General features: G+C 35.8%; 3 protein-coding genes across 3 annotated transcripts; all 3 read left to right on the top strand.

Annotated features, from left to right (window-relative positions):
- The first annotated feature begins 684 nt into the window (after window positions 1-684).
- On the top strand, window positions 685-8,248 carry LOC148950402 (uncharacterized). Its single transcript, XM_089092384.1, has 3 exons — window positions 685-821; window positions 4,164-4,377; window positions 7,394-8,248. The coding sequence occupies exons 1-3, from the start codon at window positions 804-806 to the stop codon at window positions 8,146-8,148; spliced, it is 987 nt and encodes a 328-aa protein (XP_088948510.1). The 5' UTR covers window positions 685-803; the 3' UTR covers window positions 8,149-8,248.
- Window positions 8,249-8,995: 747 nt separating this feature from the next.
- On the top strand, window positions 8,996-22,963 carry LOC148950403 (uncharacterized). The gene is made up of 3 exons (XM_089091588.1): window positions 8,996-9,125; window positions 20,547-20,724; window positions 22,356-22,963. The coding sequence occupies exons 1-3, from the start codon at window positions 9,105-9,107 to the stop codon at window positions 22,889-22,891; spliced, it is 735 nt and encodes a 244-aa protein (XP_088947714.1). The 5' UTR covers window positions 8,996-9,104; the 3' UTR covers window positions 22,892-22,963.
- Window positions 22,964-34,174: 11,211 nt separating this feature from the next.
- On the top strand, window positions 34,175-45,324 carry LOC148950404 (uncharacterized). Its single transcript, XM_089092385.1, has 3 exons — window positions 34,175-34,301; window positions 42,290-42,656; window positions 44,967-45,324. The coding sequence occupies exons 1-3, from the start codon at window positions 34,278-34,280 to the stop codon at window positions 45,263-45,265; spliced, it is 690 nt and encodes a 229-aa protein (XP_088948511.1). The 5' UTR covers window positions 34,175-34,277; the 3' UTR covers window positions 45,266-45,324.
- The last annotated feature ends 26,765 nt before the right edge of the window (window positions 45,325-72,089 follow it).

The following is a 72,089-nucleotide window of genomic DNA, read 5'->3' on the forward strand; positions in this document are numbered from 1 at the left end:
CAAAAATCGAATACCACAGTAGCTTCAAATTTTTTAACTAAAATATTGAAGAAGGCTATGGGAAAAAAATTAGTTAATTATAATAATTACTAATTTGTAATCCACCATTGCTAAAACTAAAAATCTATTCCTTCAATGACTTAATCTCGTCAAAATCCTGAGGAGGAAGGGGGAAGGAAAAGTTTGAGCTAATTTTTCCAAATCAAGTAAAGATGATAGTGAAAACTGAAAAATGAGCCATATAGTACAATAAAAGCAAAGATATACTGAAGAAAACTGACCCGTTTCTGTCGATGCTTGAAATTATGCAAGCTTATATTAGTTTTGACAAGATTTTTGAAGGATCTAAATTTCAGCTGGTGTGAAAAATGGGGTCTGGGGGAGGTAGTTTCCCTTCTGCCCCACAACAAATTATGCCTCTGTATCCCTTTAGTTAAAATACTTCAAATGCACTTTTGACGAATTTGAAGTAATTTTTACCACTTCTTCTTATAATGTTTGAGCTGTGTAAATTGAACATTCAATACATGGCAAAGAACAATTTTCCTCAATTTCTTATAAAATGTTTACAATGGTCTCACCAAGTCTTTCAAAATACAGATATTTGAGAATCTTTTCTTTAATTTGCAAATAAGAATGATAGACCCCTTTAGTCTTAATTCGGTATGTGGATGTACCGTATTACGGGGTTGTTATGAGACCTCGGAGGGTATAAGACGGAAGGGTTGTTTTTCTCGATCAACAAAGGCTTTTGAGAATTAGATAGAGTTACACCTAAGTTCTACAGAAAGTACAAGGCTAGGATGAAAACCCAGGGATTGGTGAGTTATATTTCTATCGAGACACTTTTGGCATGGCTTTAGGGAAAGGGAAAGATTCAAGTTCAAGACACCACTTGTGGGGTTGAGTCTGTGGATGCTCACAATAACATTCTTAGGGACTGGTAGAGGGGTTTGACTCTGCGACTTAAATCCCCCTCCCCCCTTCACAGGACCTATAAGCAGAATTCAGACTGTGGAATCGAACTAGGATTCACCTTCTCAAAATTCCTAGATTGGCTCCTATTATCTATAATTGTATTTATTCTCATTTGCTTTACCTGTTCCTTGGATTTCAAAATTTCTAAATCCCCCTCCTCCCCCCTCCAAAAAAGACAAAAGTATTGAATTTGAGGTTCGATGAATAATGCAAAAACAAATTGAGCCGAAAGAACTGATAGGCTATATAGTAACTATTTTTTTCCTTTTTTTGGGCATTGCTGCTTCAAATTAATCTGTTTTCAATACGAATGGTAAGTAAGGAGTGATTCTTCCCAATAGTAACCGAAACTCTAAGAAAACCGAATTTTGATAACAATAGAAACATAAAAAGAATTGCATTTTTATGCTGATTCCAAATATATAAAACTTATCAAGTTTAACAACAACCATCCAAATCTACGAGCCTGAGAATATTTGCAAGATTTTCAATAAAGGGGGAAACACCCACGAAAAGTCAAAAAATCTTAATAAGAACCACACTATCAGATTCAGCTTATCCGAGAACGCTACTGGGTATACCCAGTACTGTACAGGTTTTAAGCTCCCGTCTTGTAAAAATAAGAAATTTTGTATTTTTTGCTAGAAGAAAGATCATGGATGCGTGTTTGTTTGTTTATTTTCCCAGGGGTGATAAACTTCCTGTACCTTGGTAGCCTACTCTTCTCAGATAATTGCCATAGCTCTGACGTGAAACGTCGACTTGCACTTGCTAGCTCTAGCTTCCGAAGACTAGCCAGCCTCTGGAAAAGCAGCCACCTAGCCAATAAACTCAAAATGCACCTATTCAACTGATAAATAATTCCCATAGTTATTTATGGATGCGAAAAATGGACTCTGAAAACCGAAGACGAAAGAAAACTTCTAGCTTTTGAGATGAGATGCATCTGTCGCATTGCTAGAATCAAATACACTGACCGAATCACAAATCTGGAAGTACGTCAAAGGCTCCAGTCCACTGAAACCATTCTAAGTAAAATCAAGGAGCAACAACTGCGCTGGTTCGGCCAGGTCAAGCGAATGGAGCCAAGCCGCCTCCCGAAAATCACCCTTGAAGGATCCCTCCATGGCCTTCGTCCACGAGGCAGACCACGAAAACGACGGATGGAGAACTTCCACTTCGACAATGTCAAGATAGCACAGTTGTCACGTATCGCACCAGATAGAGCAACGTACCGAGCCCTTACGCATGAACTAGCAAGAGGAGTGGCCCCAAAACGTCCCACGAGGATGGCCGGGACCTAAGTAAGTAGTAAGATCGTATAAAATATTGGTGCTAGAAGAACGGGAGAGGACTCATTCGAAGGAAAATTTAAAGTTCTAGTGCCCATTTTGGGTGACTAAAATATTTCTGGGCAACTAACCCTCCCCCAGCCTACCACCCCCTCTTTCTTTAATGTCGTTCGATCAAAAAAGTTTTATTTTTTTTCAAATGAAAGTAGACTAAGGAGAATTTTCCTGTGGAATTGTCCATATGAAATTTTCTGGGGGTAATTTTCAGCGAGATAGGGCGGATTTTGCACGACAGGAATTTTCCATGGAGGAATTTTTAGTGGGGAAGATTTCCCTGAGGAGGGGGCGCATTTCCCGGCATTATTTGAAGATCGATCAGAAGGTAAAAAAAACAATTTTTTCAGCTGAAAGTAAGGAGCAACATCAAAACTTAAAACAAACAGAAACTATTCCGTATGTGAGGGGAGCTGCCACCATCTCAATACCTCGCTCTGTACGGTAAAGTTTGATCTTTTGTCCCAATTCTTTCAGAACGACTCCTTTAATTAGAATAAGAAGCTTTTTCAAAGTACCAAAAAAACTTTAGTGTGAAAAGCGAGGTATTGATGAGGTGGCAGTTATCCTCATATATGGTGTAGTTTCTGTTCATTCTAAGTTTTAACGTTGCTTCTTACTATTAGTTGAAAAAACACGTTTTTCAAATTTGATTTGTTAAGGATCCTTCTGACCGGTGGGTACTTGGAAAAGAACAGGATGAATTAGTAGAATATTTCAACGGATATTGTCTAAATATAGTTCTTTTTTTAATCATTTAAGCGACAGCATATGAGACAAAAGCTGGTTGGTAGGCTGGCGCTAATTGTGCTTTTTGGTTATCCAGGTGTGGGCAAACAAAACGCAGGGCCTTCTAAGATGAGGCAAAAAGATACTTATAGACAAAAATATTCAGGAAGTGAGAGGCTCATGAGGGGCCAAAGTCAGGTTGAATTCAGTTGAATTCAGGTTGAATTCAGTTGAATTTGAATTCGGTTGGGTGAATTAGGAGCTTATGTAGCTAATTCAACTATGTGTTGCGTCGTTAGTAGAAGTAGCTTGTATTTATATTATATATTATAAATAGACCTTTCGAATGCCAATTTAATAAACACCCCAAGCCAATTAGGAGAAAAAAAAATCGAAAAGAAGATCTTGATCTTTGATTTTTGATGCAGCTATTATATGCTGGGAAAATATAAATTTTGTTTGTTTGACATGAATATGGGGAATATTTTAAGTGTCTTAAGAATCATTATAGCAGAATTGGCTTTTAAAAAATTTACATCCGAGATAAATAGAAGAAAATAGAGATGAAATTAATCAATATAGAGAGTTGTTAAAAAAAAAATGATAGGTCAACCTGGAGGCGCCTGGTCTCATCGTTCTCTACGCCGAACCTTTGGCAGGAGCCTGAAGTCAAGAAGAAGTTGTTATAAAAAAAGTTGAGAAATGGAGCATAAAAAGGAAATATTTGAAATTGCAAGTGTTTTTTTTTTTAATAAATTACTACCAGGTGGCCAGGCTCTACATTCTAGGCTAAATAAGAAATGATGCAGCAAACGAAATTAGAAGCAAATTAGAGGAAAAGAGAAAAGTTTTGGCAATCGACCTTTTTTTTAGAAGACAATTGACAAAGCCTATTCTAAAATTTATTTAATAATATTTTCTACACTCAAGCAAATAAGTGAGCTAAACACAAAAAAGATGGATAGTTTCTGTTCAGATAATAGGCACATCAAAATTATTAACGCTAAATGTTGTCCTGTGTTGGTTTTACAGACCTCTTCACTTTATTACTACATCTTTCATTTCTCTAATAGAACTTAAGAAGTACTACAGCCGGCACTTTTTTTTCAGTATTGTGTGATAGCTGTGCTTCTTCAATACAGTCAAGCAACTATCCCAATAAGAATCCCCATTCCCATTCCAATACTAGCAGGGCTTAAGCTCCCGCTTCTCGCACCAGCAGGACTTGCACTCAAAAAAGGAGCTACTTTTGTGAAAAATGGAATTGCAAAGAAGAAATCCTTAGCTGGACTAGCAGGGCTCGCCGGACTAGCTGGATTAGCAGGTATGCAGAATTAAATTAATCATACTGGTGTGTCAGTGCTTAATTCTCCAAATTAGTAAGCTCTATAAAATAAACAACAATGAAAACTATCGAACATGATAAATTGTTGATAATAGAATATAAATCCTAAAATTTGGAGAATTTTTTTAGGGAGCTATGGTTTAATTGTGGATAATGTGTCCCGATTCTATTTTAGCATGGAGTTGATAGGCTTAGCCTCTTTGAAAAATACTTAATAGCCCATATTCGAAATAGTGTTTGCTATTTGGAAGGACCATTGGCTTATTCCTGAATCTCATAATGAATGTGGAGAAATTGTATTCAATCGAGTACTATAATGCTGAAACCCTTATCAAAGAAAAAAATTTATTAGATGGAAATAATTGCTTCGTTATCGCTTTATTCATTTTATAATAGCTGGTGAATAATTGTTTTATTTCATCACTTACTGAAGTACAAGTGATAAAAGGCACTGTTCACACATGGTAGTGTTAGCCTTTTTTGCCACTCTCCAACAACACCATCTCCCAGAGTTAGTTTCTGGTTATTGGTCAGTGACAACCGGATGTTTAAAAAGATAAACACAAATATTGTTTAAGGTCAAGTGCTTCATTGAAGCCGAAGTAAGCTTTGTTTTCATCAGGGATATTTCTGGTGAAGTAGGCCAAGTGCCGTGACAGTAAAGGCAGCTTTTTGATCGCCAAACAACACTTTTCTTGAAAAAGTCACTTTAATTGCGCCTAATTTGCCTTTCACATGGTATTTTATTTTATCTGTTCCATTTTTCATACCCTGTTCTTGACAAGAGTTTCAGATTTTAACTTTCTTTTTTGATAAACCCAATTTTTGCTACATAAGATTTTCCTTAATGCTTTTCTAAGATCTTCCTCTAATATAGAATAAATTAATGTTGGCATTTTCTCTCTGTTAAATACATTCCTTTTAATTGTATAGCAAATCAATTGAGTATCACTTCATTTCAAAGCAATACTTCAAAAACTAATGAGATGGCTTTTAAAAGTTACTAATTAGCGTTTTAAAAGATTAGTTGAGCTGTTCATTTTGTACAATTTTCAGATAAGCGAAATCAAAAGGAAAAATAAGGATAAAGAAGCGTCACTTAAAGTTACAAAACTAAATTGAAAGCCACGAATATATATATACATATACATATATATATATATATATATATATATATATATATATATATATATATATATATATATATATATATATATATATATATATATATATATATATATATATATATATATATATATATATATATATATATATATATATATATATATATATATATATATATATATATATATATATATATATATATATATATGTGTGTATGTGTGTGTGCGTATTCTGAAAATTTTTCGCTTTCCTGTTAACTTGATCCGTAATTTCGATGGTGTTTTTTTCTTCATTGTTGCTAATGCTGAAAGACAATAACAAAGAAATGCATGTCGTGGGGCTGATATTTGCAAAGTTAAGAGAGTGCTACGGGACAAACAAGGGCCCAGCAGGAATCTGGTCGCCCTTCAATCAATTTGGTCCTTTAAAATAGCACTAAAAATTTCAGTTTTTGACGTAATGAACCCCTTCGTAAGCTTTTACAACCACCCATTCTATGCAGTGATTAAAAAAAGAAAAAAAAATCAGAGGAGCCTCTAAGCAACATTACTGCATTGATCCCGATAAGGAAATTCCAGCCTTCGGCCCTTCAGCTCAGAAAGAGAAATTTTATTTTCGAATCTGAGATTTTAATGACTAGCTAAAAGTTCCAGGTGAAATTTTTGGAAGAACTTCCCAAAACTATTTTTGGTTTACTGTATTTAGTAATACATAATTGTGCAATTGGCTAATGATTCGATTGTGGTCATCATATTACAATAAATTCGATCCATAATCAAGGTTAGTACGTACCAGTGTTATTGAATTTCAAAGGATATGACTACTACAGAGATTCTTTGGTAAATCTCGGGAAATCTTAGAAACGAACGGGAAAATTCTGGAAAAATTAAAAAAAAATTAAGGAACCAAACCCCCTCAGCCACATCAAGAATGGGAAAGGGTGTTTCATCCCCCTCCAAAAGGATATTTCCCCTTACTGTGAATCTGATTGGATAAAATTGGGAAAACAACTAGAATTGTCGATTTAGAGATGAATGAGCTAAAATTTAACATAAAGGAAGCCAATGCTGCTGAATGGCCGAATTCCCCCCATAATGTGTATTTTCAAGATGCCTTTCTCCTTTTTGGTGCATATAAAAACATTCTTCGGGTGGGGCTCACATAGCTTCTGACTCAATGAAATTTATATTTAGAGTAAATTCTAACAGATTGTGTATCTGATAGTTCCGAACGGTCCTTACCTTTTCCAACATATAAAATTCATCCTTGAAAATTATTATTGTTTAATCCGTTATCAAATAAGCATGCAAAACTGATAAATCTCATACAAGAACGTAGTTAAGAACTTATTGACAGGTTACTCATATTTGGGAGGGAGGTAAAGCCGGTTATTACCCGAAATATTTAAATTGTATAAGAAAATATAGTAAAAAAGCAAAGCCTTTTGTTGAACTAAACTATATAATTCGGGATACTCCTGACCTTAACCCCTCCCCCTCTGTTTTCATGATTGTAACATTATGCCGTGTAGATATATCGCTCATCAATTACATTCTAAAGTCGTGATAGTGACTCCAACCTGGAATAAACACAAGATTGGATATGTTTTGGGAAGTTCTGATAAAAAGCAATGGTGGTAAACACCCCTTATAGGAGGGAAGTCAGAAAATTATGACAAATTCAATGGATAAGATTTCTCTTTGTGAATCTACATTAGCTTTATTCAGCGAACTTAAAGCTTAGAAATATTTATGTTGTAATTAAAAAAAGAATCCAACAATAATCATGACTATCTAAACCTTTAAAGTTATACTTTATCATCTGTATGCAAGGTGCAGCGTTGATTCTAATATCGAAATTTTAATTATAGGGTTGAAGGGGAAGAAGCATAATGGAGGAGATCAACTTTCAATGGCGGCAATCCCTATTGCACCCCAGCCATACTCTCAAGGTTATGCTGATTACAGTCCAAGTTATGGCTCACCCTCGTATGGTGCAGCACCAGCCTCGTATGATTCTTCTCAACAGTCCTACAATCCTGCTGCACCGTCTACTTATGGTGTACCAACATCAGGAGGCTATGAAAATTCCGAATACACAAGTGGATACAGTGCTCCTGCAATTGTAGCACCTCAAATGCCAGTTACATTGGTAACTCTGCCTGAAACAAATGAATTACAAGGGAAGAAGCAAGGATTTCACATGCCTTCCTTCAGTGAAATGGCATCGGCTCCTTTTAAATTCATGGATAAACACAAAAAGAGCAATGGCGTTCAATCTCCATCTGCTCTTGTGTTTCCTATTTCTTCTCAAGGATCTTCTGTCCCTTTCAATTTTATGCCATCGTCACCAATGGCAGCTCAAGCATTTCCATCCCCAATGTCTTCTTCTCAGAGTAATTATGGTGATACATCTTATTCTGCACCAGCTCAACAGCCATATTACCAGCCAGAGCCCCAGCAACAATATTCCGCTTCTGGCTATGCATCAGCACCATCATACTCTCCGGCAGCTGACCCCTATTCAGTTGCACAGGACAGCTATTCTCAGTACGCTCCTGAGCCCCAGAAACAGACTTATGATGCTCCAACGGTGGAACAATATTCATCGGTGCCATATTACTAGAGAAGGACGAAATTGTTATCAAAAATTGTTGATAAGTCTGTATATTTTATTTATTATACGCGATATTTTTGTATTAAAACCGTATTTATTTCAAAGAAGATTTACGCTTTAGTCTTAAACTCCACTAAATTATGACATTATAGCCTTGGGTTGTTTGGCCAGCTATCCGCAATAGTGTTAACTTAGTAAATAAGGATTTGTATCCCGTTTTCTTTCGCCACATCACATAGAACATATGGTAACATAAACTTGAGAGAGATGGCTTTAAATCATAATTTAAAATTCTAGTTTCTAAGTTAAAATTCAAGAGTTGAAGTTTATAAAGTAGTCTTACATTCCTTCAACACCCTAAGCATCCGTGTAGCTTCGAAAAACATCCAGCCTCATACAAACAATTGGTTACAAAAATTTTAAACTGATGACAACCAAACATGGCTCAATTCTTGTGCTTCTAATTGGCATGCAAATTATTGGACATGCAGACTCGGTAAAATGGACTTAAGATGATAAAACGTTTTGAAAAAATGATGGATTGCATAAATGAAGCCTAAAACGAGCAGAAATTACAGTGAATAACGAAGCCCAGGGAAGTGAATGTGCTCCATCAGTCTCAAGGTGTCTTTTAAAATGTAATGCACCAGTCTCACTTTTTTGGACTACAAACAGGCAAGTCTCAAATTCGAACCGTGGGTCTCTGAGAATTTGATTTTCTGGGATAAGTAAACATGGGTTCTCTTGCTTTTTTTTTTACCAGTTCTTTAAATTTTTCAGTGGGAAATCCCTCTGAGATAGAATAAAAGGGTGGCCTTTTGTAGATTTGCTAATATTGGCTATAGACTTAGCCATTAGGAACATGGAATGCCTTGAATAGTCAAGTCATAAGTTAAGGAAACATAAACAGAAGATGGAATATCTAGAAGGAAGTGATTTACTTGATAGGCCGAAATACCCCAGAGATGTTATTTCCGTTAATGTGGGTAAGTTTATCAAATGTTCGAGTTGGTATTATTATTATATACTATTGTAACAACCACTCTCCAGACAATTTATAGCTAGCATTTGAGAAGAAATCACTTGATTTAGTGGAATAAAACTTTAGAGATATTTCTTGCAGTAGATATTTGTGCCAATTCCTAAAAGTTTTTTTAAATCCCTATACCTAGATATTACATATTCCAAAAATGTGGGAAAATATATTAGACAATTGCACTGTACCCAGTGGTAAACAATTGCTTTACAGACCAACTTTTTCTAATTTTTTAAGAAGGTGGTCAAGCTATGTAATCGGAACTATCAGATATGAACTCTAATATTATATCCTAAAACTCCCAGTAAATTTTATTTATCTCTGTCATGTATTTTCTTCCAAAATTATAATGAAAATTTGTCGGGAAAATAGTTCCCTACCCTATGTGTGGCTATTCAAAAAGTAATTGTTAACCCTACCACGAGATTACAATCTAAAATTTGGATGAAATTACCTGCATTAACAGAAATAATATCCTCTGGAGCAATTTGACCTCTCAAAACCACTACCTCTTTCTAGATATTCTATCTTCTGCTTGTTCCCCACCCCGCTCCCCTTTCACCTGATCTCTGACTTTTTTCTATTCTATAAACGGAAAAATGTCCTCAAGGACGTACTTCGGGTACCTGAGAAATCGTCCAAAGGAGTATAGGGGACATCCTGAAGACCTTACCGGTTGAAAACTACCAGCACTGCTACCAGCTCTCGGAACAACACCTACTTGCTGCTCGTATATCCTTATGCCTACCTTTTCATAGTACTCGACTAGCTAAATGGCTATGCTTATAGCTGAAATTGGTGTATCTTGAAAAATTCAAGCTTTCGTATTATCTAAATAAAGAGTTCTTGTTGAAAAATACTGAGAACTGACAGAGAAAATTATGAAAAATTATGTTTACTTATTCCCGTCCCTCCCTTATACAAAATCATCTGTACAGCTCGTGTGTTCCATATAGAAAACTTCTTGACCACATTCGTTACACGGGAGTTAAGATGGAAACGCAAACAAACTACAATAAACGAGGGCTACAATGCCACCCCCTTAATTTTCCTAAGGGCTAGAGTGTCTTTTGCGCTTTACTGAAAACAAAAAAATATTAAATAACTTTAATTTTATATTTTCAACAGCAGAAAAACAAAAAACCGATCGAACTTCCAGGATTTTTTTGTCTGTAGCCTGCATCATTACATTTTATATAATCAGTCTGCTGTCATGAATCTCATATAGCCTATAGTAAGTCACCAAACCACCAAAGTAGTGTAATATAGCTACAATGGAAAGAATTTGTAAGGTGGTAATTGTTGGAGTGGAGAGTTGTGTTATAAAGAACTTGTGGGTTGGAAGTATTTTTTTTTATGAAGATTTTTCGGAGTGGGATTCCCGATCCCAGGGACTGGGAATTCGTTTGATGAAGTATGTGCCTAACTATAACGAGTATTTTGGCCCGACTGTCGTGAAATTTCTTAAACCCCTATATAAGACGAGGAAAGTAGATCGATGTCAAAAATGTTATGGTATCTGATCTACTTTTCATAATCTCCCTCTCCCTCTCTCATTCTTTCTCTCTCCCCCCCCTTCTTCTTATTTTACTTTTTTACGCAGACACGTCGTGACAATCGCCTTTGCCTTTTAAAAGTAATTTTAGTTATAAAGAAAAGGCGCTTTTTGAGGAAAGGGAAGAGAAAGAGAGAGAGAGAGAATAAGAGAGAGGGGGAGAAAGAGAAAATGGAATTGAGTACCTTTATTTTTTGGCAGCGTTTTACTATCCTCTTCTTATATAGGGCTTGAGAAATGACACAAATTAGGGACAAAATATTCGTCATAGTCAGGCACAGAGGCAGGATTTTTCCAAGGTGTAGAGAAGAGTAATAAAACGATAATATAAAAAAGAGATTTAAAGTAGATAAAAAAGTAGAAAAAGAATAATAAAGAGATTTAATTTGATAATTTGAATAAGAGTAGGCCTACCTGAAAATACAAGAAAATTTAGGATGAACGTGGGAGAGGGCTCTTGAGGCCTGCCGTCTGCGTAAGTTACATCCTTGGTGGTAATACACATTCATTGTTCCTTTTAATTCGCCTGATTAGAGATTTAATTTGATAATTTGAATAAGAGTACCTGAAAATACAAGAAAATTTAGGATGAACGTGGGAGAGGGCTCTTGAGGCCTGCCGTCTGCGTAAGTTACATCCTTGGTGGTAATACACATTCATTGTTCCTTTTAATTCGCCTGATTAGATTTTTGTTTTGTATGAGTAATTAGCTTTTTGTCCTATTAATGTTAATAATGACTCCAAATACTAGTGGAACACGTTTTTGCTGAAAAAACCAGGAATTTCCAAGGCTCAAATTATGAAAGAACTGGTTATAGAATACTTCCTATTTACATCATGCATTTGCCAAAATCATTAAATTGGCAGTATATCGTGGAAATAGTAGACAGAAGTAGGTCACTGATTTCTGAAGATACTTGCAAACTATGAATTAGGAATATACTAAGAGTGAATATTTATACTCCTTATAGAAAATTAAGTAATTAAGAAAATGCATTTTCACGCAAAAGCATGGAGTGATGTCAAAATTCAAGACGAGTCAAATTTTTTTTTTTTATGAAGATTTTTCAGAGTGGGATTCCCGATCCCAGGGACTGGGAATTCGTTTAATGAAGTATGTGCCTAACTATAACGAGTATTTTGGCCCGACTGTCGTGAAATTTCTTAAACCCCTATATAAGACGAGGAAAGTAGATCGATGTCAAAAATGTTATGGTACCTGATCTACTTTTCATAATCTCCCTCTCCCTCTCTCATTCTTTCTCTCTCCCTCCCCCTTCTTCTTATTTTACTTTTTTACGCAGACACGTCGTGACAATCGCCTTTGCCTTTTAAAAGTAATTTTAGTTATAAAGAAAAGGCGCTTTTTGAGGAAAGGGAAGAGAAAGAGAGAGAGAGAGAATAAGAGAGAGGGGGAGACAGAGAAAATGGAATTGAGTACCTTTATTTTTTGGCAGCGTTTTACTATCCTCTTCTTATATAGGGCTTGAGAAATGACACAAATTAGGGACAAAATATTCGTCATAGTCAGGCACAGAGGCAGGATTTTTCCAAGGTGGAGAGAAGAGTAATAAAACGATAATATAAAAAAGAGATTTAAAGTAGATAAAAAAGTAGAAAAAGAATAATAAAGAGATTTAATTTGATAATTTGAATAAGAGTACCTGAAAATACAAGAAAATTTAGGATGAAGGGGGGAGAGGGCTCTTGAGGCCTGCCGTCTGCGTAAGTTACATCCTTGGTGGTAATACACATTCATTGTTCCTTTTAATTCGCCTGATTAGAGATTTAATTTGATAATTTGAATAAGAGTACCTGAAAATACAAGAAAATTTAGGATGAAGGGGGGAGAGGGCTCTTGAGGCCTGCCGTCTGCGTAAGTTACATCCTTGGTGGTAATACACATTCATTGTTCCTTTTAATTCGCCTGATTAGATTTTTGTTTTCTATGAGTAATTAGCTTTTTGTCCTATTAATGTTAATAATGACTCCAAATACTAGTGGAACACGTTTTTGCTGAAAAAACCAGGAATTTCCAAGGCTCAAATTATGAAAGAACTGGTTATAGAATACTTCCTATTTACATCATGCATTTGCCAAAATCATTAAATTGGCAGTATATCGTGGAAATAGTAGACAGAAGTAGGTCACTGATTTCTGAAGATACTTGCAAACTATGAATTAGGAATATACTAAGAGTGAATATTTATACTCCTTATAGAAAATTAAGTAATTAAGAACATGCATTTTCACGCAAAAGCATGGAGTGATGTCAAAATTCAAGACGAGTCAAAATTACCATAATTATGAGGGAGATTGTTACTGCTACTACTACTATCAATTATGAAGGAGGGTTCTGCTCCCTCAATTCTTCGTTATTGGTTCAAAAGTTTAACTTTTCATTTAATGAAAATATACATATTTTCAAACGTCTGTCATTCATCTGAACAAGGGTGAGATGTGTGATAACTGTATGACTTAAACTGATGCAAGGTTAAAAAAGATTCCTATTTCGAAAGCATGATAACTGGTAGTTTTACGTGAAAAAAGAGATGGATTTGATAAAAATGACCAAATTAAAAGCTGTTTATCCTTTGCCATTTTCATTTCATGCGACATGACAAATTGATATAATCTATCGAAAAACCGTGAATGTACCAAAAGATAAAAATCTCTTTGCTAAATTCTAATTTTCTAGGGCACAATAGCGGCGAATTAAAAAGTCAAGGAAATACATTTTTCAAAAAACAACTCAAAGCTTTTATTTTCACAGTTGATAGCGAAACGATTTCAAGAAGGGTCCCTTTGCCAAAACTGTTTACTTGGTTATATTCGTTATAGGCCTACTACCAATAGCTGCCCTCAGCGAACAATGAAAATAAAACAATAAATTAAAACCTTGAAAGGTTCGTAGGCTGCAATATTTACTTCCAAAACACTGCAATATAGAATTCCAAATTAAACATAACGTACAATGGTGGTATTTTACGAAACTTTAGGGTGGGGGCAAAATGTATTTATCAAAATCAATGGAGAGGGAAAAAATTGTCTTTTTGTCAATTCTTTCATTGAAAATACCCCCCCAAAAAGTTAATTTAAAACATTTTGGGGAGGGCACACACGATACCCCCTCTATTCATGCCACTAAAAACGTTAAGTGCAGATTTAACAAAAGAATGACATGCTATGGTAGACTTAGTTCAAAACAGGGTCAGTCAAAATGTTTTATATGAAGGAAAAATGGCCAAAAGTAAGGACTTAGGCCTATATCACCTCTTACATTCATAGCCACCTGAACTTCACACGTGTAAACGTGCTGTACATCTTTCGACGCGTGATAATTTAGAGATTCTCTAGAGAATAATCCTTAATGATTATACTTTAACTATCAAAATCATTAACATCGGGTACTGGATGTATTATATCAAAACACACTGAGTACATGCTTCCCAAATGGTATTTGGTTTCTACGGAAATTGGTAAATAAGGGCATCTGAGCGCATTGAATTTAGTTCTTAGGTGAATTAAATAAAAAAAACAAGTTTTTTTAACTGAAAGTAAGGAGCGACATTAAAACTTAAAAATAACAGAAATTATTCCGTATATGAATGTGACGGTCCCCTCCTCAATGCATGGCTCTTTACGCTCAATTTTTTTTTTGTTTAAAAAAATATTGTTGTGAGACAGTAAAACTTTAGCGTAAAGAGCACGGCGTTGAGGAGGGGACAGGCCCTTTCATATACAGAATAATTTCTGTTCGTTTTAAGTTTTAATGTCGCTCCTTACTTTCAGTTAAAAAAACTTTTTTTTTTATTTAATTGTTGAACGTTTTTGAATAAATGCAGGCTTTGATCTTGGCTCACAGTACATGAATAATTAAAACAAAATTTTCATATTAATTTACTTTTATTTGGTTAAATGGCTTTCTCGAAACTTGTTTCATTTTATTTACGAACGTTTTTATTAATAATAAATATACGTAACTTACGAATTAACTTACGGAACGAACTTCTATATTCATATATTTTTAATACATATATTAGGGGGTTCGCCCCCTAGTCAATACCTTGCTCTTTAAGCGAAAGTTCAAATTTTGTTCCAATTCTTTAAAAATGGCCGCTTAATCACAAAGGCCGTTAATTAGAATAGATAGCTCTTATGAAAGTACTAAAAAATTTCTGGCTTAATGAGTGAGGTATTGACTAGGGGGTGAACCCAATCATATATGTAATATTTTCTGTTCGTTTAAAGTTTTGATGTTGCTGCTGTTGCAGTTGAAAAACTTGTTTTTTTATATTTAATTTCTGATCTTTTTTTTAAATAATGCTGGGATGTCCGGCGTCCCCTTCATAGCAATGTCCCTTCCCCCAAGAAAACTTCCTTCATGGAAAGATCCTCCTACATAACCCCCGACCCCAGGCACGTACGCAGGAATTTGTTTCGGGGTGGGGGCCAATTTGTTTCAGGGGGTGGGGGCAAATCCTTCAAACCCATTATTCTGTGAGAAAAATCAGAAAATTATGGGCAAATAAAAAAAATCGTGAGATTTTTTTTTGGGGGGGGGGCCGGGCCCGGAGGTTCCCCCCCTGCATACGTCCCTGCTCGACCAGAAGTTTGAAGCTCCTATCTACAAAAATGTGGAATTTTCCATATTTTGCCAGAAGAAAGATCACGGATGCGTGTTTATTTTATTTTTTTTTTTCCAGGGGTGATCGTATTGACCCAGTGGTCCTAGAATATCGTGTGAGGGCTCATTGGAACGGAAATTAAAAGTTCTAGTGCCCTATTTAAGTGACCAAAAAATGGAGGGCAACTAGGACCCCTCCCACGCTCATTTTTTTCCCAAAGTCACCCAATCAAAATTTTGAGATAGCCATTTTGTTCAGCATGGTCGAAAATATTATAACTATGTCTTTTAGGATGACTTAATCCCTCGATGCCCCCAGGAGGAGGGCTGAAAGTTATGAACTGTACCCAATGTTAACATATAGTATTGGTTATTGGGGCCCGGCTCAATGGTAACCGAAACTCTAGAAAACGGTATTTTGATACAAATAGATACATCAAAAGAATCGGATTTTAATTCTGATTTCAAATATATAAGTTTCATCAAGTTTAATCCTACCCATCAAAAGTTACTTGCCTGAGAAAATTTGGCTGATTTCGAAAAAAGGGGGAAAGATCCCCTAAAAGTTATAGAACCTTAATGAAAATCACACCATCATAGTCAGCGTGTCAGAGAACCCTACTGTAGAGGTTTCAAGCTCCTATCTACAAAAATGTGGAATTTTACATTTTTTGCCAGAAGAAAGATCACGGATGCGTGTTTATTATTTTTTTTTTTTCCCCAGGGGTGATCGTATCGACACATTGGTCCTAGAATATGTGGGAGGACTCATTGAAACGGAAATTTAGAGTTCTAGTGCTCTTTTTAAGTGACCAAAAAAATGGAGGGCAACTAGGCCCCCTCCCACGTTCATTGTTTTCCCAAAGTCACTTGATCAAAATTTTGAGATAGCCATTTTGTTCAGCATGTTCGAAAATATTATAAGTATGTCTTTTAGGATGACTGAAAAGCTCTGAAAACGATACAATGCACTATATACTAGGTATATATCAAGAGAAATTTCAGTTAAAGATATGTGGGAAGATTTTAGGGAGCGATTCCCAGAAGAGAATTGTTCGTTGCGCAGTTACGGAGAGATGTTGAGAGCGCTGAAGATTTCCAACAAAATCCCAAATTCGGACGTGTGTGAGTATTGCAATGTTTTTATGTTGGAAGGTAGTGAAGGCTCCGCAACAGATTTAGAAAAACAGGAGTATCAGTTTCATCGGCAAATGCCTGAAAAGGCACGAATTCAGCTCCAGAGAGACGTGACGGATAGATTTGCACCAAAAACTTTGGTTTTCACTGTCGATATGCGAAAAGTTTTAATACTCTCAATAATGCCTGCCGTTAAGGAGTCATTTTCCATGACCCACCTTGTATGTTTCAACAAAACGTTTGTGCCTGCAAAAAGCCGAACCACAGGGTCGGCTCCTCTTCCAGCCTATTGTATTGTCTGGCACGAGGTAACTTACGGAAGAAGTGCAGACGCAGTTGCTTCAGCTTATCATGCACTTATTGACGAGCATAGGGACACAGATGAATTCATATTTTATGCCGACAACTGTACTGTAGTGGACAAAACAAAAATTAAAATCTTTTTTTTATGCTAGCGAGGATTTTGAACGAACTCTGGGCACCCGCCAAGATCCCCATCAAGTATTTGACGAAAGGTCATGCTCATATGTCTGCCAATGGACTCCATAGACTTGTCGAGGCTAAAATTAAGAAAAACAGAAATGTTGAGGACTTTGGCACTTTGAAGAAGCTGATGGAAGATTCCAGGGAAAATACTCGCGTCAGGGAGCTTTGCCTCAGTGACTTTCGCGAGTGGAAAAACGAAAAGTCCTCCAAAAAGAAGAAAGATAACCAACCGGTGCTGCTACAGAAAGTAGTTGAAGTTGTGTTAAAAAAAGGTCAATCCTCTATGGTTTATCGTGAGGGTTTTGATCAAGAGTTTGTCAGTTACGATTCTCTTACAGTTGCCGCAAAGAAATAGCTTAGAACAGGATTGCCAAAGTGTTTGTAACAATCGAGGGGGACTGAATACCTCGAAAAAAGGTAAGATCATGACACAGCTGGTACCACACATAAGAGACTAGAGATCCAGATATTTCTGAAAAAAGATACCAACAGAAGACAAAGCATCAGACCTCACTTTTGAGGGTTGTGAAGAACAAGATGGACTATAATGATGTTTGCTTTTTTGAGTTCCTAAAAGTTTAATTGAAGTCGAATGTTGTTCCTGTTCTCTGGTCAGTTTCCAAATAACCGAACAATTCTTTTTACGTTCTTTTACATTAAAATAGTTGAAGTTATGGTTCTGAGAATGCGATACATAGGAGAAGTTTCTGCGCGATTTTGACCCCTGCTTTCTGCCTTTCACAGGCGTGTATGGCATCAGAGGGTAGTTTTCAACATGATCTATTCAGTGAGTAAGAAAAAAATTGTCGGTAAAAAAGTTTAATAGCTGAAAACATTGTCAAAAATTAATTTTTTTCGCATTTAAATTTAAACGGCAAAATGGTACATACCTCCTTTTGGTCTGCCGAAAAACGTGAAAAAAGGAGATAAGTGAAAAAAGTGCCAAAAGTAAATGGAGAGTTGGATTTTTGAAAGCACCACGTGATTCAGCACGAAAAATTACGTTTGGTCATGTTCAGAAATGTCTCCCAGCTAATTAGTTTCCTAGTTTTAAATTTGATTATTTGTTTAAAACGTTTTTCGCGTCTCCTGTAAAATTTACAAAGTGTCATATACCGCCTTTTGGTTTGCCAATGCCGAGTTGTAGAAGGTATGTGCATGTGATGCTACTGTAGGATAGGGGATCTAATAGGAATTAGCCCTTATAACAATGGCAAGCTGGATAGCTATCCAAAAATCTAAGGATATTTTCTCTTTTACAAAAATTGGGTAAAGGTACCTTAAGATTGATATATTTTTGGCAGACCTTAAGAAAATATCTGTAGAAAATATCTATAAGCGATTTTCTATAAGTTGTCTTGGCTGTGTTTTGAGAACCTAAAATGGCGTTGTTCTCATTGGCTTTGATAAGCGGAAAGCTCTTTTATTTTCTATTTTTGGCATTCTAGCCATCCTGTTGAAAATGATTCATAAGATTTTTTAACGAGCTACAACAAAAGTTATAAACCCCCAACTTTAACTGTTTTTTTATTATTATTATTATTTGGAGCATTAGCCTAAATATCCAAAACGTTGAGAGAGAAAATTTTCTACTAATTAAGATTGCAAAATTAAAGAAATTCAAAGAGCAAACGATAAACTGCGAATTTTATGTGAACATCTTTTGCGCTCAAGTTTTTTTTTGCATTTTATGCTTGTTTTGTATTTACGTTTGAAGGTCCCCTTCGGAAAATGACTGCTTAGGTAATATGTGTAACTAACATAATTTATGTTTAGTTAATAATTCTGTCTCTGCAAGCTAAAAGAAAATTGTTAGCAACAATTTGGAAGGCAAATACACGCCTGTAGTGCAATAAACAACAGCTGGCAAGTGAACTAGGTATAGTAAAGGCAATAGATGGGAACAATTATCAGGAATATGAAGATTTTTTTCCTTAAACCAACTTAATGCATTGAAAATCTATAAAAACGGTTAAGTAGCATTTAATATGCTTGAATCCATCTCGGGTGACAATACAAAGCGGCTGTTTAAATTCCAAGGACATTGAATCCAAAATCATGATTTTTGGGTGGATTATTTTCGGGGAAAAATGCATTTTTTGGGTATTTCAATTGGAAAATTGAAAAAAATGTCCCCGCCTAGACTTATAAAAATAAACGGTACTTATGTATTATATGGTACACAAGAAAGAAGTCAAGTTTGGTTAATGCTAATGAAATAAAATAAAATGGGATGCAAATATAATAATTTAGAAACTAATTTGGGCTATATATTTGCATATTAGGAGGGATGGTTTTGGGAGAGCTGGGTAAAGCTTAGCATATATTAAATAGCTAACCTAACCTAGGTATCTGTTTTCCCCCTAAACCCCAAAAACAATAGTTTAAATATTGTAAATGCAAAGACAAACCACGCTTTGCGATCAATTTATCTATTGCAAATACCCGTTTGACTGGTTTCCTTTAGCATATCCCTATACAGTATATAGCGTCGTGTACCAGATAATGCATAAGTACCAAATAATCTCCCCCCCCCCCTTTAAATTTTCGTGAATTGACGCCACTGGACTGTGGTCAAGTCAACCATACACTTATTGCCATTATTATGCACTTATTGACATCAAAGTGTCGGCTAATGATTGCAGATGGCAGAATTTTCAAAGGAAGATGTGACACTATATAATCTCTACAAGTGTATGAACAGCATCTGAACGTTATAACAACTGGTGAAGTTTTTCCGACGGTTCCAAATACTTAAAAAAAATTTGAATGTCTTCGGAGTGCAAGTTTTCTATGCTATATTTAAATCGCCAGGTTGATTCTGAAATTATAGCCCGCCACATTTAATTTGCCATGTCCATTCTGAAATTATTCCCCGCCAAATTATTTTTAGGAAAGCTGTCAGAAATGTAAATGTGGATCACCAAGAGAGTGTTCCAGCCCATTCTGTAGTACACTAAAATGTAAAGAAAATACAAAATTTTGTACAACACGGAAGATGTACGACAATTTTTTTTAGAAAATAGCATTATTTTTCAAACTAACCCCCTTTTACGGACGTCTTTAAGATTTTCCCACTGGTTCTCCTTTCAGATAAGAATACAATAATATTAACAGCAAAATAAAAGTTTTAACAGAAATAGAACTAAAATTCTGAGTATTTCTTTTTTGCAAGAGCGATCTGCTAGAGTACTTTCTGCTAAATAAAGAAATTATACCCAGTTTAGTTTTATCATTCTTTTGTTTCGACATTAAAAGTACTCCAATTATTTTGTAAGCCGGTGGTAGTACAATGGATTGATGCTCTCCGTGGCAATATGGGGCCGGTGTTTGATTCCAGCTGGCACAAGGTTGGGCGACAGGCTTGCTACCTGTCTCTTTGAAAAACACCCAGTAACTGAAATGGGAATTTGATGCCCTGTGCGCCATCAATGGCTCTGAAGGATCTTTATCCTTCTATTTATTTTGTACTTTCTTTGAGTATTAAATTCAGCTTTGTCTAAAACGTGGAATCGGGGGAATAATCAATATTATTCTTATGCATAGTATGATATGATGTATTTTAGGTACTCATCACCATTGCTACTTGTATTGGAGCTATCGTGGGGCATCATAACCATAAGCTAGATCCACAAAGTTTGCTTCTTAGAGCATTAAAAATCCAGAATAAACTTCTAACACATGCAGGCTCTAAAAGGCCAACCTTAATTGGACTTGGAAGCCTTCTTGAAAACAAACCTCAAGGTAAGTAGACTGGTTTTTCAAATTTAAATGTTACATAGTATTCTAGTGCTACTTGCAATTGTTACTTGTATTGGTAAGCTAATTATTGAACCAGTAATTGTAATTGGACTACAATTAAAATATTGGGTACCTTCAAAGGTAGGTCCCGAAAGTTCAACAACGATCATTTTGTGGTCCATTCTTTTACACAGCAAGAGCCTGAGCAGGCTTGACAGATCAAAAACTAATTACTTATACATGATGGCCTAGGATCAAATATGAAGTCTTGTTGTGGATAAAAATTGGATATCTGTAGAAATAGTGATTTTGCCAATATTGCAAAGACTTAAGTAAATGTTTCATGAAAAAACTTCAAACTGTATTTGAAGCAAATGTGATGTTTTCATCCTCAAAAAGTTTACTATTACTATTGTTAAGGACGAAGCTGAGTACAGTCTTGGACCTATTTTAGCTCCTAAGTACCAATTAAGGTAATTAAGGTAAATAGCTGCTAAACTGAATGAACTGAAGGAGACTCTAAATAAAGCATTAGAACACAGTTTATAGCCTGCCGCGTTTTGAGAATCTCGTCACCACACTCAGACATTTTATAAGCTAATGAAGATGTTTAGGCCTCCAGTGTAATTAGTTGTGAATGTGTCTATGAAGTCCAAATTCTTGAGCTCTTTTTTCTTTTTAGTGCTAAAGTCAACAAACCGTCGACTTGCCCGAGCCTCTATCCCCCAAAGATTAACCAAACTAGGGTTCCTAGTTTGACAACCACCCCCTTAATATCTTCAAGATATGGCTTGACAACATCCACATCAGAACCTCTGATGTGGATTTTAATAGCTAGATCAAATTCTCAAAAGCTAAAGGACGAACCAGATGATGGATAAGGTAAAAGTGCTAAGTTTTGACTATTTGGGAAGAAATAAAACTTTGATGATCTTGTGAAAATGTACATGTTCAAGCCCTTTAAATTTTACTATAAATTTTCTTTTTAATCCAATACCAATACACTCCGAGTGGTTTAGTCCCACTTCTCCTTGTTGATATATATTTTGTGATTTTTGAGCCCCCTCTCGCTATCTTTCTTTCCGTATCTCTCTCTCCTTCTCCATTTGTTCTTCCCTCTTCTCTGTTCATTTCTCCCGACGCTCTCCCTCTTGTTTTTCTCCGTATTTTGTCTACGATACGTGTTGACACGTGTTGTTTGTTAAAACGTACCAGTAGTTATGTTTTTTTTTTGTTCTGTCGCGTAATCTGAGTCCGGGACTTATTGACGGCTATCCTAAAAATTTTTTTATTCTATTCATATTACGCTTATACCATAATAAGTGTTATTATATCAATAATAAATTAGCCCATCTCTTCCGAAAATAAAAAAGAAAATCCATTTTAGGAGAGAATGTATGCGCTATAGATCTTTAAAAGACTTTTCTTTATATGCCTTGGTATGAAGATCGCCTCTGACGACCACATTTTTCAAATTGCTCCATAGTGTATAACTTAATTAAGTACTTTGGAATCACAGAAAGGAGTGCTAAGAGAACTCTAATACATTAAATTAAAGTCGAAAATTACAGTGCCGTCGCACATCGATATGAGATGTAGGATCATTTATTAGTCTAATTATTACTTCTTTTCAGATTCCAGTTCAGTTTTTATAAGCAATCAGCCGAATTATCCAGTGATGCCGTTGGTCCCAGTTCATCTGTATCCTTCAAGACAAAACGTACACACTTACCATAGAGATCCTAATATATCCACTTCTCCTGTCATTTCTGTAGCATCTAGCAAAACAATGCCGTCATACCGATATTCCAGAAGCATGCCCATCGTGCCTGAGAACTACGGAGTTGCATTTCCTCCACTTCCAGAACCGTCATACTATTCTCCGGGTCATTCCAGTCCTCTACCCAACTCACTGCCATCGCTTAGCGTCCTGCATTCAGTTATTCCCGTTTTTCCAAGCAATGTTTCTCCTAAAAAGTTGAAGTTTGACTTATTTCCTACATTTAGTGATCTTAAAAGACACTTCAAAGCTAAAATGCTTCCGACGACAACTATACCGCAAGTAATTCCGCCACTAAGTGGTACAACAATGTATACTATACCATCTCCAATGCATATCTCTAATCATGCGCACAACAGCCTACAAAGTAGACCTTTCAGTCACTATTAGTGAAGTGTGGAAATATTCAATATTTTTGTACAAATTACTTAATAAATTTTATATGCCGGATACAACCATAACATAAAATTTTATAAACATAATGTTTTGTATTACAACTTACAGTTGTGTTCCTCAAGTATCAGAAGTAAAAAAAAGGCTTAATCTACGAAAATAGTCCCGAAAAGCAGAGAATCCCCTAGACCATCTTACATTACTCAGTGGTTTTTACGATCAATTTCCTTCTCCTATGAATTATCTGGATATTCCATTTTTTCCGTGAATAAATTGACCTTTTTTAGCGAATTAAATATAACCCACAATTTTTTTTAATTAAATTTCCGGGCTCTCTATCCTCAAATCCTTCCACAAAAAAAGTTTGATTCTTTGAGTGAACAAACCCTGAAAGTTTCAGGCTAACTGCACAACCAACATCAAACATGGTTGTTGCAACGATAGCTAAACCTAATAAAGAGCAAACCACGGCAAGAATTATCTAAAAGTTTAAAAACGTCTTTTGAAAAAAAAAATCTAGCGAGACTTTCAAAGATACCGTTGACAACGTACCCCTTGGACTCTTTAGTTATGTGACAAAGTCTTACTTATCTTATGGGGAAGATTGAGGAATGTAAGAAGTAGAATTTGTATTTAGCTGTTGTTTTCTTACAAAAGTCACATTCTTTAGTTTCATCGGTAAAATTGACCAAAGATCTTTTCGCAAGGTTTGTTTTGTATTAAAAAAAAAAGAAGAAAAATGAAAAAAACGAGCTAAAACTGATTTAAAAACAACAACTTTTTCCTAACAAAATTAAAGAGCAAATTTGAAGCTTAAAAATAGGTTGAATTATTATTAAGTTTAAAATTACCCATCAAAAGCTGCGAGGCTGAGAAAATTTGCCTGGTTTTAGAAAAAAAAAACAAAAAGCCAAAAGATTTTGATGAAAACCATACTATGAAATTCAGCATATTAGAATATCCCATTATAGAGCATTTAAGCTCCTATCTACGAACATGTGGAATTTTGTGTTTTTTCCCAGGAGAAAGATCACGGATACGTGTCTATTTGCTTGTTTTGTTGTTGTAGTTGTTTTTTTATATAGGGGTGATCGTATCGCACCAATGGGTCTTTTAAAAGTCACGCAGTCAACACAAAATAAATGGTAGAAATAGACATTTATATCTAATAAATTTAATACTCTTTTAATATTCCATAAATTTACGCACATAATATATAATCCCGCACCGGCTGTTATGAATGAGGAGCAGTGGATCTGTTGCAGATGGCGGGCGCGTGCCAGATGCTTCAAAGAGGGTACTTTATTGTCCAAATTGTCTAGCTCTCCACAGCCTTCCGATAAACATAAAAAAAAGATCTGGTGGGAGAGGAGAGGAGGGAATTCTCGATCTCCCTTCATTTGAGCTAGGCCGAGTAAGGGGAGCTACTGGGTGTTAGCTCCCTTCTTTTTTGCAGAAAAATATTTTCGTTTGTAATATAAAGCGTTAAAATTATATTCATACTGATACCGGAGGGGGAGATAGAGGGGGAATAATTCATATCACAGTTAGAAAACTTATCCTGAGGGGAAGGCAGGCAATACCAGGAACTTTGTTCTTATGACCGCTTAAATGGAGAACTTGGGTTTTATATATTAACATTTCTTTGTATTACACGGTTGGTTACGGTAAGTAAGGAGTGACTCGCGCTAATTGTAACCAAAACTCTAAAAAAAGAGTCGGGTAAGAATATTATACACTAAAAGAATTTGAGTACATAAAAAATCGGCTTTTTATAGTAATTCTAAATATATAAAATTCATTAAGTTTAAAGAAACGATTAAAAGTTAGGAGCTTGAGAAAGTGTACCCAATTCGCGAGAAAAAGGGAACACAATCCAAAGGTGACAACAACGCCTTCAAATTAGCTCTCCAGCTTTCCAGTTACAAAGCTGGTTGCCCATTGATCACTTTTGACTCTTAAAAAAAAACTAGAAGTTTCAATTTCCAATTGAATGAGCCCTCTCCAAAGTTAATACGACCATTCCTTCCACAAAACCTTATATTTTAATAATGGGCAACTTCCATAAGCTATAGCCCTTGCCCCTGGGGCTATAGGAGATTTTTCAACTCCTAAGTTATAGTTGATGGAATTTTGGACTATTTTGAATGCTTATTTCAAAATTTTAATCGGATTCATTTTGGGAAAAAATGGTGTTTGGGAGGAGAAGGCTGGTTGCCGTATGATTACTTTTGATTCTTAAAAAGTGAACCAGAGCTTTCAATTTCCAATCAAATGAGCCTCCTCCAAAGCCGATAGGACCACTACTTTCCTTGAAAACTTTACATGTCAACGATGGGCTACTAGGATAATTCATAACCCTTTCCCCGAGGGCTGGAGGGGGGGGGGGGTTCAAACTCAAAACCACAGTTATTTGAAATTTGGACTCTTTTGAACAATATAACTATCTCAAAATTTCGATCCGACATATTTAGGGAAGAGGGCGGGGGGTATTTGCCCTGCAATCACTTTTGACTCTTAAAAAGGAACTAGAATTTTCAGTTTCAAATCAAATAAGCTTCCTCCAAAGTTTATACAACCTCTTATTCCATTAAAACCTCGTATGTCCCCCGACGCACAACTTACAACCCTTGCCCCCCCCCCCCCCCCGTTCTGGGAATTGTGTCAAACCCGAAGACATTGTTATATGATCCTCGGACTATTTTGAACAAAATGGCAATAAAAAAAATAAATCAGATGCATTTGGGGAAAAAGAACGTCCCCTATACGACTATCCCCTTCCATAAAACCTTATTTACCCCTGGGAAATAATTTACAACCCTTGACCTTGGGATTTTTCAACCACTAAGTTATAGTTATTTGAACTTGGGACTATTTTTAACAAATTCATATTTCAAAATTTTAATTGGATGGATTTGGGAAAAAATGGTGGCTGGGAGGGAGAGACTGGTTGCCCTGCGATTCCTTTTGATTCTTAAAAAGTGAACAAGAACGTTCGATTTCGAATCAAATGAACCACCTCCAAAATTTATACGGTCACCTTTTCTACAAAAACGGTTCATGCATAGCTTACAACCCTTACCCAAGGGCTCTGGGGATTGTATTAACCATGAAGGCATTGCTGTATAGTCTTTTGATTATTTTGAGCACAATGGCTATCTAAAATTTTCGATCGGAAGCATCTGGGGAAATAAGGGCTTGGCAGGGAGGGGGGGGGGTGCCTTCTGATCATTTCTGAATCTTAAAATGGGGAACTAGAACTTTCAATTTCCAACCAAATGAGCCTCCTCGAAAGTTTATGCGACCATTCCCTTCCACAAAACCTCATATACCACTGGGAGATAATATACAGCCCTTGACCCCGAGCTTTTCGGGGCTGTGTCAACCCCAGAGGCATTGTTATATGATGCAGGGACTATTTTGACCAAAATGCCTATCTCAAAATTTTGATCGAATTTATTTGGGGAAAATAGGTGGGGGGGGGGGGCTAGTTGCCTCCAATCACTTTTGACTCTTAAAATCGAACTAGAACATTCAATTTTTTATCAAATGAGCCCCCTCTGAAGACTATACGAACATCCCTTACATAAAAACCTTATATAGCCCTGGGGCATACAACACTTGTCCCGGCCTCTGGGGGAGGGCTGTGTCGACCCCGAAGTTTTTAATCTAATATTTGAACTATTTTGAGCAAATTAGCTATCTGAAAATTTTGGTTTGATGTATTTTGGGAAAAGATGGCATGGGGGGACGGGGAGCAAGTTGCCCTCTGGTCCCTTTTGACTTTAAAAAAACTAGAGAACTAGAACTTTAAATTTCCAATCAAATGAGCCCCCTCCAAAGTTTATACGACCACCCATTTCATTAGAACCTTATATCCCCCGGGGCATAACTTACAACACGTGCCGCAGGATCTGGGGGGGGGGTTGCGTTGACAACAAAGTTTTTGTTATCAGATCTTCGAACTATTTTGAACGAAATGACTATCTCAAATTTTTATTGGATGCATTTGGGTAAAAGAGGGCGTAGGGGGGGGGGGGTCTAGCTGCCCTCCGATCACTTTTGACTCTTAGAAATGGAACTAAAACTTTCAAGTTCCAATCAAATTAGCACCCTTCAAAGTTTATACGACCACCCCTTCCATAAAAACCTTACATGTCCCCGGGGCTTAACTTTCAACACATGCCCCTAGGTTCTGGGGGTCGTGTCGACCCGAAGATCAAGCCATGTCGATCTGATCTATGAACTATTTTTAACAAAATGGCCATCTTAAAATTTTGATTGGATGCATTTGTAGAACCTTACATGTTACAACCTTCCATGCTCTTATTTGTTACAACCTTACATGCTCCTGGGGTATAACTTTCAACACGTTTCCCAGGGCTCTGGGGTTTTTGTGGACCCCTGAGTTTTGTTATCTGATTTTTCAAATATTTTCAACAAAAGGACTATTTCAAAATCGGACGCATTTGGGGAAAAGAGGGCGTGGAGGGGTTAGTTGCCCTCTAATCACTTTTCACTGTTAAAAAAGGCAGTTGATCTTCCAATTTCCAGTCGAATGATTCCCTCCGGAGTTTATAAAACCACACCTTCCATATGAAGTGCCTCTGGGAAAAAAGAATAATAATAAAACATTGAAGTTTTATGGCCTTTACTACAGGCAAAGCTACGGCGTTGCCTCTGATTATTTTTAATTTTTTATTTAGTAAATCTAAATATCCAAAGTAGTCAATAAACATGACAAGCCTGTCGGTAAATCATTTGACCCCCGCCCCTTAACATTTTTGCTGCTAAAAAATCTGGTCAGTATTAGACAAATATCACGAAACTATTGACTCGAACTTCTTAGTCCCAGCCTGTTATCTTTGTCCACTTCCATCATCGGAAAACTCTTCTACAATTGCCATTCATTTCATATTTTCAAATAATTTTTCTTAGCCTTTATATTATCCTGCTAAGATAACTCAACCTCAAAAAACACGAAAAAGAATGAAAATAAACTAAGATTTAAAAATAAATGCTATCGGACATTCTACGCCACACATTCTGCCAAAAATTTCTTACTATAGGTAGAGTATTCCCAAATTCCATCTTTTCTTCATTATTTTTTATATGTAATAATTTTTTTTCGGCTGTCCAATTTTGTATATGGGGGGGGGGGGATTTTCCGCGAGGGGAGTTTTCGGGGGATGTATACCTAGTGCCTCTCCTTAGGTTTGCATTTCTGTAAATATGAAGAACAATAGTCTTTGTGGGGAATAGTGCCATGCATTCATTTTGTACTTAATTCGTATCGAAAAATCTTAACCAAGATTTTAATATGCCCCAAGGAATACAGCAAACACAATTTTTATCTGATTATACCAGCTCAGTATTCGTCAATCAATGCGTCAGTATGTGAGCTAGTATGCGTCAATCATTCTTTTGTGTCACTTCAGCGTAAGCAACCCTTGAATAGGGTTGCCACTATTAGTGATTTATCATTATTTCTAGTGATTTTTTATTGCCTAGTAATTTTTTTTGGCTGGCGATTTTTAGTGATTTTACTTCTAAAACTAGTGATTTTTTGCTAAATCTAGTGATTTCTTATGATATAGTGTGTGAAGCGTAAATTCAAACGAACACATCATCCAGAAAGCTAATTACTGAAAGAAAAAGGACTCTGCAGCTCGAAGGAAGAATAAACCGAAAGCCCGAATCGACATTGATAAGCTGCAAGATAAAGAAGTTCGGCAAACTCTAAACATGGAGAAAACAAACCGTTTTGATACCCTAAACTTGAATGAGGAGGAAAACCGCGACCTTCGGCACAGATGGGAGACTTTCAAAACAGTGATGAGAGAGACCACAGAAGAGATCCCAGGCTGGAGGAAAGTGAAACGACACCATTGTTCTACCAAAAAAACACTGTTAATAGTCGGAAAGGGAAGAAAAAGATGAGCGGCCTTAAAGATGTCACAAAAGAGTTGTGCAGACAGGTCAAGCGCTCTGCTCGTCTAGACCGCCACGAAATGTGAGAAAGACTACTTTGTCACTAGAAAAAGCAGCACGCGCTCATGACGCCCGCAAGTGTCTCCCAAATTCTAAAGAAATCGACTGGTAAGAAAGCTGCCGTGTCGGAAATTGTCAGAGACGGATCAGGAAGTGTTATTAGCTGTAAAAAAGAGCGTTTGACCAGATGGAAAAATCACTTCCAAACACTACTTAACCCATCCCCATCATCAACTCCTGATGGTTTCCCCTCTACAGTTTAAAAAGAACCTTATAATATTCAGCTGGCCACCCCACCAAGAGTAGAAATACACAAACAGTGCCCCGAGATCACTTCGGAACAGCTCTATGGTATCCTTGAAGATATATGGAGGACCAACACTTTCCCAAAGGACTGGAAGTATCAATTGTTCTCCCTTTCTACAAGGAAGCTGATAAAACTGAGTGCAAAAATTACCGGGGAATAAGTCAAATTGATATTGCAGTAACAATTTTGAGATTATTCTTCAAGGGTGCAAGAGAGAAAAAAAACCATGAAAGCCAAGCCGGTTCCCGTCCTGGTAGAGGCTGCACTGACAATATTTTTGCACTCCGCCTCATTATCCAGCAGTTCAAAAGGTATAATTTGTCCATGCTTCTGATATTTCTGGACTTTATTGCCTCCTTCGACTCGATTACTTGCCAATCCTCAATCCTTTAATATGTTAATATCATCTCTATATTCAGTTGAAATGAAAATCTACCAATAACGGGTACAACTTGCTAAAAAAGTTAAAAATCTTAGAAAACGTTTTAACAAAAAAAAAATTATATTAAAAGTCCAAATATTTCTGCTTCCCAACTGGAAGCCTTTATGAACGTCAAAAAAGTATAAACAAAAAAAACTAGCTTAAACAAAACGTGAATAAAAAAAACTAAGAAAACACACAAACACTAAAAAAAAAATGATCACAGTTCGTTCCCACGAGCTGTTTGAAAATGAATTAAGAAAGAAAATTCACATTTAAACGATATCCAGTCATGCAACAATACATAAGGCGCATGCCAGGACGTCTGTATCGTTGCCAGGACGTCAGGACGTCTGTATCGTTTAAATGTGAATTTTCTTTCGTCATTCATTTTCAAACAGCTCGTGGAAACGAACTAAAAACAAACTACACATAAAAAACTATTGTGTTTGATAGATTTAATGAATCTTCTGTGCTGCTAAACAAGCTTATTGACTTTTTCATAGTTTATTTTATCTAACATTTTAAAGTCAAATGAGGCTGAATCTGCGAAAACTCTCAAAAAGTTCTTTTTTTAATTAAACTATATTAAACTGAATTTAATTGATACTCATACTCGTCTCTATCTACAAGAACTCCGTTATACATAATTTGTTTGATTTAATTTCTATAATTTCAGAAAGACTTTGTAATAACCCAACACATTTATTAATTAATTTTGCTTTATCGAACATAACATTAAGGTACGGAAAATGAAACACTAAAACTGCTGAATCGGAAGTTTCTGATTTTTTTGTTTTTCATTTAAACTTTAAGGAATCTTTGCCTAAATTTATTTAAGATCTTATATTTATTTTGGATTTTGAAAGCAACTTTAATGTTTTGTTTTTCAATTCTTTTATTAATTTTTGTGATAAAACTGAGACACAAAGGTAAAAATATATAATTTATTTTCTTATCAATTTCATTGATACTTTTTCAAAATCTTCGCTAGTGTTTCAGTAATTATACTAGTTCAACTACAGCAAAAACGAAATGGTTTCTAAATGCATGTAAAAAAAAGGGTTTAAATGGACAAGCTAAAAATTCTAAAAAGAGAAAAGAAATATTTCGGTTAAGCCACCGCAACATTCACAGATTGGGGAGATAAGCCAGGGGCGGATATTCAGAAAGATGCAGGTGATGGGACTGTTTTTTTTTTTATCAGGGTAAAAAAAAAGGTATTTTTCAAAATGTACAGGGGATTTTCACAGAAAATAATCAAATATAATTCGCTTTAAAAAAAAAACGAAATACAAAACTAAAGGTATTTTTCAAAATCTAGAAGGATAATAGCACCACCTCCCCATTGGTGCCATGTATTGAGCATAAGAAAGAAACAAGTTATTCAAATTCATAATCCAGGGTTAAAAGCCTAAAAATCTACTAAAACCAGCTGTTTTGATATGCAAAAGTACGATGTCTTTTAAAGCAGCTAATTATAATTTTAGTGATTTTCTTGCTAATTTAATGATTTTTTTCAATGATCTAGTGATTTTTTGTTGATTTAGTGATTTTATTTCAAGAACCTAGTGATTTATCTTTCTCCCGGTGGTGGCAACCCTGCCTCTGAAAGGGGCATACATCAAGCTTACCAGATACAAGTGTAAGAAACTTGAAGTCCTTTGTCTTTGACCACAGATTTTTTTTTGAAGTACCGTGACCTCTCGAAGACCTTTATCTTAGTTGAAAATAAATAAAAGTGCTGGGTGAAAAATTTATACATAATGATACTGCGTGATGCGTAAGATAAAATTTATGGGTAGAGTTTTGTGGTGGGAACTTGTGCAGACGTGAATTATGTGGTGTGGTAGCTGCGTTTGAAATTTTGTGCAGGCAAGGATTCAGGTAATAAAAATGTGCAACGGGAAGCTGATTTTAATAGGCAGTTTAATGGGTGGAGGGTGGGAATGTATAGAAATTTTATTGCTGAGACTTGAGCAGTCATTTTCTCCTCGGCGTATAGTTCTATATTTTCAACTTAGAGAAAGAAGTCCAGTAAGGGTTCTCGGAACCACTCAGAGATAATATCTTACCGACTGTCGTGTAAGAATTTATGCTCGTCAAGAACGTTGACCTTTTTATCCGACCAGTTCTCTCCTACCAGGGATGGGTTTGAACTCTAATACACCCCTTATACGGTAGATGCATCACCATGGATGAGTGGACAAGTCTGCGCTTGTTGATATTTGGAATGTTTAACAGGGCGGGGTAAGGTGGGGGAGGGAGCATTTTGGCCTACAGAATGGTCAGCAACACTAGAATCTGCCACTGAATCTGCTTTGTTTAATGGATAAGAGTAGAACAGGGAAAAGTCCTAACATTTTGACCATAGATAGACTCAGCGACCCAAAAATGTTAAATATTAATATCATTAGAAAACTGTACTCGACAGATGTCAAAATGTTCCTTAACCGTCATTATAAAAGATAAAGCTAACGTCAACATAACAACTTCATAATTCATTGCAAAAGGGCTGTCAAAGAAAGCATAGTAATAGTAACACAGGTTACACATGTATTATTTCGAGTTGGGAAAAAGAAAATTGATCTCGGAAGATAAATGCCTTAAGTTGTTACAGATACAACATCAACTCTATAATATATTAAAACTATGACCGGTAGCACTTCTGAAGGTTGTCTACAAAAGTTGAGAAAAGTTTGGTCATTGCTCTTCGAAGAAATCAAACTTGCTGATCTATTAGGAGCTTCGCCAAAATATCAACTATGAACAGGTTTAATCAGTCGCTAAAAGAGATCCTAAAGTGGTTAAACATACTAATTCGGTCATTCAGTCCATAGGAAGTTTTTGTCGAAACTAGCAGTTCTATTTATCGGACGATTCCAAAAAAAAATTTCATGTAAGCACGCGTGTCACTTCGAGGGCTCGAGTTGGTTTCCAGACACAATAACAGTCAGACGTATTGTACAAGCGCTTCGATTGGTGAAAATCCAGTTACACTGGTTTGTTGTTAGTACAATCAATACTTGAAAACAATGAGACTTATATTTACAGCTTAACCGAAAATAAGACTCTATGGCACCTATAACTGGCGGTCAGTGTTGACAGACCTGCGAAACAAATCACGATTGTCTATACCTAGAGGTGGATTTTCTCTCCTAAAACAACTGCTCAAACACAAAGGCCGTTGAATTAGAATAAGAAGTATTTCTAAGCACTGTAAAACTTCAACGTAACGAGCCGGAGATTGAGGAGGGGGCAATCCCCTGATATGTGTAATAATTTCTGTTCGTTTTAAGTTTTTTACTACGCTCTTAACTTTCATTTGAGAAGACTCTTTTTTTTTTAATTTATCACATGTACAAAACTAGCTTAGATAAACCGAATCGTGATATTCTCCAATATCCGCAAAGTTCTGGAAGCTAGCGCTTTAATGAGAGCGGAGCTTGCAGGAGTTATGTAAAGGATAATAGTCGTAAACTAAAATGTATCAATATCATGATCAGTTTAATACTGACTGGCAAATTCCCCAATGTGAAATTTCCCCTGAAAAATTCACCCCCGGAAACTTCTCTCCCCATGGAAAATTCTCCCTGTAGAAAATATAACAAGTCAGTTTATTCAAGATAGTTTTGTTGACATATCTTGCGTAATGTGCGAAGCAATAGCCTTTGTTTATTTTAGGTTTCAACTTCGCTCTTTACTTCCGTAAGAAAAACTTATATTGTAAATAATATGTATAAGCAATTCGCGATTGAAACTATGGATGACCCTTTTCCTAGGGGCTGTGTTGGTCGTGCCATCCCTGGAGGCATATTTACTGGACCTTCCTATTTTGAACAAAACAACTATCTCTAAATTTTGATCGAATTTCTTGAGGTGTTCCTGGAGAGGGTGCAAAAAGGGCGCAGGAGGGGACTTCTTCTCTTCAAATTACTTTGAGCCCTGTAATGGCATTAGAATTTCCAGTTTCAGATCAGATGGTTTGCCACAAAAGTTTTTACGACTACCCTTTCCATAAAAAGGGGCCTGGGGAAAATATTGCATTGAAGAAGCATGCATCTGTGCTTAGACAGCTGAAGTGCGCTGCTCTGACACGAGAAAAAAAAAACAGAAAACATGTTTCAATTTTTTTTTTTTTTAACATAAAGTTGAATTATAGAGCCGAGTTGTTTCAAGAATCAGGAAAATTTACTCAATTCTTATTCTTTTAAAAATCCAGATTCTCGATTTTGATTCATCGTTTCATTGCTAGTTAAAATGCAAGAAAAAAGCTATGAAGATGCTAAACCCTTAAAACCCACTCCCACATAGGACTTTTAAAATACCTACAAATTTTCTGGTCCCTAACTGAAAAAGTTTGCCCCCAAAAGACCTCAAAATTTTCATTTTAGAGGAAAACTCCTAAGTGGAAACAGACACCAACGATGGTATGGGATATAATATAAGCTAAACAAGCAAAATGCGAATGTTTTTACCCTTAGGTGAAAGTTTTAAAGCTCTCACTGGTTGTGACGTAATTATAAGGAAATTTGATGAAAGCGTTACAAGAGTACTGAATTCGGATATGTCCTTGCCTTTCTTACCGGAGGGGTAACGGGTTTCCCAAGACTTGAAAACAAATCAGGATACTTAACTTGATCAGTAAAGCTTTGGATATAAAGATGGCTTCAGTAACGAAACATTTGGTAAGTCACTATTTGTTTCACCTATTATTAAACATACTAACTCCTTGGTATAAGTCTAGTAGGGTAAATTTGTATGAATGATTCGCGGTCAATATATACGAAATCATATTATTGAGTTAGGAATGAAGTGAATACGCCAGTTGAAGCCTTTTTTTAGGCGGATTATAAATATAAAAAGTTTTTCTATTAGAAATTAATTCCAGCCCCCCCTCCCTGGATCTGCGAAACCTAACCCGGAATTGGCCTCTATAGGGGGGGGGGCGGAAACACATTTCCAATATAAATGCTTATTATTTTCGTAATCAGCATAAAAAAGGGGTAAAATTCGACTTTAGCTTCTTTTGGCTATCTTGGAAAGGGGTTAAGTTAGGAAAATGAAACTTTCAGGGATGGTTCTACATACTCAATTGTGTCCTAGGAATGTATTTTTATGTACTTACCTCCATTCCTTCTCTCTATAGAGGGACTTGAAATATGTCAACTTGACAGGTCTATAGCTATTGAAATTTTGACTAAACAAAATTTACTTTAATTTTCAGTTACCTTTTTCTTTGGCTTTAGTTCTGACAATGCAATTCTTGTTATTTGAGTAGAATTAAGCCATATCAAGGTTTTTTTCAAAATTTAGGAAATGTATTTGCATATCTTCAAAACCTTATAAATTTGAACTGAGCAAAGCTGTGAAGCTGAAAACAATTTTGTTGCACTTAATTTAAGCAGAAGATCTATTTTGCAAGGTTTCACTTTTATAACACACAAATTTTTAAAGGTCATCAAAGGTCAGGACCCTCTATAGGGAGAAGGAGTAGAGGTAGGTACTTCAAAATACCTTCCCAGGACATAATTTAGCCTGTAGACCCATGCCTGATAGTTTCATGTTCCTACCCTAACCCCTATCCAAGATAGCCAAAAGTAGCTAAACTAGAATTTTACCTAAAAAAGGCATCGAATGGTGTATTCACTTTAGTCCTAACTCAATAATATGATTTCGTATATATTGACCTGATTCGCTAGCCTTTACCCAGCTAAATCACTCTCTATGGAAACAAAAAACTTCGTTTGGAGACAGGAATAATGATGTATCAGGCCATTGTTCGGTCTGTCTTGGTATACGGCTGTGAAACGTGGGCTCTGAAAGCACCCTACATTCAAGCCCTTAACGTGTTCGGCCGTTCATGTCTAAGGAGAGTCATTGGCATTAACCTCCGTGATCGAGTCAGCAATTTTGAACTCCGCAAAATCTGCCATCAGCGTTTTGACTTAGCCAATATAATTAAACAAAGAAGACTCCGATGGTTCGGTCATATACTTTGCCGCCCACACCACACCCTCTTCAATAAAGCCCTCAAATGTGCACCTCTTCTGGGATGGAAAAAGTGACATGGGGGACAGAAGAAAACGTGGCTCGCCTGTATCAGGCCTTACCTAGAACCCATCGGTGTAAAATTCTACTTTTGGCTGTCTTGGAAAGGGGTTACCCCCATCCCCCTAATGTGCAAATATATACCCTGAATTGGTATGTATAGGGGTGGGGGTAAAATTCATTTCCGACAAAAATTATTATATTTGGAAAGAGCATAAAAAAAGGCATCGAGTGATATATTCACTTCATTTGTAAGTCAACAATATGATTTGGTAAACATTTACCCAACATTTTACCTTAATTTTCAGTTATCAGTTTCTTTTTCTCGGGCTTTAGTTTTGAAAATACAATTCCTGTTATTTGAGTAGAATTTTAAGCCATATCAATGTTTTTTTTTCAAAGTTTAGTCTAGGAAATGTATTTGCATATCTTTAAAACCTTAAAATTGGGATTGAGCAAAGTTGTGAAGCTGAAATAATTTTGTTGTACACTGAGCATGTAGATCCATCCCTGAAAGTTTCATTTTCTGGTAAAGTTCTACCAAATCATATTATTGAGTTAGAAATATAGTTAATACACCATTTAATGCCTTTTTTATGCTGTTTATAAATATAATAAGCATTTATATAGGAAAGGAAATTCAGCCCCCCCCCCCTATATATACCTAACCCAACCCGGCCCTGTATTGGCCTAAATAGGGGGGGCTGAAATTTATTTCTGATAGAAATGATTATTATAGTTGTAATCAGCATAAAAAAAGGCATCGAATGGTGCATTCACTTTTGTCCTAACTCAATAATAATATATATATATATAATATATATTGAAAACCCGTCGTATACAATAAATGTACAATGACAGAGTATACAAAAATGCGAAAAGAGGAAACAAAACGATAATATGCTAAAGAAAAAAAAAAAAAATAATAACAACAAAAGCAACAACTTCTTAAATAGTATACAAAATAGTACGAAAAGTGGAAACTGAAAGATAGCATAATCAAAGATTACAACAGAAACAACAACTTCTTCGAAAATAGCGACAAGGACAACAACTTCTGAAAAGAGAAAAAAAAAGGGAAACAAAAGGGGAAATTACACAAGCAAACTTGCCCACTCGTGCTTTAGAATTGCTGGTTTTGTTTTTTACCGGCTAATAAGTGTCTCAACAGCTAGATTTGCGTCCGCTAGGTTATAGCGCCGAATCAAAAAACTATTTTTTGTCCAAAGAGGCAATTTTAGTAGGTACTTTGCAAAACGGAAAAATAAAGAGCGGATTTTAGACTTTTCACGGTTTGCCAATAAATTCCAGAAAGGGGTCACACATAATATATGTGGCAGAGCGGTAGTGTTGTAAATACTTGCCAGTAGTGGACGGTTAAATCTCAGAGTGGATTTAACGATCAAAGCATATGATTTGGTAGAACTTTACCCATTTTCCTAACCCAACCCCTTTCCAAGATAGCCAAAAGTAACTAAAGTAGAATTTTACCCATACTTTAGCCTGCAGACTCATCCCTGAAAGTTTCATTTTCCTAACCTAACCCCTTTCCAAGATAGCCTAAAGTAGCTAAAGTAGAATGTTACCCCCCATCGGTGGCTTCAAGAAGTACGGACGAAAATGGGAAAAGTACCGGCTCGATTTGATTGAGCCACTCGCGAACGACCGAGACTCTTGGCTTACTACAATAATGAAGCTACTCGACGCCAGGAAGAGCTGAGATGTTCGAGTCCTGCTACAAGTACAAGTAAGTAAGTACCCTCAGAGATGCAACCCCCTAATGGGGCCAGATATAGCCCTAGGCTGTACGAAAAACAGGGAGAAATTTGGATTAGAATTGAAGGACTGAATTTTTCGATTAACTTACTGATGAGATAGATAAGACGTAAACATAATGCTACTACTACTATACTAACAACTCACCGCAGCACCAGGACGCCTGAGGCCAACACAGCTACGCACACTCTTCCATCCCAATATAATCAAAGCCTCCCTTTTTACACCCTCCCTGGAAGTTCCCATTTCCTTTAAATCTTTCTTCATGACGCCCCCCCCCCCCCAGATGAGTACGACCTGCTTTGCGTTTAGCTCTAGGCGGTTGACCGAAAAGGATAATCTTAAGCAATCTGTCATCCTTCATCCGCACAACGTGCCCTAGCCACCTCAACCTTTCTTTCAGTATAGCCCTAGAAAGCTATATTGAACCACGTTTTTCGTACAGCCTACTGTTTGAAATACGGTCAGTCAGTCGGGTACCCAGAAGAATCCGTAAGCAATTTCTCTGGAAAACATCTAGAACATCTTCACACGTTTTTCGGAGTGCCCATGCTCCAGAGCCATATTTGACCACTGTCATCACTTAAGCTTCTAATATCCTAACCTTGGTTTGCAAGATCATCTTCCTATTCTTCCAAACTTTTTTTAACTGTGAAAAAACACCCTGAGTCTTTACTATTCTACTTTTAACGTCTTCACTGCTCCCACTGTCTTTACTAATAATACTACCAAGGTAAGTGAAGCTGCCCACCTGATCAATCTTTTCGTCACCCAACGTCACCTTTTCATCTTCACTTATTCCTTGCCTTAATGACTTAATCCTGATAACATTTATTTTCAAGCCTATTCTAGAACCTTGAACTCGCAAAACCTCTAAAAGTTCATTCATCGCATTTCGATCTAGGCTGCTTAAATCATCAGCGTAATTTAAGTCCAGGAGACTTTTTCCTCCCCATTTGATTCCGTGGTCTCCCATTGCCTTTCCTGTGCTCCTTAAGTATGCCTAAGAATAGAGTCAAAAGATTCTCTATGCGTAAACCACTTTCATCCCCTCCCCACCCTAAAGTCCAAGTATATAGCCAGTGTACTTTTAAAAAGCTTCTTATTGTTCTAATTAACCGACCCCTGTTTTTCTGGAGTCACTCTTAAAGAAGTGGGACAAATAAGTCAAACTTTAGCGTAAAGAACGAGGTATCGAGGAGGGGGCATCCCACCATATACGTAATAATTTCTTCTCGTTTTAAGTTTTAATGGTTCTCCTTACTTTCAGTTGAAAAAAATTACTGTTTTTTATCTACTTTCTGATCTTTTTTTGATAATGCTGGGAAATCTGGCTCCTCTTACACGGAAAGATCCTCTAAAAAATTCAATCCCAGGGAAAATTTACCGTTGGCAAATACCATTAACATCTCCACATGTAAAATTGAGTCGGCAAAGAGAAAGTAAGACAAATAAAAAGAATTTCGCATAGGAGTTCTGGAAAATCCCCCAGTGTCATACCTGTAGAAAATCCCCCCAGCAGAAAATTCACCCCCCTCCCCCACCCGAAAAAATACTTTGATTGTGAGAACATGGCTATCTCAAAATTGTGATTGAACGACTGTGGCAAAAAAGGGGCGCTGGAGGGGGGCTAGCATCCCTCTAATCTTTTTGGTCGCTTAAAAGGGCACTAGAACTTTCAGTCTTGGTTTGACTGAGCTCTCTCCCGATATTCTAGGACCACTGGTTCGATACGATCCCCTCAAAGAAAAAAGGAATAAACACACACCCCTGATCTTTCTTTTTGCAAAAAAAAGCAAAATTCCACATTTTTAAAGATGGGAGCTTGTAACTTCTTACGTAGGTTTCTCTAATACGCTAAATCTGATGGTGTGATTATCATTAAGATTCATTGACAATTTTGGGGATGTTTCCCCCTTTTTTTCTGAAATCAGGCAAATTTTCACAGGCCTATAGCCTTTGACGGAAAAATTAAACTTAATGAATCTTATGTATGTGTAATCAGCATAATAAGAAATACTATCAGCTCATCAAGAACTATTGATTAGTGTTAAATAAAAATGTATGTGTCTTGGTCCAAAGTTGATCTTCATGCCGCGGGACAACTTCTTAATACAATTTAAACAGTAGCAAAGGGAAAGCTCCAATTCTTTGGCGATGGGGCCATGCTAAACCGTTGCATATCTTTAGCACTTTTCGACTTTAATCTAATTTCAATTTGAAACTGGTGCCTACCTGCTTGTTTGCTACATCAGGGTTTCCAGTTGAAAATAGAAACATGGCTCGATCGAAAGAAAGTTTGGCTGCATATCTACAGATAGTCCTATCCAACATGAACTATAAAACTCCGCTTCAACTCACACACTCTAGGCTCTGGTTCAATCGCTAGTGGAAATGATCCTTTTGACCCCAGGCAAGAATCCAAAATGCTATGGCATATTCATTACTTCAGCCTAAGGTCCGCACTAGGAAAAAAAAGAAGCAAAAACCAAAATGCTGTTCCAACAACACAATTGTGGAAGCTGGTATGAGGCCATAAAAGTGGCTGACACTCCGGGAATTCGTTGAGAGGTAAACAAAATAGATGACTTAGCAGAGTGAGATGTCGAAAAAAAAGAGATCGAAAAAGAATAAGTTGATGAGATCCTGTAGTTACAGAATATATATCAGCTAATTTTCTACTGCTCCTTAGATTTAATTCTAACAAATTACAACCGGAAAGTTCTCTTCCTTAGGCTTGGTCCTCAGTAGTGGCATTTAACCCAAATCAGTAATTACTAAAAGTTTTGTTTTTATAAATTCTCAAGATAAAGACTCTTATTAGGAAAATCAAACTTTTAGTAATTACTGATTTGGGCTAAATGCCACCACTACTGAGGAACAAGCGTAAGGAAGAGAACTTAAGAGAACTTTCCGGTTAAATGCCAACCACTACCTTTTTAACTTGTAATTCCGTTATCTCACTACCACTAACGTTCTAGTTCTGAAAATAGTTTATTTGATTAACAAAATATACGCAAACATAAAAAAAAACAATGATTAAAAAAATCAATGCAGAATCAACATAATATATTTACTTGAATACACAAATGTACATAGTTTAAAGAAAGATTTGAAATAGGATTAAACCATGTAAATTTCCTAATTTACTTTGGAGGCATGAACTCAGAAATATGCTGAATCACATTTTCAGGTAATATCAGCTATTGGAAAGCGATAAAACAGTTCCACGGATACAAAAACAAGGGATTGTTTTTTTTTTTGTAGTGAATAAACGGAAAATAAAACAGTAGGGCTACTGAATTAAAGGAGAAGTTCCTACTCGAGGTTTATTTCTGAAGTTAAAATTGATACCTGCAATTTTCTTTTAATTTTTGGAACAAAATTGTTAAATGCCAAAAATTTGCTACTGAATTTGTGGAAACAAATCAATTGGGCGGGGAATTTGAAAAAGCGACCTTCCAATGTAAAAAAAGAGCCGAAACAATATTTGAAACTTCAAATAAGTATAAAAATGCAAATTATTGGTATACTGAAGTTTACAGTTTACGGCGAAACTGTGACGCTCACTGATTCTGGAAACTTATTGTAATGGGTACTTGTTCTTTTGAATGTCCAAACAAATTCACATTTATTCAAAATTTGGGTTAGTATTGTCTCACGTAAAGAAAATTCGATTCAGATCATTTCTTTCATTTTGGTTAGCTTAACAAATCAAGAATATGTGACTCATACGTACTTTACTCTTTAAATTTTAAAAGTTCTTTCATGAATTCAGGACCTTAAAGAATATATAATAGCACTCCCCTCTCTCCTCCTCTTACCAAACGTGTCGGCTTCTAAAATTGGGAAAAATATGGCCAAACATCAACTTCTTTTCTGTTTTGGAATCTAGGAAATTAATCTTTTGGTGATGTGGTAGCTTCACTTTTTTTTACCAAGTCAAAATTCAGGTATTTACTTTATTCATGTTGAAAAAAAAGAAGCAAAATAAAGCTTCAATTAAACCTCCTGGTGAGATGAAAAAAGTAGGTTAAATCAAGATCCCTGTATCGCAAATACACTGAACAAGGAAATAGACGAGCAACATGCCTTTACAGCTTTGATAGCACAATTGGTGAACACTTCTGCAGATACATTCATTTTAAAGCATTGTACTAAGTTTATTGGATATAGTACAATACTCTAAATTTGAAAGGGCACTCATTAAATTGAGCTTAAGTTTAAATTCGGTATTTTTATAATTATTTTCCTCCCTAGTTGTATTGCTTGTTCATCTTGGTTGTATTACTTTTTCATCTTGCTGAAAAAAAGCAAGTGTTCTTTAACTAGCCTTATTTTAGAAATCCTCTGAAAATGTTCACGAATTTTGTGCTGAAAAGTTGTATTTTCTCTAAACCTCCCCCACCCTTCTGCTGAGAAAATGTATCAGCAGCCCTTAAAAGTTTCGCCATGTACAACTAGAATTTGTCACATGAGCGCAACCACAATGATTGGCTTGGTTGATTGGCATCATCATTGTTATGGTAATGCAATTTAATGTAATGAAGAGCTATAGATAGGAATATATTACTTTAAAATCATGGAAATATCTATAAAAATTAAACCTAATGAATTATATGCCAATTAGCATTTGTGTACTTTGGGGTTAGGGGCATTTAAATCCGCACTTGGTTTCGTCTAAGATTTTGATCTTGGAAGGAATGTGATATACCAATCTCTTTGTCGTCCAATTAATGTCTGAAAGTTTTAACAGCTCAGTTTTGCTTTCACCGTGCATAGATTTTTTCCTCAACAGGATGGAAATTCTGCATAAATTATTCTAGTTCATCTTGGTTTTTATTTTTAGGTTCTTGCCTGCTCCCTTCTTATTTCATATCAAGCCCATGGGAAGTCCATTGGGCAGACAATAGCAGATGCACGTCAATCAGTGAATGAAGTAGCTTCGAAAGTTCCTTTGTACATGTCGTCAGCTGCTGAAAGGGTGCCACAATACGCCGAAAGGGTCCCACAGTATGTGGCAAGAGTACCACAGTATATAAATAGAGTTCCTGACTATATGGGACAACTGCCTCAATATGTATCTGGAGCTGTTTCTCAAATGCCTGGAATTTTCAACGGTGCCACAAGTAGATTCCCTGATATGTTCCAGAACACGATGAGGAATGCTGCCACTGAAGTTTCTTCTGCTGGAAATAAACTGCTTAAAGCTCTTGGTAAGTGCGCAAAAATTGCTTTGTGACTTATAAAAGAAATTTATTGCAAATTCCTACATATCAAAACATTCATAGTTAGGGGCGGATCCAGGATTTTTTTAGGGGGGGGGCAAAATAGGTTGGTCCGATAAACTTGCGTTAGGCGCAAGTTTAATTAACGCAATTTTGCGTTAATTAAGTAAATTACACTACTTTAGACTACGTTAGGGGGGGGGGGGGCACCCCCCTCGACCCCCTGGATCCGCCACTGTTCATAGTAGCACCTACAGTATATATACATAAAATATATTAATCTATGTATAATAGATGTGACTTTGTTATAGAATAGTGTGAAAAACACACACACACACACCAAAATTCAGATTATTTGGGAAGATTGGCAAGAAAAGATCTGAAGACAAAAGTAAAAACTTTATAATGGCTAGCTGATTTTGCTAAAATTGTTTCATAAGGTACTTTTTAGTTAGCTGATACCCACGCGAGAAGTCAAGGTTGGTTAATGCTAATGAAATAAAACAAAATATGATTTATTTTGATCTAATAGTTTAGAAACAATTTTGGGCTATATATTTGCTCATTAGGGTGGGGGGGGGGGAAAGCAGAGCATATATTAAACCCGCAACCCAATCTAGGTACTTGCCCCCCCCCCTAAACCCTCAAAAAAAGGTTTAAATATTGTAAACACAATGAAAAACCACGGTTACCGACCCAATTCTCAATTGACAGATACCTGTTTGACTAGTTTCCTTTAGCATCTTCCCTATACAATATATCGCGTGGCTATCAGCTAATTGAAAAGTACCGATTCGTAACATCAAAAAAAGAAGGTTGGAAAATTTGATAATTCAGCATTGAAGTAAACTGGATGCGCTACAACTTTTTGTTTTATTTTGGTATTGTTGTAATGTTCGAAATAGTCGGTGTATTCAGTAGGAACGCGGAGCAAGTCATTTTTTCGTTCATTTTAAAATATTAACAAATAGGTGTTAATGCATTCGTAAGCTAAATTTTAAATTTGTATCGATCAAGGTGTGTTTACTGCTTCTTTAAATGTGTGGCTTTCCCTGAGAACAACAGTGAGCCAATCCAGCTTCATTAGATTTCAGTTTGTTCTTGAATTATGAACATGGTGGAAGTGATGAAAGACCTTAGAGCCATGGCTAATACTAGGGTAAAGCCAAGACAGATAGTCTCTGTGAGGGGCAAAGCTGGCATAATTTTTTCTGAGTTGTATAAAAAAAATGATTGTTTTCACTTCTTGATGATTGTCTATCATCCATCCTAGGGCAGAACTAAGGTAGATAGGCACGCAGAAAGGGTAATTCAAATAGTCTATCACTTATGTGCGCCTGATAGCTGTTTTTAATAATCAATCTCGCTTCTCATATGGTTTCACAATTGTTTACTGGTATCACAAGAAAATTTTAACCGTTATTTACCATTTCAATCTTTAGACACGTAGCTTCGGTGACCTACATCCTAAAAGCTGCATTTCTAGACGGGTGACTTTTGATTTAAACCCTCTTATTAATGGTATGCCAATTGAATCTTGGCGCCGCCCTAATGTCGAACGCCTATTTTTTTGCCGAAAGCTCTCGTAAATTTTTGCATCAATGGTTTTGGTTCATTTTCAAAATACTAAAAACTTATTAATATGTCAAAAGTATTTTCAGCAATGAAGCATAACTATTTAAATTCTGTTTTGTCACAGCTGAAATCTCTAAATTGAAATGGTTTCTTCTGACAGGTTTTTTTTTATGGGAATAGTGAGTTTGGCACCAGGAGGATGCTAATATCAAGTCAGAACAGGGCCAACTCAACTTTAATTCATTTATAACCATTACTTCAGCATCTCATTCAGATATATGCTATTGATATTTCGAAACAAACTCAATCTAAACTGATTAACTACTGGTAGAAAATTTGTCTGTAAATAGTACTAAGTATTTTACACTAATCCGTACCGTATTAAGATGAATCTGCCATTGAAACTAATGCGAAAAAAAAAAAAAATCGGACAGGCCGTTCAAAATCGAAACACCAAGAGCAGTATCTAGTTGTTTCTCAGCCGTCACAGACAAGTTAGGCCCCAATTTCTTCAATTTTGTGTCAAATTTTTAATACAAACATTAAAATGTAAATAAACGCCCATAATTTGTTTTGATTTTCAGTGACCGTTTCATATTAAGCTAATAACTTGTTAGTGAGAAGTAGCTTTTTTGTATATTGTGATGAATAGCAGAAGAAATCTGCATAACACTAAAGATTGAAATAACTTTCTAGAAGTATTTTCACCCATTAATTTTTTAGGCTTCAAGACTAAAATTGGTCCACCTCCAGCTCAATCTTTGGTGCAAGGACAACAGCATCAAGTAATCATTCAATCACCAGGATATATAGGTAGTCCTACTTATACCGTTCCTATGATTCCAACCGATTACAAAATCAAAGATGGTGTCAAGACCTTGAAATCTGAACGTCCAGTAGCTTCACCTCTCGATACTCATGCAGCGGCACATGCAGTTCAGTTTGGCGCCAGTGCATCATCCAGCTATGACTCTTACGGCCCTTTATACCACAATAGACACCCTTCTGAAAACGAAATTTAGAAAGCTTTCAAAGTGTCTTTTATTTATTAAATATTTATTAATAAATACGTTTCTAATTATTTGATAATGTTTAAGTTAGTGGTATTGTGTGGTATCGTTAAATTAAGTAAATAGAGAGTAAATATTGAACTAGTAGAATTAAAAAAAAGGAACTCGACACAACGATCTACAAATTTTTATATTTCTCTTGACCTTTACTTCTCCTGCCTTTCACTGCTTATCATTTTCATGTGATAAGTCCCAAGGAAATCAATCGAAAATGTTCATGTACAAAGCCCTAGTCTACCGCACCCGTAGGCTGGGCAACTTCGTCGTCTTGCACATTGGCTCAAGCTACCCATGGCTGCTTTTGTTTCTCCTTCTGATTTCTGATTGTACCATATGAATGCAGATATAAAGCTGGACCTTTGTTCCTCCAGCCTAATCACCGCTCCTATATCAACTGGTCTACACTTTTTTAATCATTGGAACACCCATAAAATATTTTTTTTTTAAAGATATAAAATTCTCTGTTTATGCGGTTGTTCCCAGATTGCTGGTGACGAATAAAGATGCCCCTTGTAGAACAGAAAATCGATAAAGCGAAAAAACATGAATCTATTAAAACTAAACAAAAATTCCAACATTGCTAGCCTCTTTTTTGTAAAACCTGTTAGCATTCTTTTTTTTTATGTTTTGAGAGATTAAAAGAAAACTGTTAAAAATATATATCATTTTCACTAAATTTTAAATTGGAATCCAGCCCTTAGGGGTTTTGAGGAGCCCACAGTCAATCCCTTATTTATGTCAATTTTTGTTCGCTAGTTTTAAATGTTTTTATTTTAAGAAATTGTGCGTTTTTTCTTTTGAATTTGATCAGCATTCGGATTCTTTTTTTTTACTCAATGACAAAATAGCTAACTTTTTTGGATTTGACAAATGGCTTCCTTGCTGCTAAAAACTTGTTGCAAGGGGCTAGAAACCCACTTTTTACCACTGATAATACATGCTTAGAATTTTTTTGAGACTTCATTATAAGACACAACATCTCAACCTTTCTACTCAAAAATTGGTTTAAGACCCATCCACATACCAAGTTTGTGTATGTAATTATGGACTTAAAAACAATGAAAGGTTTTCGTTAAAGAAAGGTGCAACATTCATAGCTTTCAACAAAAAGGTTGGTAGTAGGAGAGGTATGAAGTGGTGTTGAAAGAACCACTGATATACTTTGGCCCTCCAATAATAAAAATCGAAAATATGTTTTATTTTTCTGATTAACCAAGATGTAACGTGGAAAACTTTCTGCTTAAAAGTGAGAGTGGTTGACTGGTGGTAGGGGGTCATGGGCCCACTTTGGTTTTCCAATAAAAAAGAATAAAGTCTTAGCGTGATTCCGGTTCAAACAAGAAATTTAAAAAGCCTTTATAAAAAAAGCTGAAGTCGTCTGGGCTGTAGAGGTCAAGGGCCAGCTATATGTCTCCACTCATAGAGTACAATCAGAAGGAGGCAACCAAGGAATTGCTCCTCGTGGAGGCACAAGAAAATGAAGCTGGTTAGTCTGCGGGTGTGGCAGACTAGATATTGGGAGACAAAAGTTGGGACTTCTGTTGTAGCTTCCCGGGGAAGAGACCAACAATTGAAAGCGTTAAGATTCGCTTGAAACTTGCAGGGATGCCTACAACTAAGGAAACTTTCCCTAGAAGTGATCTTAGCGTTGCAAATCTCTGCTTCCAGATTGAAGATATGGAAGAGGGGGACAAGAACCAGAGTAACACTTCATGCTTCCAATTATATAGTTTGAAAGTCCATATGCGGCTCCGGTTCAAACAAAATTCAATTTTGATACGTTCCTGGTAAAACTTGTTGGAGATGGAGTGTCGGACGGGCCATGGCCACTCAGTCTCTAATAATACATGTTGAAATTATCTGTGTGATTCCACTTCAAAAGTTTTCAAGAGGTCTTATCTGTCCATTATTTAGTAGGCTGTGGGAGGAGGGTTGCTGTTGGAGGGGCGATAGGCCCAGGCTCTTCAAATCACGGATATTGAAATAATTGTATGTGCCTAATTTCACCATGGTACTAATGGTCTGCCTTTGTGCTAAAACGTAGGTGGGTAGAGTGGGGTGTTGAAAGATCATGTTTGACTTGTCTTCGCACCAAGGCAGGGTTTAAATCGCTTTAAAACCTCAGCAGTCTGCGAACTTGCACCGAGGCAGTCTACCACATTCGTCTTAGAACTAAGTAATTATACATCTCTGTTATGGTTCCAACCTTCCATTGGCTACCTTTCCCCCAATTCTATATATTGAAGGTTATTGCACGGTTCCGGGTTAAAAAAGATAAAACATACCTACCTGTTTCCTACAAAGTGCTAAAGAGCTATTTAAAACCGTATGACCATTTGCGTCCCTTTGGTGTTTTTCACCTGATTTTCCATACGTTCCAAGAGGAGGCTCGAAACCTCCAGCCAAGGGTTTCCAACCATGAATATCATGATGGTACCCTTTCCGCTTCACAGTCTTTTATATCCAGAAATGGCACCAAAAAGGGTAATTTATGGTGCCATAAGACACATTAAGATAATTTTATCAAGACGATTATATAAAAAGCACGTCTATGTGGTCAACAGTATGAGCCATTACATTTCCCTCTATGATGTTGAAGTAGCCTGCTAGTTCTGTTAGTCAGTAGACCATTTGTGAAAATTACTAAGGGGAGTGGGAGGGAGAGGATACAAGAGAAGGAATAGTAATCCTCTTTCCGATCATGAAGATTGTAATGATACTTTATTTATGCTCCCTAGCCTTTCCACTCGAGGAAACAGTAGAAGAAAGTGCCATTGTTGGTGCCGTGCGGCAACAGATGGCGTCTCTCATTAGACAGTTTTTTTTTGAAACGCATTTTCAAACTTTCGATTGTTATAGGCTATGATTCGCTGCAGCTGTGGCTAGGCTGTAGCTTTCTCTGCAACCACGACTAGTCATAAAAGGATTTACAATCGTTAACGGTCAAGAATCCCCATATTTATATGATTTCATGTTTACCAAAAATTATCTTTAAGACTTTCCGAACCGGCTGATTACAGATATTGGTCATTTGTGTAATTAGGACATCCAAAACCGAAATAGGTTCACTACAAATTCCAAAAAGAATGGAAAGGGCAAAACTCGTCGGAGCACTATTGTGCAGGGATTTTAATTTACATGATTTGAAGGTTTTCAGCAAGAAACTTAAGCCCACGTCCCCTCCAGCACATCACTCAGCTCACACATTTAAAATGTTGTACCTCTTTCGACTCACTTATTACAAATCTAGGGTTGCTGATTACATATCTAGGGATAATATTGAAATATAGAAGGCCGAAACCAAGACATGTCAAGTGGATGTTTCAGGGTTTTGAAACATCCTCTAACACCCAACCAGCTTCTCAGATAATGCATTAACTCTTTTAACTCATGAAGATTCAAAGGATACTAAAAATGTTCCATAATGGTTAAGCGCTAACCGTTAATGATCCATAAGATCAAAGTAAATCTGTCCGAAATCAAAACACACATAGGCTAAGTAATCGTATTAATACGGACTTTTAGAGGATTTTGAAAGGAACAACTTGACTTTTTTTTCCTAATTAATTCAGAAAAGACATTTTCATAAGTTTATTTGTTTCTACTAAAAATTATTACCATCAGTTTTATGCTAGAAACTCCCGAGCTGTTGCATATTTAGTTTCAATAGGCGGGCATAAATACCGGCCTTCAGGTGATTAACAGTCAAAGTTTCAACTCGTATCCGCTGGCATGATAAGTGAATGTTTCAACATATTATGCAAATGTCAATGCTCTGTCAAATTAAGTTTGCTGTTAAAGATTTTGAAAGAAGAGAAAGGCAGTTAAAGAAGAACTTGGCCTAGTTAGTTCACAAAAATGCTTTGTGAAATACAAGGGTGCCGGCAGAACATTTTCCAGGGGAGAGGGGTTGGGGGGGGGGAGGGGATAAACGCCAAAATATCAGTGGTGGTTGGGTGACATGGAATATATTTCAGGAATCTTTTTTCGCAGGAATAAGTTTATTTTTAAATACTTTTAGAAAAGAACTTTCAAATAAAAAGAGCAACTAAATTGCCTGCAAAATGAAACAAAATACAGTAAATTTTAAACCGCAAGGATTCCTGGTAAAAGGATCAATTTGTTTAATCAATAATATATTTAATTATTACGCATTTTTAAAAGAAAATCAAACTCAAACTAAAATTACAGAAAGATTGCTTTCGTAGATTATAAAAGTTGTAGACTTTCCTTTATACAATTTCCTACGCCTTAGAATACTTTACACAAGGAGTAGAGATACTCAAAAATCATCCTGCCTGCACAGATACCACATTTTGGTTTTATAACGGCCATGTAAAATATACCTCTTTCATAACAGGATAATTCTTCCCCTCTAACTTAAATCCGTTATATATTCATACATTAAGAAAAAAAAAGAATAGCGAAAGAAAAACAAAATGGAAACTTACTATCCAGCAGTCAAATTGACCCTCTTTCTTTTTATTGTCCTATTCAACTAAAAAAAATGAACAAGTTCAAAAACATTTTCGTCACAAGAGAATCTTATCAAATAGTTTGTGAAAAAAAAAAACTGGAAGTAAAGAGTGACTTGGACCAATATTGACCAAAACTAAAAATTTAATTATCGTGAAAATTATTACCCCGGCAGTATTGGCTTTTTATGCTAATTCTAAATATTTAGAATTCTTTCAGTTTATTGTTACCCACCCAAAATCTAAAATCTGAGAAAATTGGTGTGATTTTTGAAAAAGGCCCCCCCCTCAAAAAAAGCAAGCGGTCTTATTGAAAAGCTCTTTACTAGGTAAATCATATCAGGAAACCCTACCGTAGAGGTTTCAAGCTCCAATCTTGTTTTGTTTTTTCCCAGGGGTGATTGTATCAAACCAGAGGTCCAAGATAATTGGGAGGGAGCTCGTTCAAACGTAAATTTAAGGCTCCTTTTTAAGTGACCATACAGATTGGACCAGGGGAAAATCTTGTTTTCTTGCTGTTTTAGGGCACAAAACTACAACTTCACCCCAAAGAGGATGAATTTGCAATCAATTTAAAATTCTGTAAAGCTAATTGATTGATAAGCATGAATAACTATACTTCAGGCTTTCTAGTTGTAAAAGAAGTAATGCCACATGGTGGCAGTACTGGATTCAACCAAGTTGATTCGCTTTATTTGTAATGAAATTAGGCTACGTTTGGTGATCTGTAATTGCGGATCAGCTATAATGAGGGGAGTAGAAGGGGAGGTGCTACTCCGATCACTCACCCCTGCTGCCACCTACAACTTTTTTTTACATAATTTATGTCTGTTTGTTGTCAGTGAGAATGAAAAAACAGGAATTTTGTCACATTTATGGATGTTTTCTTGGATGGTTATGTGTGTTGGTCGATTTATTTGATGTTTTTCATGGATGTTTTATGGTTTTTGTCAGTGAGAATTTGAAAAACAGGAATTTTGTCACATTTATGGATGTTTTTATGGTTTTTTTCAGTGAGAATTTGAAAAAACATGAATTATCTCACTTGAAAAACATGAATTTTCTCACTTTGATTGATGTTTTCTTGAGTTATTTGATGTTTTTCATGGATGTTTTATGGTTTTTGTCAGTGAGAATTTGAAAAACAGGAATTTTGTCACATTTATGGATGTTTTTATGGTTTTTGTCAGTGAGAATGAAAAAACAGGAACTTTCTCACATTTATGTCTGTTTTTATGGCTTTTGTCAGTGAGAATGGAAAAACAGGAACTTTCTCACTTTAATGGATTATTGAGTCTAATGTGGGACAGGTCAATGACACTTCCTTCTTGTTGTTGCTCGATGCAAATGTTACGATCCAGAAATAATATTTCTTGTTGTATGCTCGAGGCAAATGTTATGAGCTTCCTGGAAGCAGTTAGATCCCGTGTTTCCTTCTCAGCCAATCAGAGGGCTTGTTACATAGTAGCGGCGGAGGGAATATAAGGAAAGGATTTTTGCTATAGTTTTATTAGTCTGTGAATAAAATTCACTAAGTTTTTAGTTAGCGGTGCGATAACATGAGTGAACAAGTTGAGTTAGAAATATCCTTTTATTGTGACTGTTCTATTTGTAAAGGTCATTTTCATGATTTTGAGTATTCACATGAACATACTGAATGTTTAGACAATATAGAGACAGTGATAAAAGTGAAGAATCTGGAGGAAATGAGAAGAAAAATTATATGTGATACGGAGAGAAATTTATACCGATTGCAAGTAAGCTCACATAAAAGAAGGGTTGATAACACAGAAAAGGAAGATCGAAAGAAGAAGAGACTGGGAAAAGAGGACTTTCTCTATAGTGTAGATGACAGCAGTGAAAACCCAAGGAAAAATGCATATAGTGCAAGATATAACACTAAATATTACGATGAATATGTTCTAAGAGAAGAGAAAACGTGGCCCTTTAAGAGACAGCATAAGAGACCATTCTACGAAATAGATTTTAAACAACGAAACCGTGGTGGAAGAGTTCTCATATTTGATTTAACGATAAATCTAATTATTGATATTCATAATGAGTTTTATATTGTAATCATACAATAAATTTGATGGTACTATTTTTATTTTCTCATACTAGATATGTATAGAATAAGGATACCAACAGAGACTTCTGTACATGAATAGTTAAGTTTTATTAGGAAAGTATTATCAGTACACAACCAAGTTTTCTATCAATGATAAAAAAATAAATGATTCTTCTAAATATTTTTATTCATTTGTCAAATCAATGTATATAACGCTTTTTAAATATAAAATAACATTATCATCATCATCAACCTCCTCCTCAATAGTAAGTTCCTCAATTTGAGGATGAGGTATTGTAATTATTTGTATGCTGTCATCTTCGTCACTGACTATTTCAATATTTCTCAAGGGGGCATATCTACATATAGACGATCATCGTCCTCGATACACATTCTTCCATAAGGCCCCCTCCTCACTAGATCATCTGACGTTAAGATAATCCTTCAGATGTATAGTGGACTTCCATTATATCATCAGCATCATCAATGCATATATCACACAAAAGAATTTCCTCCTCATGAGTGAGGTCACACTCGCTCCATACAATCTAAAAGATTGACAGCACTATGATCAAATCCTAGAGTTTACAATCAAAAATCTGTATTAGTTCAGATTTTACGGTAATATTTTATTTTCTAACCAAAAAATTTATTTACCATAATTTTCTTACAAAAAAACTAGTGTTCTGGTGCTGCGGTGTTTTGTATTCGTAGTAGTATTATTATTTGAAATAAAAATAACGACACTATTAAAATTTTAGATGAATTTATCTCTCTTTGGACAACAAAATACAGTAATAAGATATGATAGTGTCAACAAAGTGAAAATCCGCATAAGAACTCCAAACAGTTTCGAGGCATATTTTTCTAACAGTAAATACTTTTAGAAAGGAACTAAAATTAATATTCTACCTCACATAAACTTTTTTAGTAAGAATCTTTTAGGAATGATTGGGTGGAAATTTGAGCTATGTCATCACATAGCAACAATAATTAGCAGCAGAAAACAATAATTATTTATTATTTTTCCAAGTACATAGAGATCCAGAATTTCCTAAGTGATTCTTTGATGCAAGGTGTTTCAGATTTAATTGAAAAAAACTTTATCGCTTGCTGACCAAAGATATGCGTTGCGCAGATACCAATATCCTAATTCAATGCCTTCGGTTGCAATGCATGGTTGGGGGGCAAATCATTTGACGCTTCCCATGTTTTCCCCCCAGATTTCTCTAGGTACCCATTTAGAGCTGAGTTGACTGTGGCTGAGCTTACAGGGTCACGACATTTACCCCCATTCCAAACCAAACAAACAGCGAAACCAGGGCTCAAACTCCTGACCATATATAAACTCATATGATTTCAAGTCTGAAGCGCTAACCACTCGGCTGGGAATTGGAATGGGAAATCCCCCCTCCTAAAAATGGAGCCCATGAAATCATGAAGAAGGTAAATACACTTATTTTCATAAGTATATGCCTTTGATGTTAATGAATTTATAATCAATTTTAGAAATTAATTAATTGAATTAGTTTATTTGTATAAATGATTTTTAAACAATTTTTTATTTTGAATTCTTTCCACATAGCAAATATTTTCGTAGTTAAGAGGCGAGGGATACTGCTAGACATGGCACACTGAGATTCATAACTATAATGTCCTTATAAAAATAAGGCCCCAATTGACGGTTGTATATCTAATTTGGAATGGGGAGGGACTGATCTACAGAATTGATATTTTTATAGCCATAGAATAACTAGACACAAACATTCAGATTTTCCCACAGTTAAGGGAGAGAAGTAAAGGTCAACTGCGAAGATATTTAGCCTATGAAACTAGAATATGACGATACAACCCTTCACTAATAACAAGTGAAAACCAAGAACTCAAACGCAGATGAACTACGGTTTGCTATTTACTACATTGCAGCTACTACTGCAACCATGATAACTTGATGATAATTTCTAATTTTCGAAATACCTTGCATACATCCTTCTAACACAATAAACTCAGCCTTTAAGAGATTTGGGATTTAACATTAAACTCAACAAACGAGAGACAAACATGGTTGAAATAATTTGTTCTAAGTGACCTTAGAAGATGCAGCCTCCTTTGAAGTTGCACTCGTCTTTGAGTATCGACAGATTGTTAATGTTTAAACTTTTACGTTTCTTATAAATGTAATAAAAAGGATTACTTAATATTTTTCAATATAACCATAATTTTCTTGTATAGAATTCATCAATTAGCCGGATATGTTTTTTTTTTTTACATACGGGGAGAGATTTAATGTCCATGGTAGAAGTCTATACAAGATTTAATGTCCTTGGTAAAAGCATATATGAGATTTAGAATTGATATTTTTATAGCCATAAAATAACTAGACACAAACATTCAGATTTTCCCACAGTTAAGGGGAGAGAAGTAAAGGTCAACTGCGAAGATATTTAGCATAAGAAACTAGAATATGACGTTACAACCCTTCGCTAATAACTAGTGAAAACCAAGAACTCAAACGCAGATGGACTACTGTTCGCTATTTACTACATTGCAGCTACTACTGCAACCATGATAAATTGATAATCGTTTCTAATTTAACAATTCCTTGCATACATCTTTCAAACATAATAAACTCAGCCTTGGAGAGATTTGGGATTGAACATCAAATTAAACAAATGAGAGACAAACATGGTTAAAATAATTCATCCCGAGTGACCTTAGAAGATATAGCCTCCTTTGAAGTTGCAATCGTCTTTAAGAATCGACAGATTGTTAGTGTTTAAACTTTTACGTTTTTTATAAATGTAATAAACAGGATTACTTAATATTTTTCAAAATAACCATAATTTTCATGTCTAAAATTCATCAATTAGCCGGAAACTTGTTTTTTTTTACATACGGGGCGAGATTTAATGTCACTGGTTGAAGTTTTTACAAGATCTAATGTACTAGGTAAAAGCATACATGAGATTTAATGTTCTTGGTAAAAGCCTGTACGTAATTTAATGTCCAGTTTTTATAAGGGGGGGGGGAATTAAGTGGTATTAATAAAAATGATGATAATCAACCGAAAACCGTCAACGAAAACACCGATTAACCATCACCAAAGTGTCACAATGCCGTCAGTGTGTCAACACCCCTCGGAAAATAGGGGGCAATGGTCAACTGCAAAGATATTTAGCCTACAGAAAAAAATTGCTCATTGTTCCTTTAGTAGCCACGCAATTAGACTAAAAATTATGATATTTATGCACAGTTTCAACTAACTACGGCTAATTATGTTAAAGGCGAGCCATTTTCTTGCGAGAACACAAAAATCAGAACACACACACACACAAACTTACACACACACATAAACTTACACACACACACAAAAAATTACACACACTCAAAAATTTAGACACACACAAAAACTTACCCACACACACAAAAACTTACACACACACAAACACTTACCCACACACACAAAAACTCACACACACACACAAAAAAAACATACACACACAAAAACTTACACACTCACAAAAACTTACACACACACAAAAAATTACACACACACAAAAATTTACACACACACACACAATTAGACAAAAATTACGATATTTATGCAGAGTTTCAACTAACTACGGCTAACTATCTTAAAAGGCGGGGTATTTTTCTTGCGAGAACACAAAAAATAATTAAGTGGTATTAATTCAAATGATGATAATCAACCGAAAGGCGTCAACGAGAACTCCGATTAACCATCACCAAAGTGTTACAAAGCCGTCAGTGTGTCAACACCCCTCGGAAAATAGGGGGAGGGAATGAGTTACTCAGAATCTAGAAGGACATATTTTTCACTGGAAATAACAAAATTGATATTTTTCAACGACAAATCCCAAAAGAATTATTATTAAAATCATGAGGGAGAGGGATCTAGGAGAATCAGTGCTTCATTCATCGTTTAGCTTTCCACCGAGAGAGTTTCCGAGCAGAAATAGACATATTTCATCTAGAAGTTCAATCATGTTTGCATGTTTTTAAGGTTAATTTTTTTATATTTTTATAATAAAGTTGAGTTTTTATTCATTTTTATGGTTACATGCGCGGGAGATGGATGGTATAAAACATTACTTTGAGATTTCATATTGAATTCTATGACCTTTCTAATAATATATATATATATATATATATATATATATATATATATATATATATATATATATATATATATATATATATATATATATATATATATATATAGTCAAACTTATGCGCAAAGAGCGAGAAGTTTTAGTGTTGCTTCTTACTTCCAACTGAAAACGTATTTTTAATTTGATGTTTTTCCATTTTTTCAAATCATGCCATAAATATCCGTTTGAATAGACCCTCACTTATCAGTTTAACTCGATTCGAGTACCGGTTCGATTCGAACAGCAAACATTCTTTCTAATCTTTAGACTTTTCAAGCATAATAAACTTGATTACGGTATGTAATTTGTAGGACCGGTGGTCTTTTCCTTCAAAAACTTTCTCGTACAGCTAACCGTTGATGTGAAACTATAAAACTAATTCATTTTAAATATTTGCAATTGGAATAAAAAGCAAATTCTGTGTGGACATACTAGCTACCACAAACACAGAAGGGCTGAATTCACATTTTAGAGACAAAAAGTGCACACAAAAAAAGCAGATATAATAGCAATTTAAAATCTCCCCCTCCCCAAACTCAAAAATTTCAGGGGGGGGGATATTTTCATTTTAGTTTGTATATTTACTTTAGAAAACGCATCGAAAAGCCATATCAAGAGCTAAATTGGTGTTTTTTTTTTAACTAACAATTCCTTTTTTTTTTGCAAATCAGTAACCCCCCTAATTTAAATATAAGAATAACAATCATGAAACATGGTTAATCATAATTTATATATTTTTGGATGGATAACGAACTGAAAATACATATTATTTGAACTCGTATCAAACTTAGGCGTGTTTATATTTGAGGAACCTTCCATTATTTTCTATCTTGTTCTATGTTTCAGCCTATACTGACTTTTAAACCTTTCAAAGCAATGAAATATACTAACCTAGCTTTTATTTTTTCACAAAATCGTGCAAGCTGATTAATTTATAACAATAATTACCTTACTATATATAACTTAACACTCAATGGAATTGCCAGTTATCACACACGGAGAAAGGATTCAAAATAATACTTATTACATCACATAGTCTATTTGCGTCAAACGAGACATCCTCAATGCAGATTAATTAATTGTTACGCCCCGATTTTGTTTTAGAAATAGGAAAGCGTCGATGGGAGTTATAATTTTTGTAAAACTATCAAAGATTGATCAACTCTGTGATTTCACAGTTCTTATTTAATCAGAAAGAAATAAGAAGAATAATTGATAAAAGATATTTTGAAATATGCTCCAAAATCAGAGCTATTACAACTTAAATGACGCGAGGGGAGGGGGGGGGGAATCAGGTTTAAGAATATCCTGGATGTAACATTTTTATATTATATAAGTACTCACAGAAGGAGTCATCACAGAAACTTTGAAAAGGGCTCATTTGATTGGTAATTAAAGTGGCTAGCACCCAATTCACAGGAGGGGGCGTGAAAACTATGCTTTTTAACTTTGATATGCAAGACTAGAAAGAAAAGTTCTTAGGTGTGGGGCTGCCCCGCGCCTCAACCCTCGCTCTTGAAATTCCCCCCCCCCAACTCAACTTTTCTAGAAAGAAAAGTTCTTAGGTGTGGGGCTGCCCCCCGCCTCAACCCTCGCTCTTGAAATTCCCCCCCCCCCAACTCAACTTTTCCAGAGGATTTCAAAATCCCCCCCTCCAAACTCAAAAATTTCTAGGAACGTATTTTCATCATATTTAAATATTTACCCACGTATGCATCACTTAGGTTAGATTAGATTAGGTGAGAGACAGGCAAAAAGTTAGGTGTATGGTTAGGTTAGGTTAGATTATGTTAGGTTAGGTTTTGGAAGGTTTAAAAGTCAGTATAGGCTGAAATATAGAACATGATAGAAAATAATGGAAGGTTCTTCAAATGTATGCCCTCCAACGTTTGATGTAAGTTCAAATAATATGTCTTTTCAGTGTGTTTTCCATCCAAAAATATGTAAAATATGATGAACTATGTTCCTTGATTATAATTCATATCTTTCAATTAGGGAGGTTAAGGCTTGACAAAAAAAAGGAATTAACAGTTAAAAAAAACTCACAAATTTAGCTCTGGATATGGCTTTTCGATGTAGTTTACAAAGAAAATATTAAAAATACAATGAAAATATGCCCCCCCCCCCCCTGAAAATTTTTATGTTTGGGAGGGGGGGTTTTCAAATTTTTATTATATTTGCTTTTTTTGTGTGCACTTTTTTTCTCTAAAATGTGAATTCATCCCTTCTGTGTTTGTGGTAGCTAGTATGTCCACACAGAATTTGCTTTTTATTCCAATTGCAAATATTTAAAATGAATTAGTTTTATATTTTCACATCAACGGTTAGCTGTACGAGAAAGTTTTTGAAGGAAAAGACCACCGGTCCTACAAATTACATACCGTAATCAAGTTTATTATGCTTGAAAAGTCTACAGATTAGAAAGAATGTTTGCTGTTCGAATCGAAGCGGTACTCGAATCGTGTTAAACTGATAAGTGAGGGTCTATTCAAACGGATATTTATGGCATGATTTGAAAAAATGGAAAAACATCAAATTAAAAATACGTTTTCAGTTGGAAGTAAGAAGCAACACTAAAACTTCTCGCTCTTTGCGCATAAGTTTGACTATATATATATATATATATATTATTGGAAAGGTCATAGAATTCAATATGAAATCTCAAAGTAATGTTTTATACCCTCCATCCCCCGCGCATGTAACCATAAAAATGAATAAAAACTCAACTTTATTATAAAAATATAGAAAAATTAACCTTAAAAACATGCAAAAATGATTGAACTTCTAGATGAAATATGTCTATTTCTGCTCGGAAACTCTCTCGGTGGGAAGCTAAATGATGAATGAAGCACTGATTCTCCTAGATCCCTCTCCTTCATGATTTTAATAATAATTCTTTTGGGATTTGTCGTTGAAAAATATCAATTTTGTTATTTCCAGTGAAAAATATGTCCTTCTAGATTCTGAGTAACTCATTCCCTCCCCTATTTTCCGAGGGGTGTTGACACACTGACGGCATTGTGACACTTTGGTGATGGTTAATCGGAGTTCTCGTTGACGGTTTTCGGTTTATTATCATCATTTTCATTAATAGCATTTAATGATTTTTTGTGTTCTAGTAAGAAAAATACCTCGTCTTTTAAGATACTTAGCCGTAGTTACTTGAAACTCTGCATAAATATCGTAATTTTTGTCTAATTGTGTGTGTGTGTGTAAGTTTTTGTGTGTGTTTAAGATTTTTTGTGAGTGTAATATTTTATGTGTGTGTAAGTTTTTGTGTGTGTAAGTTTTTTGTGTGTGTTTGGGTAAGTTTTTGTGTGTGTGTAAGTTTTTGTGTGTGTGGGTAAGTTTTTGTGTGTGTGTAAATTTTTGTGTGTGTTTAAGTTTTTGTGTGTGTGTAAGTTTTTGTGTGTGTGTAAGTTTTTGTGTGTGTGTGTGTTCTGATTTTTGTGTTCTCGCAAGAAAATGGCTCGTCTTTAACATGCTTAGCCGTAGTTAGTTGAAACTGTGCATAAATATCATAGTTTTTAGTCTAATTGTGTGGCTACTAAAGGAACAAAGAGCAATTTTTTTCTGTAGGCTAAATATCTTTGCAGTTGACCATTACCCCCCTATTTTTCGAGGGGTGTTGACACACTGACGGCATTGTGACACTTTGGTGATGGTTAATCGGTGTTTTCGTTGACGGTTTTCGGTTGATTATCATCATTTTAATTCATACCACTTAATTCCTCCCCCCCCCTGTATAAAAACTGGTCATTAAATTACGTACAGGCTTTTACCAAGAACATTAAATCTCATGTATGCTTTTACCAAGGACATTAAATCTTGTATAGACTTCTACCAGGGACATTAAATCTCGCCCCGTATGTAAAAAAAACAAGTTTCCGGCTAATTGATGAATTTTAGACATGAAAATTGTGGTTATATTGAAAAATATTAAGTAATCCTGTTTATTACATTTATAAGAAACGTAAAAGTTTAAACACTAGCAATCTGTCGATTCTTAAAGACGATTGCAACTTCAAAGGAGGCTATATCTTCTAAGGTCACTCGGGATGAATTATTTTAACCTTGTTTGTCTCTCATTTGTTTAATTTGATGTTCAATCCCAAATCTCTCCAAGGCTGAGTTTATTATGTTTGAAAGATGTATGCAAGGAATTGTTAAATTAGAAACGATCATCAATTTATCATGGTTGCAGTAGTAGCTGCAATGTAGTAAATAGCGAACAGTAGTCCATCTGCGTTTGAGTTCTTGGTTTTCACTAGTTATTAGCGAAGGGTTGTAACGTCATATTCTAGTTTCTTATGCTAAATATCTTCGCAGTTGACCTTTACTTCTCCCCCCTTAACTGTGGGAAAATCTGAATGTTTGTGTCTAGTTATTTTATGGCTATAAAAATATCAATTCTAAATCTCATATATGCTTTTACCAAGGACATTAAATCTTGTATAGACTTCTACCATGGACATTAAATCTCTCCCCGTATGTAAAAAAAACAAGTTTCCGGCTAATTGATGAATTTTATACAAGAAAATTATGGTTATATTGAAAAATATTAAGTAATCCTGTTTATTACTTTATAAGAAACGTAAAAGTTTAAGCATTAACAATCTGTCGATTCTTAAAGAGGATTGCATCTTCAAAGAAGGCTATATCTTCTAAGGTCACTCGGGATCAATTATTTCAACCTTGTTTGTCTCTCATTTGTTTAATTTGGTGTTCAATCCCAAATCTCTCCAAGGCTGAGTTTATTATGTTTGAAAGATGTATGCAAGGAATTGTTAAATTTAGAAATGATTATCAAGTTATCATGGTTGCATCAGTAGCTGCAATGTAGTAAATAGCGAACAGTAGTCCATCTGCGTTTGAGTTCTTGGTTTTCACTAGTTATTAGCGAAGGGTTGTAACGTCATATTCGAGTTTCTTAGACTAAATATCTTCGCAGTTGACCTTTACTTCTCTCCCCTTAACTGTGGGAAAATCTGAATGTTTGTGTCTAGTTATTCTATGGCTATAAAAATATCAATTCTGTAGATTAGTCCCTCCCCATTCCAAATTAGATATACAACCGTAAAGTGGGGCCTTATTTTCATAAGGACATTATAGTTATGAATCTCAGTGTGCCATATCTGATAGTATCCCTCCCCTCTTAACTATGAAAAATATTTGCTATGTGGAAAGAGTTCAAAATAAAAAATTGTTTAAAAATCATTTATACAAATAAACTAATTCAATTAATTAATTTCAAAAATTGATTATAAATTCATTAACATCAAAGGCATATACTTATAAAAATAAGTGTATTTACCTTCTTCATGATTTCGTGGGCTCCATTTTTAGGAGGGGGGATTTCCCATTCCAATTCCCAGCCGAGTGGTTAGCGCTTCAGACTTGAAATCATATGAGTTTATATATGGTCAGGAGTTTGAGTCCTGGTTTCGCTGTTTGTGTGGTTTGGAAGGGGGGGAAAGGGCGTGACCCTGTATGCTCACCCAGAGTCAACCCAGCTCCAACTGGGTACCTGGAGAAATATGTGAAAGAAACACGGGAAACGTCAGATGATTGGCACCTAGTCACGCAGTGCACTCCCGAACGAAGGCATTGAATTAGGATATTGGTATCTGCGCAACGCAGACCTCTGGTTAGCAAGTGAAAAAGTTTTTTTCAATTAAATCTTAAACACCTTGCATCAAAGAATCACTTAAGAAATTCTGGATCTCTATGTACTTGGAAAAATAATAAATAATTATTGTTTTCTGCTGCTAATTATTGTTGCTATGTGATGACATAGCTCAAATTTCCACCCAATCATTCCTAAAAGATTCTTACTAAAAAAGTTTATGTGAGGTAGAATGTTAATTTTAGTTCGTTTCTAAAAGCATTTACTGTTAGAAAAATATGACTCGAAACTGTTTGGAGTTCTTATGCGGATTTTCACTTTGTTGACGCTATCATATCTTATTACTGTATTTAGTTGCCCAAAGAGAGATAAATTCATCTAAAATTTTAATAGTGTCGTTATTTTTAGTTCAACTACTACTACTAATACGACTACAACTCACCGCTGCACCAGAACTCTAGTTTTTTTGTAAGAAAATTATGGTAAATACATTTTTTGGTTCGAAAATAAACTATTCCCGTAAAATCTGAACTAATACAGATTTTTGACCGTAAACTCTAGTGTTTGACCATAGTGTTCTCAATCTTTTAGGATGTATGGAGCGAGTGGGAGCTCACTCATGAGGAGGAAATTCTTTTGTGTGATATATGCATTGATGATGCTGATGATATAATGGAAGTCCACTATACGTCTGAAGGATTATCTTACACGTCAGATGATCTAGTGAGGAGGGGGCCTTATGGAAGAATGTGTATCGAGGACGATGATCGTCTATATGTAGATATGCCCCCCTTGAGAAATATTGAAATAGTCAGTGACGAAGATGACAGCATACAAATAATTACAATACCTAATCCTCAAATTGAGGAACTTACTATTGAGGAGGAGGTTGATGATGATGATAATGATATTTTATATTTAAAAAGTGTTATATACATTGATTTGACAAATGAATAAAAATATTTAGAAGAATCATTTATTTTTTTATCATTGATAGAAAACTTGGTTGTGCACTGATAATAATCTCCTAATAAAACTGAACTACTCATGTACAGAAGTCTCTGCTGGTATCCTTAGTCTATAAATATCTACTATGAGAAAATAAATTTAGTACCATCAAATTTTTTGTATGATTACAATGTAAAACTCTTTATGCATATCAATAATTAGATTTATCGTTAAATCATTTGTGATAACTCTTCCACAACGGTTTTCGTTGTTTAAAATCCATTTCGTAGAATGGCCTCTTATGTTGTCTCTTAAAGGGCCACTTTTTCTCTTCTCTTAGAACATATTCATCGTAATATTCAGTGTTATATCTTGCACTATATACATTTTTCATTGGGTTTTCACTGCTGTCTTTTACACTATAGAGAAAGCCCTCTTTTCCCAGTCTCTTCTTCTTTCGATCTTCCTTTTCTGTCATATCAACCCTTCTTTTATGTGAGCTTACTTGCAATCGGTATAAATTTCTCTCCGTATCACATATAATTTTTCTTCTCATTTCCTCCAGATTCTTCACTTTTATCACTGCCTCTATGCTGTCTAAACATGCAGTAGGTTCATGTGAATACTCAAAATCATGAAAATGACCTTTACAAATAGAACAGTCACAATAAAAGGATATTTCTAACTCAACTTGTTCACTCATGTTATCGCACCGCTAACTAAAAACTTAGTGAATTCTATGCACAGACTAATAAACTATAGCAAAAATCCTTTCCTTATATTCACTCCGCCGCTACTATGTAAACAAGCCCTCTGATTGGCTGAGAAGGAAACACGCGATCTAACTGCTTCCAGGAAGCGCATAACATTTGCCTCGATCAACAACAAGAAATACTATTTCTGGATCGTAACATTTGCATCGAGCAACAACAAGAAGGAAGTGTCATTGACCTGTCCCACATTAGACTCAATAATCCATTAAAGTGAGAAAGTTCCTGTTTTTCCATTCTCACTGACAAAAGCCATAAAAACAGACATAAATGTGAGAAAGTTTCTGTTTTTTCATTCTCACTGACAAAAACCATAAAAACATCCATAAATGTGACAAAATTCCTGTTTTTCAAATTCTCACTGACAAAAACCATAAAACATCCATGAAAAACATCAAATAACTCAAGAAAACATCCATCAAAGTGAGAAAATTCATGTTTTTAAAGTGACAAAATTCATGTTTTTTAAAATTCTCACTGACAAAAACCATAAAAACATAAATAAATTTTACAAAGTTCCTTTTTTTCAAATTCTCACTGACAAAAACCATAAATCATCCATGAAAAACATCAAATAAATCGACCAACACACATAACCATCCAAGAAAACATCCATAAATGTGACACAAGTCCTGTTTTTTCATTCTCACTGACAACAAACAGACATAAATTATGTAAAAAAAAGTTGTAGGTGGCAGCAGGGGTGAGTGATCGGAGTAGCACCTCCCCTTCTACTGAGGGGGGTAAGTCATTGTTTAGGGGGGGGTTGGGTAGATTTATAAAAAATTACATTTTAATGGAAAAACTGCTTACTCCTCACAAGGCTTCAGATAAATGTTGAAAGAGGTAGGGGGGAGTAAGAATTAATTAAATTGTTTCTCTATACAGCTAAAATGTTACATTCCCATTTCTACCAGCACAGAGGTGGATAGCAAGGCAGGTCATCATCAGCCCCGCCAGGAAATTTCTTTGGGGTGGCAAACACTGCAAGGAACTTGGTTTTCATCAATTTTAAACGGTGTTATTTTCTTTTTCTAGTTTTCTAGTTGAAGTGCTGCAATACACTTAAACGAATCTATGTAATGTATTTACCGATAAGAATATCCTATTTTAGAGGTTCTGATGGCGTCAATTATATAGAAGATAAAAATTATTACAGAACTTCCATCCACACAGACTATGATGTTTTTTCTCATCCGACCGAAATTATTTTGGAGTCACATAAATAAGAACTTCTTACCGAAATTACTATTTATCGCTAGTATTTTATGAAGCCTATATTAAGATTTTATCAAAAATTAAAATTGAAAATTTAAACATTGACGGTACTAAAACAAGTACAATTATCAATTTACACATTTTAAAAGGAATAAACCAGGCATTTAAGGGACAGGTACCTCAAATTATATCTTGGTTAGGCCTGGGTTTGATTGGGAAAATAATCAGAAGTTAAATAAAAAAAAGCTTATCAACTGAAAGCAAGTGAAAGATCTTAAGCCCAACTGGCCAGCCATGAAAAAAAACCGGAAAAGGAGAAAATCTCTAAAAAAAAAAAAAAAACGATACTGTGGCCCGTGGCGAGAAAATGAAAAAAAAGAAACAAAACAAAGTGTATATCTCGCCTTCATAATACACATGCGTATTCAGCACAAAAGACACCCAAGAAGAACAAGATAAAAAAAACAAAACAAGATAAAACTAAAAACCAATAAAACCAGCAAGAAACAGATTTGAAACCTATTTGAAAATATTATTCTTTATATTAAGCGGGCTGTTTCCTTCTTAGCTCCTTACTCTTTACTGTGAAATTTGGCCTTTTTTCCAAATTTTAAAAAAAATTTGCAATTGGAAAGATAAGATTTTTCAAAGCACTAAAAATGCTTCTGTTTAATAAGCAAAGTGTTGAGAAAGGGGCATTCCCGCTTATATACAAAGTAATTTTCTTTAGTTGAAAATCCTTTTCTATTTGTTTAATTACATTTCATGAAACTGTAAAGTTTTATGAATACAACACTTTTGGTAACGCAGAAAAAACGATCAGCATCTCTGATTTCAATGAACTCTGCTTGGATTTTCATGAATAATCGAGCAGTTCGTAGTAATGAACTGTAAGCAGGGAGAGACCCGGCTCAATAGTAGCCGAAACTCTAAAAAACTGAATTTGGATAGCAATTGATATATCAAAGGAATTGGCTTATTATGCTGATTCCAAATATATACTTTCAATTAAGTTTAGTTTGACCCATCAAAAGCTACGAGCCTGGGAAAATTTGTCTAATTTTCGAAAAAGAGGGAAAGACCCCCTCGAAGTCATTGAATTTTAATCAGATCAGATTCAGCGTATGAAAGAACCGTGCTGTAGAGGTTTCAAGGTCATATCAGCACAAAAGTGGAATTTTGTAATTTTTGCCAGAAGAAAGATCACGGATGCGTGTTTACTTGTTTTTTTTTTCCATGGGTGATCGTATTGACAATTGGGCCTAGACCATCGAGAGAGGGTTCATTCTAATGGAAATAAAAGATTCTAGAACCCTTTTTAAGTGACAAAAATCCTCTTCCCTATCCCTCCCACGTCACCTTTTTCCAAAATCGTCCGATCAAAATTTTGGTTTTCTTCAGCATAGTTAAAAGGCCCAATAACTATGTCTTTAGAAATAAAATGGCCCCCTTCAGCCCATGGGGAAAGGTTTTTTAGTTATAAAATTTACTCATTGCTTTATTTGTTATTGGGACTATGCATACATTTTTTGCTTTGGAAGGGGAGGTATTTTTTGCAGGGAGGATTTTATACGGAGGGAATTTTTCACAGAAAAGGAAGTGTCCAGGGGGGAGAGCGTTTAAGGGGAAATTTTACACTTGGTGGATTCGACAGAATTCCTATACAAAATTCCTTTATATGTCTTGCTTTGTCTTTACCGATTCAATTTTAGACGTGGAGATATTGTAATTGGTCGGGGTAAATTTTCGCCAGGATTGAATTGCCCAGAGGATATTTTTGTGGGAAGGGGGATTTTATGTGGAGGGGGCCAGGTATCCTGGGCGTTATTAAAAAACAATCAGAAATTCAATTAATAAACAAGTTTGTTCAACTGAAAGTAAGGAGCAACATTAAAACTTTTTTTTCGGATATTTTTTAGCAATATCGACAGTTTGGAACTTGGTTATCAAACACCAAAATATTTAATGCCTTTAGACTCAACTTCTTAAAAAAAAGTAACGCATTATCAAAGTAGTTTGTTCAAAGTAAAACATTAGATTTAAGATTAAGAAAATCAAATAAAAAGTTTAATTCAATACTTTTAATTTAATTTTGGATACCAAAAACCAATATATTTGACACCTTTATACTTCATAACTGTACAAAATTAAATCTTTCTCAAAGCGACAACTAGACAAATAAAATCACTCCTGGAAAAATAAATAAAAATAAAACACAAAAACGTATCTGTTCAGGGGGAAAATACAAAAATTTGCAGCATTCCGTTCAGAGGAAACATTTCTGATCATGGGGGCTTCATATATCAGCTCATAAGTACTCTGGCAATACAAGCAAAAGTTGACAGCCTAGCAGAAAAAATAGCATACAACAGTAATTCATTCTATTCTGTAGAGTAAATCTTGATAATAAACTAAACTTTGATTTATGAGCTTCTACTTAGTCACTGGCATATCCAGGGATGGGCCACCCCCTTAATATTTTCCTGGCACCAATTTGGTTAAATATTGGCTCTCTTGTCACATTTCTCCACTCCCCAAGATTCTGCTCTAGATCCGGCCCTGTATTTAGTGATATTTCTGCAAATAAAAACACCACAATTATACGGGCAAATGAAATACTTATCACAATTTAGCAAAGTGTTTTTTTTTTACTTTTGCTTTATATATTTTAGTGCATAATCTTACATAATATTTTACCGAGAGATGCAGAGGTCTGTATAACGTTTTGACAAGAACCTTTTTAAAATGAAGAGTTCGATCCTATTGTCGGACTTTTATGTTATCATTGGGACAATAGGGAGACAATAGTTGTATTCGACAACATTTTTTGCTCTTTTTGAGGGAGAAGGGATGCAGCTGAAGAAATATACTCTTTTTGGCCTTTTCAGTTATTTATTTCACTTCATTGTTTTTTTTAAAACAATGTTTTATGCTGCAGTTCAGTGCACTTTTTCTAATGATTAATATAACTATTAAAAGAGAATTTCATATGCATATAAATTTAAGGGATCTGAGTGACCCTTTTCAAGTTTTCCAGAAACATTTTTGCTATATGATTTGGTTCAAGCAACAACAACAAAAAAATAACCAAATTCATCATAGTAACGAATGGTAAGTAAATAACGATCCTTGTCAATAACAAAATTATAAGAGCCTAACTATTGATAACACTAGATCGAAAAATCAGCTTTTTATGGTGGTCTTAAATAATTATTTGTTAATTATAATTAGGGCAATTTTAAGCACACAATAAAGTTCTTATGACTACAGTAAACAACTTTATAAGAGTTAATATTGGCAATAATATGGCATCAACTTTTGCTTGCACTGCAAGAGTACCCATGAGCTGATATATGGAGCCACCATAATCAGAAATGTTTCCCCTGAACGGAATGCTGGGAATTTTTTTCCCCTGAACAGATAGGTTTTTTGTCTTTTCCAGGAGTGATTGTATGTACCTATTTGCCACTTTGAAAAAGATTTAATTTTCTACGGTTATGAAGTATAAAGGTGTCAAATATATTGGTTTTTGGTATTCAAAATTAATCGAAAATATTTAATAAAAATTTTTATTTGATTTTCTTAATCTTAGTTTTAATGTTTTACTTTGACCAAACTAATTTGATAATGCGTTACTCTTTATGAACACTGAGTAGTATAAAGGCATCATATATTTTGGTGTTTGATAACCAAATTCAAAACTCGATATTGTTAAAAAATATCCGTCCAGCGCTTCGACATTAATCAACAGAACAGACATCTGGGAGTTTATATCTTAGTTTTTGTAAGTAGGTTATTTTTTCGTCTGTTGTTTTGTGATTACTTATTTTTTTCATTTTTATATACTTTTACTTTAATTGATATACTTTTTCCATTGCCTTTAGAAAAATGTTTGTCTCTAAGCAACATTAAACCCCCCCCAAAAAAAACTTCAACTGAAAGTAAGGAGCAACATTAAAACTTAAAACGAATAGAAATTATTATGTATATGAGTGGGGTTGTCCCCTCTTCAGCACCCCGATCTTAACGCTAAAGTTTTTTGGCACTTTAAAAAAAAGTTATGTATTGCTCTAAATAAACGACCTTTGTGTTTCAGAAGTGGTTTTTAAAGAATTGGGACAAAATTTAAGGAGCGAGGTGTAGAGGAGGGGGCAAATCCCCTCATATACCTTATAATTTCTCCTCACTTACCCTCAGTTATCATCAACTGTTTGATTAAACAGTTCGTGGTAGCGAACTGTAAGTAAGGAGTGAACCCGGCTCAATGGTAACCGAAAGTCTAAAAAACGGAATTTTGATACCAATATATACATCAAAAGAACCAGATTTTATTGTTGATTTCAAATATATAAGTTTCATGAAGTTTAATCTTACCCATCGAAAGTTACGCGCCTGAGAAAATTTGGCTGATTTTCGAAAAAAGAGGGAAAGACCCCCTAAAAAATATAGAAACTTAATGAAAACCACACCATCATATTCAGCGTATCAGAGAACTCTACTGTAGAGGTTTCAAGTTCTTATCTACAAAAATGTGGAATTTTCCATTTTTTGCCAGAAGAAATATCACGGATGCGTGTTCATTTGTTTTTTTCCCCAGGGGTGATCGTATCGACCCAATGGTCCTAGAATATCCTAGAATATCGTGGGAGGGCTCATTGGAACGGAAATTAAAAGTTCTAGTGCCCTTTTTAAGTGACCAAAAAAATAGAGGGCAACTTGGCCCCCTCCCACGCTAATTTTTTTCCCAGAGTCACCGGATCAAAATTGTTAGATAACCATTTTGTTCAGCATGATCTAAAATGTTATAACTAGGTCTTTTAGGATGACTTACTCCCTAGAAGCCACCAGGGTAAGGGCTGAAAGTTTGAACTTTACCCAATGTTAACATATAGTATTGGTTATTGGAAAGTATACAGACGTTTTCAGGGGGAATTTTTTCTGGAAATGGGGGGTGGGGGTGGGTCGGGGGTTATATGGGATGATATTTTCATGAAGGAAGTTTTCATGGGAGAAGGGACATTGCTATGAAGGGGCGCCGGATTTCCCATCATTATTTAAAAAAAAAAATCTGAAATTAAATAGAAAGAAACAAGTTTTTCAACTGAAAGTAAGCAGCAAAACTTAAAACGAACAGAAAAGTATTAGCTATATTATTGGGTTCAATCCCTAGTCAATAGGTCGCTCTTTAAGCCAAAGATTTTTTAGTACTTTCATAAGAGCTATTTATTCTAATTAACGGCCTTTGTGATTAAGGGGTCATTTTTAAAGAATTGGAAAAAAATTCGAACTTTAGCTCAAAGAGCAAGGTAAGTAGAGATGACCCTATTGATCGTGACTGCACCACGTGGTTTATGGTTTTCTCAGTGAGAATGAAAAAACAGGAATTTTCTCACTTGGAAAAACATGAATCTTGTCGCATTTATGGTTGTTTTCATGGATGGATATGTGTTTTGTTCGATTTATTTGATGTTTTTCTCGGATGTCAACATCAAATTATGGCTGTTTTATGGTTTTTGTCAGTGAGAATTTGAAAAACATGAATTTTCTCACATTTATGTCTGTTTTCATGGATGTTTAATGGTTTTTGTCAGTGAGAATTTGAAAAACAGGGACTTTGTCACATTTATGTATGTCAACAGCAATTCATGTCTGTTTTATGGTTTTCTCAGTGAGAATGAAAAAACAGATGAAATTCTCACTTGAAAAACCAGGAATTTTGATGCATTTATGGTTGTTTTCATGGATGGATATGTGTGTTGTTCGATTTATTTGATGTTTTTCTCGGATGTCAACATCAAATTATGGATGTTTTATGGTTTTTGTCAGTGAGAATTTGAAAAACATGAATTTTCTCACATTTATGTCTGTTTTAATGGTTTTTGTCAGTGAGAATTTGAAAAACATGGACTTTGTCACATTTATGTATGTCAACAGCAATTCATGTCTGTTTTATGGTTTTCTCACTGAGAATTTGAAAAACAGGAACTTTCTCACTTGGAAAACCATAAACCACGTGGTGCTGTCACGAGTCAGAACACCTGTGCTGTCGACCTCAATTCACCTATCGTGAATCAATAATTCCCCTTAGAAACAACAAATTAATTTTCCTTTCTTGACAGATCAATCAATCAATGACATCATCTGTCAGACTTTAAAAATTTTCACCTAGAAACATTTTTCCAGGAATAGATCCAAAATCATTAATGTCTTTGCCTCGGGAACAGTTCTACTGGTCGAACTCCAAAGGATATTAATAACCACTGGCCATGGAAACAATTAGGCAAGAAACATCTTAGCGATGAATTGTTTTAGCGCGCGAGAAGGTTTCATATTAATTTGAAATGCGTTAGCACAGAGATGCCAATAACAAAGGAACACGCTGAATTTACGTTTAGGGATTATTTGGGCGAAACCGTTTTAGACAGGTTATGGAACTATTTCGGCGAAACAGATAGAGACATTTTAAAAGAAGATTTTGAAGAGATTTTGGAGGAGGTTTTGAGTGTGGTCGTTATAATACACAAGTTTCATTTGAACAGTGTTGTGAGGTCCTCTAACCCAACCCCAAAGGGTCCCAATCCTCCTACCCCCACCCCGAAGGACGCCCCCGGTCCTCAAAGCCCCCCAACCTCCCAAAGGGCCACCGGCGCCCCCAAAGGCCCACCCAGACCCCCAACGGCCATCCCCAGGCCCCCAGGCTCCCACCGGTCCCCCCCCGGCCCCCCAAAGACCATCCCTGTGCTCCAAAGGCCCACCCTGTGCCCCCAAAGGCCCCCCTCCGGTCCCCAAAGGCCCATCGAGCTCCCAAAGGACCAACAGGGTCCCAAAGGCCCTCCACCGGCCCCCAACTGCCCCAAAGGCCCTCCCCTGGTCCTCAAAGGTCCCCCAGGGCTCCCAAAGGACCAACGGGGGCACAACGGCCCACCACCGGTCCCCAACTGTCCCATCTGGCACCCAAAGGCCCTCCCTGTGCCCCAAAGGCCATCCTCCGGTCCTCAAAGGTCCACCGGGCTCCCAAAGGCCCTCCACCGGTCCCCCAATGTCCCCCAGGCCCCCAACTGCCCCCCGGACACTCAAAGGTCCCCCAAGCTCCCAAAGGGCCACCGGCGCCCCCAAAGGCCCACCCCAGACCCTCAACGGCCATCCCCGGGCCCCCCAAAGGCCCATCGAGCTCCCAAAGGACCAACGGGGTCCCAAAGGCCATCCACCGGTCCCCAAATGTCACCCAGACACCCAAAGGCCCTCCCTGTGCCCCAAAGGCCCTCCCTGTGCCCCAAAGGCCCTCCCCCGGCCCCCTCCTCCTCCTCCTCCTCCCACCTCCTCCTCCTCCTCCCTCCTCCTCCTCCTCCTCCTCCTCCTTCCTCCTCCTCCTCCTCCTCCTCCTCCTCCTCCTCCTCCTCATCCCTCCTCCTCCCTCCTCCTCCTCCTCCTCCTCCTCCCACCTCCTCCCTCCTCCTCCTCCTCCCCTCCCCCCCCATTCCCTCCCCATTTTTTATACT

Source organism: Artemia sp. Qi Xiang Cuo, chromosome 7, assembly GCF_049724085.1.
Source record: "Artemia sp. Qi Xiang Cuo chromosome 7, ASM4972408v1, whole genome shotgun sequence".
NCBI classification, from domain to species: Eukaryota; Metazoa; Arthropoda; class Branchiopoda; order Anostraca; family Artemiidae; genus Artemia; species Artemia sp. Qi Xiang Cuo.

Bases quoted from the DNA above. Each gene is read 5' to 3' on its own strand.
- LOC148950402 (XM_089092384.1), top strand. The intron at 4,378-7,393 runs GTATGCAGAATT...TTTTAATTATAG, and splicing joins CGGACTAGCTGGATTAGCAG to GGTTGAAGGGGAAGAAGCAT.
- LOC148950403 (XM_089091588.1), top strand. From the start codon at position 9,105: ATGTTATTTCCGTTAATGTGG. The intron at 9,126-20,546 runs GTAAGTTTATCA...GATGTATTTTAG, and splicing joins TGTTATTTCCGTTAATGTGG to GTACTCATCACCATTGCTAC. The intron at 20,725-22,355 runs GTAAGTAGACTG...ACTTCTTTTCAG, and splicing joins TCTTGAAAACAAACCTCAAG to ATTCCAGTTCAGTTTTTATA.
- LOC148950404 (XM_089092385.1), top strand. From the start codon at position 34,278: ATGGCTTCAGTAACGAAACATTTG. The intron at 34,302-42,289 runs GTAAGTCACTAT...TTTTATTTTTAG, and splicing joins CTTCAGTAACGAAACATTTG to GTTCTTGCCTGCTCCCTTCT. The intron at 42,657-44,966 runs GTAAGTGCGCAA...TTAATTTTTTAG, and splicing joins TAAACTGCTTAAAGCTCTTG to GCTTCAAGACTAAAATTGGT.